The sequence below is a fragment of the Chenopodium album genome, chromosome 14 (genome assembly GCF_948465745.1).
Source record: "Chenopodium album chromosome 14, dcCheAlbu1.1, whole genome shotgun sequence".
Lineage (NCBI taxonomy): Eukaryota > Viridiplantae > Streptophyta > Magnoliopsida > Caryophyllales > Amaranthaceae > Chenopodium > Chenopodium album.
In genome coordinates, this window is record NC_137847.1 from 5,951,610 (window position 1) to 6,010,180 (window position 58,571).

The window sequence follows — 58,571 nt, forward strand, 5'->3', positions numbered from 1 at the left end:
TACGCGCGCGTTCCCCCAATGTGATTTTGTCTCCGTGATTAGTGTGTAATTAGTCATAGTTTATGTGTTAATGTAATTTAATTTTGCTCATAATCACTTTAGTTATAGTACATAATGATGCAGGTATAGAGGCTTGAGTGGGGAGCATCGAATGACACGCATAATGCATAGAAATAAAATCCCTATTTTTTTTACCAAATTAAATAGAAATCACCTCTAAAATTAGAACTAATTGAATTAAATCAGAAAAACTCCAATCCAAAAACGAACAGAATTGAATCGAGAAAACCCCTAAATTTTAAACGAACCGAACTAAATCGGAAACCCCTGAATTTTTAATCAAATCGAATTGAAAAATTCCCCAAACTAAATAAAAGAAACCATGGGAATGAAGAGATACCTTAGTAGCAAGTTGCTAAGTAAATTTCCCCAATCAAAATTCAGTAAAAATAAAACCCCATAAACCCAGAAAAATCAAAACAACAAGTAACAAATTTACAAAACTTGCATCTCTTTGGGCATCCCAACCATTGTTGACCCACCATCGTCTTCTTACGATCTCTGTGAAAATTACACATCAAAAAATTGCAGAAATTAAAGAATCTCAACAATCTTCACACAAAAAATACGATCAAAGCATAATCTCAAATTGGGAAGAAATACAGAGAGAAAATTAGGTAATCAAATGGAGAAGTAGAGAGTAAAGAGGGATTACCTTAAGTTTGAGCAGAGAAGAAGGAAAGCGGAAAGCTGGAAATAAACGAATGGTAGAGGGTGAAATGGGGAAAAAGAAAGAGAGAAGCACAGAAAATAGGAATAGGGGCAATTCAGTAATTTAATCAAGGGGCTGAGTGTAAAGGTGCCATTTCCCTGTTCATTAGGAACAGTAAAATGTGCAACATTCCTTGTGCTTGGGACTTTTATATAGATTAAGGATTCGTTGATGTATGAATAACAATTTAATTATATACAATTAGGGTCAGTTGGGGTTGGGTTGAGGTCGTTGGGGGATACATGGTAACGAACGGATAAGGAAAGACATAATGTTACGGACGAATTTTGTCATGGAAAAACCTAATATTAATTAAATAGTTTAGTGATTACTAGAATCGACAATCATGACCCGACTCGAATGACCCAAGCTGCAAACTAAAATTGATTAAAAAATTACCCAAACTCAAACTAACATGACCCAAAGTGAGTTTGACCTTACTTGACCCGGCCCGAAGACGACCCGAAAATTAAATTAATTGACCTGTTCCGAAGTTACCCAACTCGATTTTAACCTATATTGATTGACCGAGATTGACCCAAAGTTTGTTGGTCAACTCTCAAGTATAACTGTACTATTCAAATCATACAAAAAAACATTATAATAATTTACTCGTAACAATTATACGAATAATGTATAATTTTATAATTCAGAGTAATTTTACAATTCACAAAGAGTGTCACTTGAGCATTATTAGGATCTTGCTAACGAATGCCCCCGGACGTTTGATAAACATCTAAAATACTTCCTAAAGTGGTATTAGTGTAGGAATGCATGTCAAAATCACGCTTCGATCGGTGTATGTAATTGAATGATTCTACTTTTAGTTCTCTTATCCAACGCCCCATGCGGTTGTTGTTGTTGTTAAAGTGACACGTGGCGATATTACTTTAAAAGGAACTCCTTTTAATATATAATAATAAAATAATAATAATAATAATAATAATCTTTATTGTTTGAGAAAAGGCTACCTAATAAACATCATATCTTCTACAAATTGCTACTTGGTTATAAGTCTCAAAACTATTTTTAAGTTGTTTTTTTTAGCAGTTCAACAATCAACACAAAAAGTTTTTTTTTTTTTTTTTTCATTCATATTTCAAATTGAAAACATTAACCATTACAAAAAAAAAATAAAAAAAATAGAGAATTTGTGAGGAACCATCTATTAACATAAAAAATTGTAAGAACATACTATTTTTTTTGTAGCACTTTAAGCTGGAATATGACATTAGCATACGTTACCTGTTATGACCAAGTGTCATGGTCCAGGAGTTTGAGCCCCAAAGTGTGTGGCGCACTCTAATCTTTTGGCGGCAAAAACGCTAGCCTTATGCAGAAGAGGGGATTGTGAACATAAAGCAACACAAGCGGGTAAATGAATCTCATGAGCATTCTCGTCTATTTGGGCAACGGGGTGCGGGTGGTCAGGGCTTGTGATGGCCGATACTTCAAGGCGAGCACAAGCGGATTCGAACCACGAGTCCTTAAGCCCTGTTCTGATACGATTATTTTCATTTCAGTTCAGTTTAGCTCTAATAAGTTCAGTTCAGTTCAATTCAGTTCAGTTCATCTCTAATAAGTTCAGTTCAGTTCAGCTCCTAATTTCCTTCTCTTATAAAATATTCAGTTCAGTTCACTTCAGTTTAGTTCAGTTCAGCTCTAATAAGTTCAGTTCGGTTTGATTCAGTTCAGTCAATGAGAACAGGCCCTTAGTGCATCAAGTTGGTTTGGAGGGGAGCTATTATGCAAGTAAGACACAATATCTATAAAGGTCTAACAACAAACAAGCATAAAAATAAGGCAACACTTGGTAGAAGGCTTAAAATTTCATTCAATCATTCACCCTCTAAAGAGATTTAATTAATTACAAGGAGAATCCCTAGTGAACACTGCACTCACAGTATCACCATAATGGGGACCTCAGGCCTAGATAACATAAAATAAACTCTAGGAAAGCATTTAAAGGGAAACTAATACATCAAAGGCAAAATTGGCTGCAACAACCTAAAGTATGGCTTAGGTGCACTAAGCATCCTGAACTTTTCGTAGTAGCCAAAACACCACCAACTATGATGTTAGGTGCAACGCATGCCATAAATGAAAATTTCCGGTAACTTATTTCACCAGGAGGAGGTGAATCTTCATTCTCTAGAACAATTATGTAGTTGATGGGCCGGGCCGATGTTGATCACTCTTAACATAAAACCGATAAGTGGTTTGGATTCAATTTGAGAAACCCTACACAATAAATTCATTTTTGAGAAATTCATTTTGAGAAACCCTAAACACTATAAACAAAAAGCTACTCCCATAGAGATCTGAGTAGTTCTTGAAGTTATTCCAGCTTTCCAATTGGGGTACGGAGTTGGAAGGTAGTTGTGTTTTCCTTAGCTAAGGAGAAATTGTCACTGAGAGCCTCCATATCTATTATAAGGTAACCTCCAATATTTTACTAATTCCTCTTTTACAAAAAAAAAAATAAAATGATGTAGATGAAATTTGATTATCTAGCCTCTATATCTCTTACAAGGTAACTTCTAATATTGTACTACTCCCTCCGTAATTTAATCAAAGGATGTAGGTATGAATTGATCCCAAGTTTTGAGTATCATCCCTCCATAATTTAATCAAGTATTAAATAAAATGAAATTTTTTCAAGAATAATACGACCATTCACAGCTTTACCAAAACTAAAACGACGACCTTTTGATTATTCTAAACTAAAATAACGATTAACTCTTAGCACATAGCTACTATTTATTAGCAAACATATAGGATGGAAAAATGCACCACTACTGCATAATAGGTGACAGGTGATAAGCATTTTGGGGGAAAATATTCAACCTATATAAAATGGTAAAAAGTACCACTGCATGCATAATAGTACACAAGGTACTATTAAGACAACTTATACTTTAATGGTACTTTATACATGCATAATGGTACATTATAATGTACCACTGTAGAGTCAGCTTTTTTCCATAAGCTTGCCAAATTTACATGTTTGCCCTCCTATATGCTTTGTAAATGCATAACAGTTATGTATTGAGATGCACTCTAAAATAACCCTTGCAATGTACATGCTCAAAATATAGAACCAGATTTTTTTAAAAAAAATATATATTTAACTTGGGTGGGAGTAGTGGAAATTAGAGAGGAATTTTATTTTTAGGTGTTATTTTGTATTTGAAAAGGTATAAGTTTTTAAGTTTTTTTTTTTTTTTAAAAAAAAAGGAAAAATTGATATTAATAATCCTAACTTTACTCCATTTTATTTTAATAATCCAAACTTTGAATATTCTGGAATAATTTCAACTTTAGGGCTGTTTACTTTCTCCAATCCCAATTACCAATAACCGGTTGAATGATTTTTTTTAAATGACATGTGTCACAAGTTAATTAGTTATAATTTTTTTTAAAAAAAAACCCCTCAACCATCCTAAAAGATCTAGCCACCCGCCCGAACCTGCTTTCTCCCTTGTCGGACTGCCGACCCTCCCCCACCACTAGCGTCGTCCCTCCGGCCGCTTCCCTCTAAACCACCCTCTCCCTCCTCGCAACCACCAATAAAACCCTTCTCCCACTTTGAAAACCTCTAACCGCCACTCCCCTTACCCCGAAACCTTAGCAGCTGGGTTTTCGACGGTAAGGAAAGGGTTGTTGAGGGTTTTCGGGAGTGAGGGAGGGGTTTCAAGGGAGATTCTAATGGAGGGAGGGGTTTAAAGGGAGTTTCGATTGTGGAGGCGTAGAACCGAAAAAAAGGAGGGGATTAGGGGTGGGGGTGTGTCGCAACACTAGTGCGGGAGGATGGGAAGATGAGGGAAAAATAGCAACATCGAGGCAGGGGAAGGGAGAGGTAGTTGGCTAGTGGTGGGAGTAGGGGTTATGGTTGTCCAGTAGGGATAAGGGGTATTTTGGGTTTTTTTTTATTTATTTTATATTTTTGACCAATTACAGTTTGACATGTGACACATAACCTGTTATAACATGTCATTGATTTTTGTTGACTGGTTTGGAATTGGAGAAAGCAAACAACCCTCGAAGTTGGGATTATTCTTGAATAATCCAAAATTGGGATCATAAAAAGAAAATGAAACAAAGTTGGGATTATTAATATCATTTTTTTCAAAAAAAAAAAAAAAAAAAAAAAAAAGGTTGAAAAAAAACCTCCAAAATTATACGGAGTGATATTGATATTGACATTATACAACTTGGTATAACATTAATTTCAATCCTACTAAGTTAATCAACTTTTATTCTTTTCAAACTCAATTTTATAATTTTTGATTTTCATACATTCGCTAATTTGAGATCTAACTTTACGTCCTCCACTTTCTTCTACGGAGTATTTGAGAGTTTACTCTTATGTCTCAGCTACTTAATGGTTCGACAGTTATTCGCGGTACCCTAACTTTTCCAACTTGGTCAATCGCCTAAAATGTTAATTGTGGTGTCAACCTAATTAATCCAAGTACTCAATACTTGACATCGATTCCCATCTACATGCCATAATACGTCGTAAACCATTATAAGGGGCGTGAAAAACTTAGCGACTAACCCGATTCGATTTGATATGTCCCGAAAAATATCATTTCAAATTTCAACTCGCATCAATAATCATCAATCATCAATAACTATATATTAAAAGACACACCAGCAATGACACATGTTATTTTCTGGTGTGTCCCTTGGTGTTTTATTTATTTATTTTTTTAATTTTTAATATCTATATAGGAAATAAATCTTATATATAAATAAAAGAATACAAAAGATTTTCCTTTTAAAAAAAATTAGAATAGATTTAGCGTATCTTTCCAAATATATATTGATACCATAAACTTCTTTGCATAATTTATGACATATGTAGAGTTACATACTACTTTCTCATTAATTAAATAAGGATTTTCTTTTATAAAAAATAAATTATGTATTTAATCATGTATTAAAGCTTGCCAAGTCTTTCAAAAAAAAAAAAAAAAAAAAAGAAAAGCTTGCCAAGTAAGATATGAAAAAAATATTTTAAGTTAGTTGATTGTTGAGAAAAAAAAAACGTAACATACATAAGAGAGAATGAATTATAGCGTGCAAAAAAGAAATCTATTTAGAGGTTAAATACATATTGTTAAGATTTTTATTTGGTTAACGAAAAGAAAACGGTATAAATTTGTTGGTGAAATATATATAAATATATATACATACGCATTTTAAAATATCTATTTTGTTTATAATAGACTTTCATAATAAATTCATTTTACAAATTAATAACTTAGCCATATTTAATTTTTTATAATTAAGTATAATATTAATTAAAGAATAGTTATTAAAAATTATCGTATATGGCACGAGACCTAATCTAACCTAATTCATAATATAATTTACTTGACACAACTTCAAATTAGACTCAAGTTGAAGCAACCTCACCAATCCAGACCCGAGTACTCGAATTGACACATTTACTTTAATTTTTCACAAAGCCTTATATGTAACTGGGCACACCGTGTGACCAGTCACTATAGGGGTTACTTTGCTAGTGTAATGAGGGTTACTTGGTTTTTTTTATGCAAAATGGGGGTTACTTGGTCAGTGTTAAATGGGTTACTTCGTCAATGTTATAGGAATTACTTGGTCTGTGTTATAGGGGTTAATCAGTCAAAATTAGAGGGATTACTTTAAATAGTCACACAGTATGACCGGCCGCACACAAGATTAATTATTACTTCTTAGGTCCTGTTTGGCAAAAGTAGCGGTAGCGGGTAGCTTTTAGCGGTCGAATAGCGGGTAGCTGTTAAGGTAGCGAGTAGCGGTCAATTAGTAGTGGGTAGAGTTTAACTGTCAAAGTAACGGTTGATAGTATGAGTGTTTGGCAAAAGTAGCTGTTGCAATACCAAAATATATTAAAATTCATATAAATATTATATAAAATTAATATAAATTTACCAAACGTTACCCGCTACTTCTAAACGCTACTATTTTTAACGTTTGAGAAAAGCTACCTAAACGCTACCTCTATCGCTAACCGCTACTAAAATCGCTACCTTACAAACACTCTCAAATTTTTTCTAGTAGTGTTTTGACTAGTCAAAACACTACCCGCTACCTCAAACACTACCACCAAACAGGGCCTTATATTGGAGGTTTGGAGCGTTGGATTCCTCCTCAAGAAACCAAAGTCCAAAGACCAAGGGAATACACTCTTCCCCTAATTCCCAAAGTTGCCATTGAAAACCCCTCTTTCTCTTCACTATTCTTTTCTTCTTCGAGAGGATTTAATTCAATCTCTCTCTTCTCTCCACTTTCTCTCTCCTCTCTCACTGCAACAACACTCAGAAACCCCACAACAATGGGTCAAGGACCATCGGGTCTAAATCGCCCACCAAATTCCGGCGATAAAAACCAAAACTCCGACAAGAAAGACAAGAAATTCGAACCCGCCGCACCCCCATCTCGTGTGGGTCGAAAGCAGCGCAAGCAACGAGGCCCAGATGCCGCCGCACGGCTTCCCGTCGTAACCCCACATACCAAATGCAAGTTAAGGCTTCTTAAGCTTGAAAGAGTCAAGGATTACTTGTTAATGGAGGAAGAATTTGTCGCTAATCAAGAAAGATTGAAACCCCAGGAAGAAAAGACTGAGGAAGATCGATCTAAGGTTGATGATATTCGTGGCTCTCCTATGAGTGTTGGGAATTTGGAGGAGTTGATTGATGAGAATCATGCTATTGTTAGTTCTTCTGTTGGGCCTGAGTATTATGTGGGTATTATGTCTTTTGTTGATAAGGATCAATTGGAGCCTGGATGTTCAATTTTGATGCACAATAAGGTAGTTTTTTTTTACTTTATCTATCGAATTATTGATTGATTGTGTTGATTTTGTTTTTTATTGGTGTAATTTTGGATCTAGTATATTATGGAAAAAGTAGAAGCTTTCAATTTGATTTTACAATTAGGTTTTATGTTGTATTACTTTGTTTGGGAGGCGATGAAGTATGTGAATGCGATTAAGGTGTTGGGATTTGATATGAGGTGTTGGGATTTGATATGGCCAAATGGGTATGAGTTTGAGGGGGTGGATGAACTACATTGGTGGGGAAAATTTGAGGTGAAAAGCATTAGTGTCTAGTGATTTGAGGTGCATTTGTATGTTTCTCTTAGGTAAAGTGGAAACATTCAGTTTAGTGCTCTTATGTTGTATTAGTTTGCTCAGGAGGCAAGGCGGTTGGAGTTGTATGTGAATGAGGCTATGTGTGCATATGTTAGCTTTAGGGCCTTCTCAGGAGGTTAAAGGGTATATGCTCGGGTCTTAGGGATTGGGATTCAAATTGAGATTGAATATGGCGAAATGGATATGAATTTGAGGGTTGTTTGAATTATATCGGTGGAGAAACATGAAATAGTCTTAATGACTTTGGTTGGTGATTTGAGTTTAAGGAACTATTTGTTAAGAAGCTTTTTGAATTTTATGTTGATGATTTGATTTCTAAGTAAAGGAACTGGTATTTAGCTCCATTCGTATTTATCAGTATAGATATATATTTATGTCGTATGAATTATAAGATAGGGAGTATGGGCATTGATCTAGGATCAGACTGGGCGTTGTTATTTCTTTGTCAAATTTGAATTGTCATTGTTTCAAATCATATTTGAGGCTTGGAGTTAGGATTTGGGAACTTCTGTTCGAAACAAACAGTCTTAACATATGGTGGAGCAATTGGATTATGTAGTTCAGTTAATATTCCAGTTAATGAAAATTTGTGTTAATAGTTTTTCATTGATATACTAAGCGATGATTTTGATGCATCATCTTAGCATGTAATGCATGTGGTGATGACAATGAGATGTAACTTCATATTATTGGTTTGAGTAGCACAGCTCTTACATTTTTCAAAAAAAGAGATGGTTTGGAGAATCAAAGTATAGGTAGATGAGGTTTCACAAAAAAAAAAAAGTATAGGTAGATGAAATTTTGATGGAATTCTGTTTTTAACTTGGCTGCTTTGGCAATAGTAGCTACTTCTCACTACTCCATCTGTCTGATGTACTCTTAATGTTGTGACCTTGTTTCTGAATTTGTGTGCGTTGATCATGATGAATTTTCTATTCTAGGTCCTTTCAGTTGTTGGAATTCTCCAAGATGAGGTGGATCCTATGGTGTCTGTCATGAAAGTTGAGAAAGCTCCATTGGAGTCATATGCTGACATTGGTGGGTTGGACCCCCAGATTCAGGAAATCAAAGAAGCAGTAGAACTTCCTCTTACTCATCCCGAGCTGTATGAGGACATTGGAATTAGGCCTCCTAAAGGGGTTATACTGTATGGAGAGCCTGGTACAGGGAAGACTTTGCTGGCCAAGGTAACTTTTATGCCTGACTGTTGTATTATTATGTATGTTTTCTTCAGAGTAGAGATTCTAGTATAAAAGCTATGACGAAATTTTATTTTTTATTCTTTCTGTGATTATTTCTAGTCACAAAATTATGTAAGGTGAACAACGCTACTCATGATATTTGTCATATATTATCGTGTCCTCTGACTCTCTCCTTTCCTTGGAGTCCTGCCTTTATAAAGTCTCCACGTACAAAGTAAAATTTTAGATGTTTTGAATTGAGTTTTTTGTTTTGTAATGTATGGGCTTAAGGTTTCTTTCTTACTGAAATTGACCTAGCATAAGAAAAATATGTTTTTTTTTATAAGGGTAGGTGTGGGTTTAACAAAAAGCTACTGTTTCCAAAAAAGCTTGACTTTGTCCCAGCCATAGTAATTTTTCTGACACTAAATATTATCGGTAAATCATGTCTACTGATCTTTAAGGCTTAAAAATCACTTCAAAAATCTTTAGGCTTCTGCAATCATATTTTTCCCAGTGCTTGCAAATTTAAGAAGACTTTAAAATATGAGGAACCAAATCTAAGGGACACTTGGTATCTCACACCTGACCTTTGGTGTTCTTCATAAGCCGTAGCATCTATGAAACTGTCAAATAGACTTTGCTACACAAAACATTTTCATCTTGATTTTGTATGATGGCTCTTGATCAATTGTACTTCTTCTGATTTATTTCAAAAAGGTTTGTACTAATTGTACCACACGAAGGTGGTTTATCTGGCAAGGACTAAGCTAGTGAGGTGCAACATTTTTTTTTTGGTTGGGGTTTGTGGTGATTAGTGGGGAAGTTGGTGGTAAGGATGATCTTATACAGATTGAGTTACTTAAAAATTTAGGTGGGTTAATTATGTGGTAAAGTTAGAATGAAGCTATCATATAAGTGCGTAAAAGCTATTATGTAAGGATGTGTTGCAGCTTTTGGAAACATCATATATAGGCAAGTGTTGCATTTATATGGAAGTAGAGGAAACAATTATTTTAACCCCTATTGTCCCCAATATCACACTTTTTCTAATAGAAACTTTAATATCTAGATTTTATTTGTGTTAGGGTTTGGCCGTTTGGGGCGTAGTAGAGATGTTATGTGTATAAGTGTATTTTTTTAAAGAATGTAGTGAGGTAGGTCTCTTGGATTATCTTTTAAATGAGGTGTCTAAATTAGTTTCATAAGGATTGATATCTCCTTGATATGCTCTACATGTAATCTAAGCTTATTCTTTAAAGGCATCGATCTCAAGATGAAGAGGAAGTTTTGAATCACTATCTATTATCTAAGAGTCATCTTGGTATGTCCATCATCTGTTTGCTTTGGAAATTGGTGACTCTTTTATGGGTTTTAATTTAAGTTTGAAAGTTGTGGCTATAATGTCAGGTGGCATTTGGATAATTCATAATTTATTCAGGGAGATGGAGGAAGTAGATGTTAGTGTTTGAAGTAGATGTTAGTGTTTGAAGTAGATGCAAGATTTAATGATGAGTGAAGATACAATGACTTAAAAAGACAGGAAGATAGTTTCTTTAAGGTTACTATAGAGATCATGTAGGATGGGAGGAATATGCTGTAGGAGATCTATGTGAAGTAGCTGAAGAAGTTTCTTCCTCCCTTATTAAATATTGTAACATGTGGGGGATGCACCTACAGCCTCACACCCACATAATTTCTAGTCATTTAGAGCTCTATCTCTGGAATTCCTAGGACCTTGTCTAATATATCATTCCTTTCAATCACATTGGTTAGCAATCATCAACCAACACATTAACCATAATACTTATAGAATTTAGAGACCTGGACCAGAGCATATTGGACAACCAAGCCTATTCAACTAAGGAACCTATTTTTTTTTTGGAATCATTATACACTAATGAGGAGACTATTAGATATAAGTTTCAATCCTAATAAAATGATCTTTCTAAGCAAGGAAGGTGATGAAATGACATTTATAATTTACCATGAATATAATTATTGAAACAAACCTTTGGGAAACCTCACCTAATCAGTTTACCCCCACATTTCTAGAAAAAAGGCAGCATGAAGAAGGTTTATGATAAAGGGAGCTGAGTTTGTTTATGATAAAATGGAGACTTAAAATATTTTTGTAGGTAGATCATCTATTCATCTATATATTACCAAAACTTCTAGTAAATTGAAAGTTTAGTAGAAGTTTTGTACAAGTTCTTACCCATCCACAGCAAGTATATTTCTCCTCTCTCATTCTATGTGTACAGAAAGTACCTTGTGCCTTGTCCTTGATCAAAGGCATCATGTGGCATGCGCCTTGGCTAGTCTTTTTAACTAGTGCAGTGTCTGGCACTTTGTTTTGTTTTGTTTTTTTTCCCCCTTCTTTTTTCCCAGCTTTGTCTTTCCTAGCTCCTAGGCACATGTTTTGGGAGGCATGCCTTTTAGAACTATGGGCTATCTGGATCTTGAATCAGCGTGGGTGGTTTTTCTCATTACTTTTTGTCTTTTCCCTTAGCTCCTCTATGTTGGCCAAACAACGTTGAGTTCTTTGTCCTTTCCTCTTTTCAACTTTGCTTGAAATCTTATGCTCTTGATTTGCTGACTACTTGCTTCTTAAGCGACTAATTGTCTGCACCTCTTGTCATGCCTCGTGCATTTAATATTGTTTTAAGGATGTCCTTTATTGCAATTTGATGTTGTTGCTTTCCTTCCGAATAGGTAGCTTGAGGTTTTTTAAAATTGTTTGGTGTGTTTGGGAGTTGGTTGTTGTAGTTACTGTACGCAATCTCTTTGGAGATTTTGGTGTTATCTGTATGAATGACAAATGTAGGAGAATTCTTTGGAAATTGATACTTATAGCCTTCGTAGGTGATGAAAATCCTGGTCATTTAGTGGCAGTAGACCAGTAGTGCACACACTCTTCTTAATCGTTAAATTTGGAGATACCTTGTGGAAATTACAGACTATGTGTTGGTGGCCATGGATAAGCTCATTGGGCATAGGCTTCTGCTGGCTCTTAAATGATTGGAGGCAATATTTGTTCTCATGGCTATGGGCTGATTTAGATTTAGGGGAAGGGCTATAACCTATAGGTGGGAGGTAGTACGAGGCATTTCCTTGAATTTGTCCGGTGAATCATGTCTACTGATCTTTGGGCTTAAAAAACACTTCAAAAATCTTTGGGCTTCTGTAATATCATATTTTCCCAAGATCTATGCTGTTATTTAATATATGGCCAAGTTGTTGAATAATTGATAAGACGTATAGTGCAAATTTGGCTAAATGGCCTAAATATATGGCACTGTTTGGTTTTAAGTTGCCATGGTTCTTTGTGATGATTGGAGTTTGTGTTTATACACTCTTTTTACTACCTAGCAACTGTCTGTATGACTTTATGTAATAAATGTAATTGAGTCAGATGTTTAGAAAGGAACCATTCTCAAAATCCTTTAGATGAAGCGACATACTTTATAACTCTTTATTATCTTGCATCTTAATATTAGCAGATGGCATCATCTCTATTATTTATGTTTTCGTCCTTTGCTGTGATAATTATGATGAATGTTTTCTTGTTTAGGCTGTAGCAAATTCAACCTCAGCCACATTTTTGCGTGTCGTTGGAAGTGAATTGATTCAGAAATACTTGGGTGATGGTCCCAAATTAGTGAGGGAACTATTTAGGGTTGCGGATGAACTTTCACCATCAATTGTTTTCATTGATGAGATTGACGCAGTGGGCACAAAGAGGTACATGTCATTCCTGGTTTATCTAGTGCTGTAAAATCAGTTGGTAATCAATTAATCATATATACTGTTTTTTTTTTTCCCTAAATTGTGTTGGTTTTTCATTTGATCAATTCTGCAGGTATGATGCTCACTCAGGCGGTGAGCGTGAGATTCAGAGGACTATGTTGGAGTTGCTGAACCAATTAGATGGATTTGATTCTAGAGGAGATGTGAAAGTCATACTTGCAACTAATAAAATTGAAAGTCTTGACCCAGCATTGCTTCGTCCTGGGCGAATAGATAGAAAGATTGAATTTCCTCTGCCAGATATTAAAACCAGGAGACGCATTTTCACGGTACCTGTCTAAACCAAGAAAATGTTCATCTGTAATTAACATTATATCTTTATGTATTGGAAGCCTGTAACATGTGTAATCACACTTGTGTTTGCTTTTAATATAGATCCATACGTCAAAGATGACATTGGCTGAAGATGTCAATTTAGAAGAATTTGTGATGACAAAGGATGAGTTTTCTGGAGCAGACATTAAAGCAATCTGCACAGAGGCTGGATTGCTTGCTTTAAGAGAACGGCGAATGAAGGTAATGCTTTTATACTCAGTTTGGCAAAAGAATACTTCTGCTTTTGGTTTGTGTTGTCTGGGACTCTGGGAAATTATTGAACCTGTCAGTTATCTCATATGGATGAATTTCATTAACTTTTGCAATGTAGCTGTAGTGCTCTATAATTGGCCATTGGTTGACCATTTGGGTAGGCGGTGATAAACGATTAAATTATGCTATTTGTAATGAATTGATATGTTTTTTGCAAATCCCATGCCAATGTTTATGGCAATGCAACTATGCCCCCATGACCACTCATTAGTCATTACCATATTTAGAGGATTAGAGGTGCTAGGTGCTAATGAAAATTTATGAAGAACACAAGTATTAGATGTAGAAGCATAACCTGAACATTGGCATTAGACTCAGAAAATTACTTCTGTTGTTGTACTCCTAACCATTTTTTACCGCCTATCAAACGGGACATATAAGTGCTTCTATTTTACATATCTAATTGTCACTGGCCTGGTTCATGCAGCATTTGTTGAATAGTTTCTAATATCTTAATTTGGTTTAGTATTATTATCACAGTGAACTATACAGGTGTGGTTATAGAAAAATTTTTGAAAGTCTTCTTTTTAACGGGTCATATTCTTGTACTTAATTCTGTGCTGCGATTCACGTAACGCTCAATAAGGTTGCTGATTAGTACATATATTATGGTTCAGGTAACCCATGGCGACTTTAAGAAAGCCAAGGAAAAGGTGATGTACAAGAAGAAAGAAGGTGTTCCAGAAGGGCTTTACATGTAGAGTTGTTTCTGGAAATATTATTTCACAATTTATGGTAACGTCCAGCTGTTATCGAGTTTCATCATTGTTACACCTTCATTATTTTTTTCCTTCTCGATACATTGCATTGTTTTTAAATAGATTATTAACTCTCATTTAGATGAAATTTACATTCGTAAAATCAGCTGATTGTTATACCATTTGAAATGTACAAATTTTCTTAAGATGAATTTTGAGCATCTTAATGCTCATTTTCTACGGCAGATATCTCGGTGGTTCTTTTACTACGATTATTTTTAGATGTTTCTCAACATGAAAAGTGTACGTCTGTATGAGGCGTGCGAGACACGTGCTACATCAGTGTATTGTATTTTGACTCTTTCCCATTTCCTTATTCCTCCTCTTTCGTCTTCTACCTTAGATCTCCAGCCATAACCAACCAACCAACCTCCATCTTCTTCCTCCAATCCCAACCCATGACAACCTCCATTGAAGCTGCTCAGGCTTTCCTCTCGTGAATTACCAATTCTACCACCATAATTTCGGCACAGCCGAATTAAACTAAAACCATGAGAAAAAATGGTGAATAAATGGCTTAGTTAACCTCAAAAGGGTAATGATATCATCCTACTCCACTGGCGAACATTGTCATGTTCATTTTTTCCATTAAAGTTTCCTTTTTTTCTACATTGACGTTCTTCATTTTCCATTGAAGCCTTGGATTTGTTTTTCCTTGAAATTTCAGTGTTTTTTTTAAGTTTAAATTTTTTTTTTTTTTTAAAATACAAAATTCCAACATTGAAGACAGAATGATGAATTTGACTAGATGAGATACACAACATATTTTTTCTCCTTTTTTTTTTTTTTTTTTTTTTTTAATTGTGCTTTTATGTTGGTTACACATCAGTTTTAAGAAACTCTTCTGTGGAACTGGGGTGCTACCTTTGCTACTGCAAATAGGATTGCGCTACCTTTGCTGCCGCATATTTAGGGTTATCTTTACCCTGTCTCATTTTATTGCATACCCCTGCTATCTTCTGGTGGACAGATTAGGCTCGTTTAGTTTCGAAGAAACTCTTCTGATTTTTTTTTTTTTTTTTATCGGTAATTACTACCTCCATTCTTTTATGTTCTTATTTGGAATCTTTATACGAAATAGTTTATAAAGCTAATAGCATTTTAAACTCTATTGCTTACCTTTTGCTTCCATTATCTTTTATTATCCATGTTGCTTTTCAGTTTTCACAGTTTAACTTTGATTTTTGATTTGACAGTTAACATTCACATCTTACATACAAGTAAAAGAAGTAAAAGTGATGTTAATGTGAATCTATTTACATACACATTGAAACAATTCAAATAAGAGAGATGTCATAAAAATTTAATTTATTACCAAATAATCTTGATGATAATTCATCTTCAAAATTTTATAGAGGGAGTACACTTTATTCAAAAGAGATATGTAGGTTTACATATTTACATACGTATCCCTAACTAACTAAAATACAACCTCAAAATTTACGATAGTAGAATAAACAAAAAAAAGTGTTACATTTGATATTATTAATATTAGATTATTATCACATAGTAGAACAATAAATATGCTATATACTTTACTATTCTACTATATATATATATATATATATATATATATATATCCTTAATTCATAGTTCCTTGTTTATCACCTTTAACCGGAGCACCATTTTGATCATCTCCTGGATTTTTACCACAATGGGTATCCTTTTCACATCCTCGAGTATATTTGTTAGCAGGACCACCAAGTTGTTGATTTCCTTTTCCGTAAATTTTATTTCCTTTTCTAATTGCACCATATGATACAAAATTATTTGCTTCACATATTATTGAACTAAATAACACCATTCCTATGATTATTGCGACTATATTCGTTCTTGAGATACCCATTTTCTAGATTTTGCTACTTTTTTTTTTTTTGGTAAATTATGAGATGGAATCTAAATGCTTGTGTTTTTGAGAATGTTTTATTTATTATTACTAGGACGAAAAAGATTTTCAATTTATAAAGGAAGATTGTAGGCTAATTACGGCGTTGTGGAGTAAGAAATGAGGTGAAGCAATTTATTCGTTAATGCATAAACTAAATTTATGCGATTTATCTTTAACTTAGTCATGGAAACTTTGGTAGCTAAAATAAGTTTTATCTATAATTTGGTGAATGGTATATTTAGTTTAAGATTTTTTATAATCATCAGTAACTTAGTATAGGGAGTAGGGGTAGAACAATATAATGCATTTAAATTTAAGCACAAAAGTCTTAAATATTGACAATCTAGAGAATTACAACTAATATGAAGGATAAATAACTAATCTAGACATGAACAATTAGCAATTAAAGCAATAATAGTAAGATGCATTAAAGAAATTAAATAAACAGAAACTGTAATGATGCGTAAATAAGTAAACACTACTAATTACAACCCTAAAATTAGCACTAAACAAAGAAAGCAAAAAGTAGACATACTAACGTGTAATTTATGCAACAAATATATATGTTTAGATTATAGACCATAGGTAAAAAAAAGAGGGTAAGAATAACTCATTGATACAATTTAAATAGGAGTATGTGAATTTTTTATGAAGTTCATAACTATAATTTTTGACGATCACAGGATACGTTATTAAATTTAATAGAATCTAATGGGGAAAAGGACATAAGATTGCATTACTAGACTACTAGCCTTTAACTTATTCGGCTAGAAAAAAATTTAAAAATCAAATATCTTATTGATGTAAATTATTGAAAACATAATATTGAATGATTAAGAACATACATTTCCCGTCTAAAAAAAGAACACAAAGTTATTTAGTTTGTGATATTAATACGGAATATTATGAAATTGAAATTATTTAATTTCCAAGCATGAACTAGCAAATTTTTAGAAATAACACGTACCAAAAATAAGTTTTATTTTATTTTTTTTTAATAAGAAAAGAAAACATTGGTCACTCTTTGGGAAGAAATAGCATTATCTGGTAAAAGGGGAGCGTGTGGTTTAGCAATGAAGCTATGACATACTGACATTATCTTATTATTGCAATGTTGAGGTATTGTCAAATTTGTTTTGGGGAAATTTTGCTAATTGCAACCATTTCAAAAAAAAAAAAAAAAAAAAAAAAATTGCAGCCCAAAAGTACTACTAATTGTAAATTATCATCCAATTTAATTTTTTAATCGATTTACGTCCCAAAAAATGTTTCGTTAAGGTTTTAGGGTTTTTTAGTCCTTATGGCACCGAATTGAGCTCAGAATTGGTAAAAAAATAATGTAAGTGTCTTGCTTTGCGTATCAAAAAATATATTGATTCGTGTGCAACTTTTATGCTATGAAACGAGGCGCTTACGTTAATTTTTTTGTCAATTCCAAGCTCAATTTGGGTTCTTAAAGACTAAAATGACCCTTAAAACCTTGACGGAACATTTTTAACACGCAAATCGATTAAAAAATTGAATTGGGTGGCAATTTACAATTTATATGTACTTTAAGGTTGCAATTTATAGCTCAAATACTCGCCACCTCGATCCGATCGAAGGGCTTTGATTTTCTTGACAAGTTGATTTTCCACTTCACTTTTTTGACCTTTTCAAAGGATTAAGACTTGTGTGACATAAGGTAGACATAACCATATCCACTATAGTCGTACGTAAATGTGATAAAATAGCGATAACCATTTCTTGCAGTTGTGCTCATTAGTCCACATACATCCGAGTGTATGAATCTCAATAAGTCACCTGCCCTTTCTCCTAGCTTGGAGAAGGGTTAGTTGCTTTATCATCTTACCAAGCAAACATCCTTCACAGTTTTCAAATGACTCTAAGTCGAATGAATCAAGAATGACTTCATTAAGAAGTTTCTTGATGCGTTTGATGGTTATATGGCCTAGACGACAATGCTACGAGTAGGTAGGATTCGACCTATCGGTCTTAACCCTTTTGGCGGTACTGTCAACATTACAAACTTTGTTTGTCCAAAGAAAGCACATTTATAAATGTGTAATACTATAAAACATATAAGCAAGACATTCAAAACTACTATTGTTCCATGTTTTGATAACAAAACTACTCGCGCGTCCAACGCCAAAGATCAAAATATGTTCAACGATAACCAGACATAATAAAACAGACATAGTTCTATTACAAGTCCAAAAAGACAAACTTTGGGCCTACAAATACGGCGGAAAGACCATCTTCATTGTCCGGTTGTAGTCGCACATTCACTTGTAAAGCTCTCACATGATCCCTGAAATAGAAACATAAGGTGAGTCGTGTATGGTATCTAATACCTATGAATTGCTTATACTCAAGTGTTAGGTTATAATTAAGGTGGTTGGAGCATTTCCCCTTTCCTCATCCTCTTGTAAAACCTTGCATTCTCTTTTGTAATGGCCTTGACAACCACAATAGAAGCATCGCATCTTCTCCTTATTGAGATTCTTCTTTTCCACTCTCAAAGGCATCTTGGTGGCTCCATAGGAGTCAGCCTTGCGTAGCACTTGCACCACCTCATTAAATGAGTGTGACTTCTTCTCGGCTACCATATGCATCCTCAGTGCATCGTAGCCCAAGTGGAGAGAGCTAAGCAAATTATGACCCGCCATCTCATACTCTATTGGGATTCCAAGAAGCTCCATGTGTTTGAAAAGCCTAGTCATTTTAAGCACACGAGTTTAGAGAGGCATACCTAGTCTAAGTTTTATATTGTAGATTCTATATCAAAGTCGGTACCTTACCTTGGCAAGGCAATCATCCTTAGGTGGCTTAATTCTCATGTTTGAGAGTGACCTAGTCACGTCAAACACAAGTCCATCATAGTTTCCACGGAGACTCTTAGTGACTCTCACGCGGACAATGTCCATAAGGGCTTTGAGGAGCATATCCGGAAGATATGAAGAGAATTTCTCCTTCCAATCTTCCGGGATGGAATTAGCCATCAACCTTGTAACCCTGTTACAGTTGGAAGACCAAGTCTCATGAGCTTCATCGCTCATTAGTCCTTTGGAGTAGAAGCTCGGAATAGGAGTGTCCAAGATATACTCCAAGGAACAATTCCTTAGAGTCTTTCGGAGCTCTTTTGCCCATTCCTTGAAGTTCGTCAAGTTCAAGTTGAAAGCCAACTTGTCAGGGAGTTCCGGGCACATGTTGTTGCTGTTAATTGCAGACATTATACTACAAATGAAAAATTTGCAATGAATAATCATTCATAAACCAATAAGTTTGAAATTTAAATCATACTTGCAACATTCAATCTTATTGATGTTTAATCCGCACATTTATAAGTTAATCCCATTTAGGTGAGAATAAAACGATTCCAAGATCCCAAAAACTAATAAGTGATTAAACATGCTTTCGCTTGTCTGAACAATTATTATTTTAAGGTAAGCAATTTATTTATTTATTTATTTTGACAAAGGATTAAAACAAATTACATAGTACTAGAAAAGCAAATAAAATGAATTGCCGCTTCTCCTGTAATATTGTGAGCCATGTGAACACGCTGTCTATCAGCCTTGTACACATTGCAGTGCAAAAACTTCGATCCAAGCAACTAAATTTGTTGGATTAGCCACATGTAACTGATGTTTCCATGACCATCACCACGAAGAAGAGAAACCAAATTATGAGAGTCTGTAAACACCATAGCGGACCTAATGTTGGAGTGTAAAGCCCATTGTAATCAATAGAAGCAAGTTAGAGCTTCAGTGTGCAAAGCCGAAGTACAAACCCCAAAATTGCCACCACCAATAATCCGATCATCTGAAGGATCTTCATTATCAAGACACCAACCCATTCCTGCATTGAGAGACTCTTTGAACCATGACCCATCAATTTGCATTTGAACCAGATCAGACCCAGATTGCTATATCCCCAATTGAGCTGCATGAAAACCAGGCGGGGGAAAACCTCTATTATTTGGAGGAGAGTAGAGGTTGCCAATGACAGTTTCTTCGTCAGTGAAGATAGTATGTGTCTGGAATATATCCAAAACCTGTAAAGTAGTGGGCTTAGTAAAAGGCGAGTCTGGCCTAAACACCCTATTATTTCTACATAACCAAAGGCTCCAAAGTGTGCCAATGAAGATACTTATATGGGGATTTTTAATCCCATCCTGACTAATAAAAAGTCGGATATAATCTTGAATCCAATCTATGAGAGAGAGGTGTCCATGCAATTCTGAATGGATGCCAAAGCTTCCACTCCACCAGGCTTCCCTAGCAATATCACAATGTCGAAATAGATGATTAAAATCCTCAACTTGTGTGGAACAAAGATCGCAAAATAAACTTGGAATCTGAACCACTCGATGAGAAAGCTCACTTTTAACTGCTACCCTTAATTAATTTAACAATTTCCATAAGAATAGTTTCCACTTCGATTGTATGTCAAGGGACCAAAGGATTCTCCAGCACGTAAGCAAGTTAACTCCTATGAATTCGACCATCAAGCCAATAGTTAGTTGTATACTGTGGCTTTAATTTCTAATAGCTCGTTTAGTTTTGAAGAAACCCTTTTGAATCGTTTTTTTATCGGAAATTACTACCTTCATTCCTTTATGTTGCTCTTATTTGGAATCTTTATACGTAATAGTTTATAATGATAATAGAATTTAAAACTCTCTTGCGCTTACCTTTTGCTTCCACTACCTTTTGTTATCCATGTTGCTTTTCAGTTTTCACAGTTTAATTTGTGTTATGACTGCTAACATTCACATCTTACATACAAGTAAAAATGATGTTAACGTTAATCTATTTCCATACACGTAGAAACAATTCAAATAAGAGAGATGTCTCAATTTTTTTTTATTATATATATATATATATATATATATATATATATATATATATATATATATATATATATATATATATATATGTATGTATGTATGTATGTATAAAATTTATTTAATAATGATAAAAATCCTTAATTCATAGTTCCTTGTTTATCACCTTTAACCGGAGCACCATTTTGATCATCTCCCGGGTTTTTACCACAACGGGTATCCTTTTTACATCCTCGAGTATATTTGTTAGCAGGACCACCAAGTTGTTGATTTCCTTTTCCGTAAATTTTATTTCCTTTTCTAATTGCACCATATGATACAAAATTATTTGCTTCACATATTATTGAACTAAATAACACCATTCCTATGCTTAATGCAACTATATTCTTTCTTGAGATACCCATTTTCTAGATTTTGCTACTTTTTTTTTTTTTAATTTTTTTTTTTTGGCAAATTATCAGATGGAATCTAAATGCTTGTGTTTTTGAGAATGTTTTATTTATTATTAGTTGGACGAAAAAGATTTTCAATTTATAAAGGAAGATTGTAGGCTAATTACGGCGTTGTGGAGTAAGAAATGAGGTGAAGCAATTTATTCGTTAATGCATAAACTATATTTATGCGATTTTATATTTAACTAAAATAAGGTTTATCTATAATTTGGTGAATGGTATATTTAGTTTAGGCTTTTTTTTTTTTTTTTTTTGTTTTTTGTTTATTTTTTTTTTTTTTTAATTTTTTATCATCATAACTTAGTATAGGGAGTAGGGTAGATTAATATAATGCACTTAAATTTAAGCACTAAAGTCATAAATATTGACAATCTAGAGAATTACAACTAATATGGAGGATAAATAACTAATCTAGACATGAACAGTTAGCAATCAAAACAATAATCGCACGATGCATTAAAAAAAAAAAGAAACTGTAACGGTGTAAATAAGTAAACACTACAAATAACAACCCTAAAATTAGCACTAGACAAAGGAAAATAAGCAACATAAATAGTCACAATAACATGTAATTAATGCAACAAATTTGTATGTATAGACCATAGATAAAAATGAGGGTGAGAAGAACTGATTGTTACAATTTAGATACGAGTATGTGACCATTTTAAATGTTTTATGAAGCCTATAACTGTAATTTTCGACGCTTAATAGGATAACGTCCTGAAATTAAATAGAACGACATATTTTTTAAATTAAAATCTAATGGACAAAAGGACATAAATTTGCATAAATAGCCTTTTAACTTATTTGACTAGAATAAATTTTAAAAATTTAGCAATGTAAATTATTGAAAACATAATATGATTTAGAACATAAAGTTATTTAGTTTGTGATATTAATTATATGTAATTGAAGTTATCATCAAGCATAAATTAGATTTTTTTTTTTTTTTTTTTTTTTTGAGAGAACAATGAAGATAAAGGTAAAAAGGTTAATAACAAAGAACCTGAATAAATTGTTCGTTTTAGAGAAATAAAACGTACCAAAAATAGATTAAGTTATTATTTTTTTTTTCAAGAAGACAAAAACATTGGTCACTCTTTGAGAAAGGATAGTGGAAAGCCGGAAAATGAGAAAAACAGGTGTTGGTGTAATTTTTTTTATTCTTCAAAACCTTGGCCACTCTTTGGTTTTACTAACATAGGTGAAATTGACATAATTTTGCCGTTTTATTATTGTAGTTTAATGTTATTTTCAAATTTATTTAGCAGATGCTAATATACTATTACTTAATTACAAATTTTGGCCAGTTACATCAGTAGTTAATAGTGTGACCATTTTACATAGAAAAAGTATTGTGTGAATCGAACTAAAAGTATCCACCCGAACACTCAAATAAAATTGACATTAATAAGTGCATAATTTCCGATAACAAGTGAAATTATCAAAACAAAGCCCAATTCACACACTTTTCTCCGTCTCCTCCAAACTGCCCAAGGAATTTCACATTCTCACCACACCGCCCCTAGACAATCTCCGACAACCCCCACCACTGCCATTGGACCCACCAATTGCACCCCACTTGGCTTGCGAGAGTATCATGTTCAATGTCAAAATTTCTAGTGAAAAGTAAGTGGTCGTTTGATTGACATCTAAATACACGAGAATTAAAACTTCGGAATTACAAATTGTAATTCTTGGTTTATTAAGAGATTTTAAAATAAACTGACTCAAAAAATAAAGTAAAAAAATAACAAGCTTTAGGTGTACCAGTTCCAAGCCGTACAACTAAGAATTTGTATACAATGATGCAGTTGAATTTCATCGCGGTGAATAGTAAACAAAAGAATAGCAAAATAGCAGCAGTTCCCTTAAATTAGAATCGTGAAGCAAGAGTTCATAAATCTATCACCGCGGAATTAGGTACTAAGCTTTACATAACCCGTTTCCTTGTTAAATTATAACTATAATCAATAAGTTAAGAAGGCATAAGACCAGCAACGAAGAACAAAACAAACTGGCTATACAGTAAATAAAACTCTAGAAATGAAGCAAACTAATAAACGAGTGAGAAAAATTAAGAGGAAAAGGATAAAGTGAAATGTAAACTCCAAATGGTAACCAATTCCTTTTGAACACGAAGTGTGTATGAGACTTATGAGCAAGGAAGTGACGAACTTAAAAGCTCATAAGGACTCTCGTCTCAGAGCTGAAGATACTACCATACCACCTAAGCCAAAGCTTCAGCAATGATGGACCGATACGAGACTTGTTTTTCGTAAAGGTCACAGAAAATCCTATACTTCGCATCATGGTACTTTTTCACATTGGGATCTTTGGATGGATTAATGACCTACAACACTCAAGGGTTAGTCTAGCAGAATGAATCAGTTGTCATACATGGATAACATGCACGAGTGAATGAGTGATGGGCATATACATAAGTTCCTACCTGGCCCGCTGCATTCAGTGCCTTCATTGCGTCATGTAGGCTGGGATATTTCTTTGCTGCAACTGCACCCAGAATAGCAGCACCCAATAATACAGACTCGTTTTCCCGAGGAAGAATTACTGGGTATCCTGTGCAAAAAATTGATGTTTTTTACAGATTATTTTAATGGAGGGCAATAACTTCGTGCTTGAATGAGTTGATAACTAGAGAATATCAATATCTTATATCACTTCATGTGTTCATTACTGTAGGAAGAATATAAACACAAGAAAAAAAAACACTACTTGACAATAAACAAACATAATGGAGTTAGCGGTTCTACTTTCCATCTCTAATTTCCTCTTTAGAAAGAAATAAAGGGAATTACACGGGATCATAGCTTATGTACTGATGGTAGGATCAACAAATCCAGACAATACTAGTTTGATCCGATTACCATTAAACAACTAAATAAATTTATCTGCAATTTCAGAAGGCTTGTAGCATATATTTTCTGAAAAAATTTATTTAGTGATTTGGTAAGGGGGAGGAGGTAGAGAAAGATAATCAGGTACAAACCAGTAATATCGGCATGCTCTTGTATGTACAAAGGATTCTTTGCTAGTCCACCGCAAGCAAGAAGGGTGTCTATCTGTAACAATGTTTAAAAAAAAAAAAAAAAAAAAAAAAAATTCTGAGTTAGGAGCATAGCACATCCTGGGGAGGATCATAACAAACCAAAAGATTATCAAACAGGAATCACAGCCATGGCAGTCAGCACGCTAGAAGGTGTTTCCAGCAGGTCCCTGTGGAACACATTCAGCTAGCTGAGTCTGATAACTTAAGCAACAAGAAAACAGGCCCTCATCTCCTTGAGCAACAATAAAGTACATAATGTCAGTTGGCATATCTTAAGCAGAATTTCCTCTTTTTCAAGCCATTTATCCTTGCTAAAAGTTTCCTATACACACCTCACTCAGTTTCCATCTGCAATTACACCAACCCCTTCAATTTCACTATCCCTCTCTAAATGTACCTAGAAACCACCAGTTTCTGAGAAAACACAATCATTAGCCCACCCAAACCATCCACCACCTCTACTCCAGCCTAACAAATCTAATAACTTTACCTCCGTCATACCCCCACCAAAACACAAACACCGATTATATTTTCATTAATTAGGGTAAATTAGCAACTAATTAAGCAGTTTAAAAAAAAAACAACTAATTAAGCATATTCACATATTAAGGTCATTAAATTCACTTTTGTTCACATTGTTGATAGTTGAGTTTAGTTTTCCAAATTGAGTATACATTTGTTCTAGACCCATGGTTGGGTATATACACATCACCTTTACATATACCCAGGGTTATAAAGTAATACATTCATATAAAGTCCCACAAAGTGAGTGTATCTTATGAGTATTTCGCTTCATGAAAGCAGTCTCACAAAGTAATATAAAGCCGCCCTTATATTGCAATTTGGGATGTTAAACAACAACAAAATATACATACTTACTTTATGGCCATTGGCATTGCATTGCTCAATGATGTGACGGGTGCCATACGCAATACCTTGTACAGTGGCAAGATATAAAAGAGCAAGTTGCTTTTCACTTGTGTCAAGTGTAAGACCACTGACCATCCCTTTTGCATTAGGATCTGCAATAGGAGACCTGAACCATATTGCAATTTAAAGACTTATATTCTTAAGTACACCATAACAATTAGAAATCAACGACTTGTTTGCATTGTGATTTACCTATTCCCATGAAAATCAGGAAGGACATGCAAATCCTTTGTTAGAGCAGAAAGAAATGAAGCATCAAGCTCCTGCATCATTGATTCTAACATCTTGTTTAGAAGTGCAAACACTGTGGTCCCTGAAAGATTAAAGAAACCAGTCAATCACCGAATATGAAATTGAAAAGGCTCAATGTGATTAAACCAAGATTAAATAATCAGCATGACCCTAGGTTAGTGAGGTGTGAGATAGGGAATGGTGGCGCATTCATTTTTGGGAAGATATTTAGAGAGGAGATTTGACTTTTTGTTATGGTTTCCCTAGGTTATTTCATGTTTCTTTTGACTCTTCCCTCCATAATGCACCAGTGTCAATTTTTATTGCGATAACAACAAAGAAATACATTTATGAAGGCCACAACATGATAGGGATTTAGAAGAGCTTTCTTCCTTAATATAGATTTGGGAGATTCTTTAAGCAGCAGTGGTGGATTCTAGGGTGCGGATAGGGGACTTGTCAGGTTCTTATACTAGTAAATTGTTTCTTTTCTATTTGATTCAACCCCCTCAAAATCCAGTTTGTTCATCAGAAAACTTGTGGAAGCCAAAGGTTCCTCTTTAAGTGAGGTTTTTTGTGTGGACTTTGGCATTGGCTAAGAAGGTAAGAGTAATACTAATGACAAGAACGGAAGACCGGTTTTGGTTATTTCACCTGATATTTGTATGCTTGTCGAGCTTCTGGTCAGTCTTGTTTTCAACTATTTATCTACTTTGTGATGTGGAAAGATAAATCTAGAGGAGGATGTTATCTTTGTATGAGGAATCTTGGGTTTTACTTTTAGAGGTTGTGCATTGGCTACAAGTTAGATTTCAAATATTTTGAATAAGGAGAAGTTGTGGCACAATGCTTTTATAAAAATAATGTGGTGTGTTTCGTGTGTATGGCTGGAGCAGAATTCAATGGTATCTTCAGAAGTCTCTTTGCCTTCTTAAATATTATGAGAAACAGTAACTTATTAGGTTCGTTAAGGGCTAAGGTGGCTGAGGCTTTTAAGAGTTATTCATGTAGGGAGGTTCAAAGAAACAGGATTAATATGCACTTTTGGTTTTAGTTTAGAAGACTGTTTGTCAACTTTATTTTTAACTTCTTATTACATCTGCTAAATATAGTCTATTAATTAGTTAAAAAAAAATCTACATTACCTTGAGAGGCAGCACGATTTGCCAGATGCGGAGAAGCTACATGGTTCTCAATTGTGTGATCCAAGAGTGCCCCAGTGGCACTTTGACCGCCCTCTGTAAGCCAGAATTGAGGTACCATTGCTGAACATGTGGAAGAGAAAATGCAGAATCACCTCTCCAATTTTCAGATAGACAATCAAACAGCAATAATCGACAATAGAAAAAATAAGTCTTCCACACAGAGGAAAAAATCTTTCTGTATATGATATATGCTGCGATCTGCTATATTATGACACAAGATGTTTATGAAACACAATGGAAGAATATCAATCAATCAATCAATCAATCAATCAAAGCCTTAATCCCAAAAGTGGGGTCGGCTAACATGAACCAAATTTGATTATTCCGTGTAGTCATCAACATAAATCTTTCTCCTCCATCCCTTACGATCCAAAACTTCATCCTCACGTAAATCCATGCACTTCATATCCTTCCTCACTCCTTCCAACCAAGTCATCTTTGGTCTCCCTCTTCCTCGTTTAATCCCTCCATGGTCCCACTCTTCCACTCTTCGCACCGGTGCACCCTCGGGTCTCCGTCTTACATGTCCAAACCAACGCAGACGATTTTCCCTTAATTTATCTACAATGCCCGCCACACCTACTTTCTTGCGAATAACCTCATTTCTGATTCTATCTCTTAAAGTGTTTCCACACATCCACCTTAACATGCGCATTTCCGTAACCTCCATCTTTTTAATATGCTCTTTCTTAGAAGCCCAACATGAAGTATAAAACAAACAAAAATTTGATTCTGCAAGGCGATAATTAACATGAAGTATGAACACACAAGCTTCAGCCTGGAAAAGAAACCTAGTACTAGAAGGGTTCAACAGCAGGTTAAAAAAACTAAGGAATCAACATGGTGAAAACTGAAAAGCATACCAGACCAAAATGGTCCCCAGACCCCTGGAATGAACAACTTGCTCTGAGACACAGCCATATGGCAAGTAGATGTTCCACAAACCAAGACCATACGACGGCAGATTCCATCCTTCTCATCAGCTGAACAATTAAACACCATCAGACTGTAGTTTGTGAGCTAACAAGACTGTTAGAAGAGCAAGATGTACAGTGTACCTTCACATTTCAAGTCAGATGCTGGCAAGCTTTCCATGACCCCAACCCCTCCTGCATGAGCATCAATTAAAGATGTTCCTACTGGAGTGCCAGCTTCCAAACCTAGCTCCTGAAAAACAAAGATTCCTGAAAAAATGAAGCAACAACACTTATCTACAATAAGCACGTAGAATTCCCTCCCACTAAAGGGATGAAGCTATATATTATGTTGTATGGATCCCAAGGAAGCACCACTTGAAATCATTGTGAACTCTTCAGGACAAAATTTCTTGCCTTTGCAGCAGTTGGTGTCAGACCAGAGCCCAAAGAATGCCCAGGGAAAGCAACACTCCGCCCTGTTAGAAAATTAAGAGAGCAATGCAGGGTTCATAAGATACTACATATATACAAACAGGAAAAAGAAAATGAACATAAACCTTAAAAGTAGTACTTCCTCTTCTTCTTTTTTTTTTTTTTTTTTTTTTTCCCCAATTGCATCACTTTCCTAAAACGGAAGTTTCAAATTAGTTGCATCACTTTCCTTTTAACTAATAAATTCTCTCTATCTCTCTCCTATCACATGGGCCATATCTATCTTTTTTCTCTACCTCTCTCTACTCCAATAATTGCCTAGGAGTCCGTAAAAACCAAAGTGATGTAACTAAAAAAAAAGAGGAAGTATTAAAAAAAAAAAAAAATTGAACAACATTCTTTAGGACATATATTTAGATCACATAAATGCCTATCTCAACACATACATCAATAAATGTTTAGAAATACCAAACAAGCCTAAAATACGTGAATGACTGAACAGGAATATAAGGCACATATCCAGAGGGAAGTCTTAGATTGACTTGGTAGTGTAGACTATCACGGTATCACCTAAACTTTGTTATTGACAATACAGAGATGAGAAATTTTAGACAGGAAGCTCACCCTGTGCACTATTAATACGCGTATTATATTCAAATCAGCATAAGCAGTCTAGGTGTTAAGATTACTAAGTTGATATGTTCAATCGAAAGGGTTTTATAAATTCATAAAGCAGAGTGAAGTAGTAGCATTTAGCAGTTTGGCACAATAAAAAGAAGCATGAAGTATACCAATCTTGGCATGATGTCCATCGACCAAATCACCTAAGCCAATCTCCTCCCAAAATTCATCATCCCAACCACAAGCTTCCATATCACGGGAATCATTCTCATTCAATTGCTCCAGGTGTGCATGACCCAGATATGTCCATTTGCAAACAGTGGTGCAAAGGCTCCTCGTATCATCACCAGTTGCTCTAGAAAGATGTGTTAACTAAGAATTTATTCAATGTTAAACCAAACTAATATAAGAACAAAACAGCTAAGTACCTATAGGACAGCCAGTCACTTAAGTCCATCCACCGAAAAGCCATTGACCAGGATTCCTTGAGGTTTTCCTTAACCCACAAAAGCTGCAGAAAAGCACTCTTATAAATCATGTCCCACATAATTCATAGCTTAAATGTGATACATTTCAGGAAAAGAAAAAAAAAAAAAAAAAGGGTTCATAAGCTGATTATTTTTGCTAAAATTTGCCTTTGAAGCTAATGCATTGGGTCAAGAAGATAATCCAAAAGCAGGGAAAATAACAATTCTGGTATTTTTTTAGCAGCTCTGTCCCTCAAAAGATGCTCTAAAGCACTGACATTAAAAGAATAAGGATATCTACTATTTATACAGTTTCAATACAATATAGCTTAATCCCCATAACTTCCACAAGTTCCACCTTTGCAAATCTAATTGCTAATATTGATCTCGACAGAATTGAAGATACACTGTCAATTCTATATTTCTATCTCCCCTATCTCTCGAGTATCTCAAAGTCATTATTCATATGTGATGTTCGGTTGATGCTATACCCATAACAGCTAAGGCTTGGTCTCCTCACAGTCATTGCTCAGCTAGCATCCTCAAGTAGCTATAAAAGCTTGTTTATTGAGTATATTTTTCAGCTGTACCAGTATGCATTAATCCACTTGCTAAATAGAAGATGCTTAAGGAGCAAAGACCTTCAGCAATTAGCATCACTCGCAACCATTTTGTATCCCAATAAAATTATTTGTCCCACGCTGTCAAAGGAAATACTAAATGAGCCCAAAATACTATCAGCCTCAATAGGCAATTTGTAGCCACCATTTTTCAATTTTTCAGTTGGCTTGATGCTTCGAAAACTTTGGTCCACAGCCCACTTCAAACACTTTTAGCTTCACAAGATAATATGCCATCTGACTGAATGATCCACAAGGAGAACCCAGATAAATATTATAATGGGGCCATCATCACAAACAATACATAGCATGCTGCAGCTCTGCAGACAGCCAGAAAGTTGTTGGGAAAAAGGACTAGTAGACTGACTATCAGTCTAATCCCAATGTTTGTAGTATCTAATTGGCATTCGAACAGAGTTCCCTAAGTTGTTCAAACACCTTATATAGTCAAGAAGTTGCTGCAAGGCTGCAAAAACAGTTAGCAATGCATCTAGAAGTAGCAGTATGTTAACAGCCTAATGGCCCTAATGAAACAGAAGCATTATCTAGAACCATAAGCAATGGTTAAAGAAATTATCTCCAAATAAGGAACAACCTAAAAATCAAATAATAATCTGGCATGTTTGAGTCTTTTGAGCTCAGCATTTGCTAGTTTTACAACTCTCAAACAGCAGTGGCAGTGTGGCACACAAAACAGAATATTGAGGACTCTTATCACAATGTTTCTCTTACTTATTTATATAGATATACTTAATTCTCTCTTCTTATTTAACTTTGGAAAAATAAACTTTTCAGCACAAGCTCCAATATGGTGGGAGTGAACCATGCCTGTTTGCAACATGGATGCTAATTACAAGTTTCTCTGAAAACAAGATTAAGCGTGAGGTTTAAGAATCAAAAAAATTTCACAAATTTGCTGCCCATGAAGGGTGTTGCACACCACAAGAAGAATATATTGAACAAGCAGGTACCTTTGGTGGTTCCATCTCAGGAGAAAGAGATCCCCCACAGTATTGCAATACAGGTGAGTTGGAAGCATTGATCCTTTCAGCTTGCTTTACAGCCCTATGGTCCATCCAAACAATAACATTTCTTCTAGAATCACCACTCCAAGAAACTGTAACTGGGGAACCATCAGAATCTACAGCCACTGGAGAAAATAAGCGACATTAGTCAAATTTCAGAAAGTAACTATATAAAGCAGTAAAACCTAACCTTAGTTTCGAAGACAAACTGACAAAGTACAATTATGAAACATTTTACCCACCAAGGGAACATGTTGCTGCAAACCCAATCCCCACTACTTCTTTTCCATCAACATTTGCAAGAGTGCATGCTAATTTAACAGCTGAACAGACAGCAAGCCAGATATCGGTTGAAGATTGCTGGATAAAAGCAGGAGAATTAAACCTCCGAAAAATAATAATAAATAAAATGAAGAAAAAAAAACTTGAATGTAAACATAAATAATATAATGTACTCTGTATCTGATACAACTTCTTTATAAGAATTGTAACACAGATTTTCACCAATTAGACACCAAGTAACGAAGAGAAAAAATGGTGTTGGCTTACTGTTATATCTAAGATAACTTTCTCACCTCAATACAGTCACCCTCCTTCCAAATTTGTATGGGACAGTTTCCAAAACCTAAAAGCTTACCATTCGCATCAAATAAACCTATATCAGCACAAATGTGTTAGAAACAGGCTAGGATAAAGAGCGAGACTACATTGTGGCAACAAAGTTATAAGGAAACTTTGCTATAATTTTTAACAATGTATTTAAAGTTTGTTGATTGGAATCATGGACCCTCTGAAGCAATTTAAATTTCTACATTTCATTGATGATCTTTCCTCCTATCTCATGATTCTCATCTAGAACAACAAATTACATGACAAATAGATAACTCTGAAATGCCTTGGTGCGACTTGAGCCTTTTTATACTTCCATGGTTCCGCCTCACTCAACTAAATAGTTTGATCAAAGAAGAGAGCATAAATTGCAATTAACCTATTAAAGCTCAAAATAGCAAATGTCTCTTCATTGACTTATCCACCTAAACTAACTCAAATCACTAACAATAACACTATACAGCACAATATCAATCACCTAAACCACGAGCCGAGTAATCGATATCCCGAACATATTAATCTGTACAATTCATTGACCTTCTCATTCATATGAATCACTAAAAACAATCTTCTTATACCAAATGTATATCCTATAGTTTAATTACATTACAAAATTTTCAAAACAAAGGCATTTTACAATTTACAATTTACAATTTACAATGAAACAGTGATTACATTGAATTTATTTTTACAGTAGAAAATAAAATTAGTGTATGATCGCATATATAAGGAAGGAAACGACGTCGTAAGGAGGAGAGAGAGAGGAGGAGAACCTGCGCGAGCGCTGCCGGTGCCGACGTCGACACCTAGGAAGACGGAGCGAGGAGGGGCGTCATCGGCGCCGGACATTTTATTCACGACAATTACGGGGTTGTTGATTATTTTTGTTTATTTTGGCCATATTTTTAAAATTATTAAATGTATGTATATCATCCTATCTTATCTATTGTGATGGGGATTGATGACGAAATTAATGAGTATTTAAGGTGTTTTTTTTTTTTAAAATCACACTCGTTTTATTTAAGTTCCAATAAAGTGTAAATAACTAAATATGAGGTGAAACTAAGGTTAATAAGATTATTTTCTAAAAAATAAAAAAGATCCTCCGTAATAAGGTTATACTTCCTCCATGTTATAATAATCGGGACACTATGACTGACATGTATGTTAATGCACAAATTTGATTATTAATATTTGTAATTAAATATTTTTAAGAAGTATAAAAGGTTAATGTAATAAAAATATATTTCATACGGAGTATGTTTAAATGAAAATATAACGGTGAAAGATATAGTCAAGAAAACATATAAATAGTGCAAAAATCAAATTGTTGCAATTATTACGAAATGGAGATTAGTTTGAGTGAATAAAATGCACCTTAGAATGTTATTTATTAGGGTATTGAAAAAAAAGAAATTTTAATTTTGGTAATTTGAGTGATTAGGTTAGTTTACATTACTCATGACTGATATTATGAATTTTTCCAATCTTATAAAGATATATATACAGTATGTTATGATTTGTAAGTTCAAAATCTTAATGTTTTTGTCACTTTGAAAACACATAGTAATTAATTTGTTAGGTATATACTACCTCCATTTCTTATTATGTGCAACAAAAGGGTATTATTTGTGAGACATAAAATATTCCTTTGTTGCACATAATAAGAAACGGAGGTAGTACTAACATGTAAACATGAGGAAAAAAAAAAAAAAACTCTTAACTTGAGAATATGTAAATTTTAGGTAAATTAAAAATATTAATTGCTCCGAAATTCCTAAAAATAGTTGATAAACTGATGGCTCAATTCGGTTTGAAAATGAAAGTTTGGGTAGCTTCAAAAATGTTTCTTTAGGAAAAAAGAGTAAAAGACATGCTTTTGCTCGAAGAATTATTGCAATTTTGTCATTTTTATGAGTTTGACATGACTCTTTGCACTATTAATCTAACGCATTATAGTGTTTGTTCAAGTCTAGTTCAAAACTTTTCAACAAATGAACATATAGATGGCTACATATTTTTTTTTACATATATATACAGGTAAGAAAAATAAAGGGCATTAGGAGACCCTCCTCATAAGGGAAACTCTTAGTTTCTATAAATGGCTTGAACTGTAATAATTATAAAGGAACCTCTTAGTTGAATAGTAACGTAACATGTACCATCTTTACTTCTTTAGTATGGCTAGCAATAGTAGCAACATTAAGGCATGTTCACATTGCTTTAAAAAAAATTAAAAAATTAAAAAAAAAAAAAAAAATCTAAATTGTTCCTTTGTCTATGTCTTTTTTATGGTGTTTAAAAAACCATAAAAGCAAGTGATGAGAATTGATTTCAGAATGTCTTAAAAATGGGAGAGAAACTCTAACCACATAAGCTATCTAACACTCTCTGTTTCTTGGTATGTGTAACATGGGGATGAGGTGTGTGGACCGGTTTTTATTGATTACAAATGATTTTTGTTGGATAAAAGTAACTTTTACTTGTTTATGTATTGCTTTAATTACATTTAAAATGTTGAAACCTCATTGTGAGTCTTCCATACTCGAGAAAAAGAAAATTTAATGATCTCTTAATAGCTTTGAGGAGTTATAATAGTCACTAATAGCCATAAAATCTATATATATATATATATATATATATATATATATATATATATATATATATATATATATATATATATATATGTATTAAAACCCATGATAAAAATTGTAATCATGCCACGTGGCAAGATTCTTGACACGTGTCGTCATGACTTGATAAATGATGTAGGGTCATGTGACTCATGTTATATTAAAACCGATCATCAATGTTTCCTCACAAAAAATTTATGTTCATGAATTCTAAATTTTTAATTGAACTTACTATATAGCAAATTGGTTTCAATATAATCTCATTCTTTGTGTACTCATCCATAATTCATATAGATTATATGCATAACGTATTTAAAATATGTAACACAAAAATACATAACAATTTCAAAACCACAACATGTGTTTACTTTGGAGAAATTTATAATGGTAGATAAAGATTCCTTTAACAAATAAAACAAACTAATATGAAGTATAAAAGTTAGGTTACTGCATATTTCATAATGAATTTTGATAATGTTCAATAATATTTTAAAAAAAACATGATTTTTTTTAAATTATAAAACCACCAATAGATTTCACTTTAATTTACTATAATTTTTATATACAAAAAATGACCCGGGGCATCGTCCGGGTCTAAAACTAGTATATTATTAAATGTGTATCAATAGAAAGCTTTATAATATCAACTTTTTTGTATTTTTTATATTATTCATATATATTTAAGGTCAAACTTGTATTGACATATATGCTAAATTTTATCGTATCAATTATTTAGGTACACGAAGCAATCAAATTAAACTGAAAAAAAAAATACTTGGTAAAATAAAGTGAAACAAAGGATTAAAGTTGTATGCAAGAAGATAATGTATGAAAAGTTAATTGGTGTGTTTGACAATAAGGGTGTTGCATGTTGACATTATCTTACAACATAATTTGTGGCCCTCATCACGTTACATAGATAGGTTTACACAATTAAATTAAAAAGCTATCAAATCATCGGCGTGATAAACTCCAAATTGGAAACTTGCGATACAAAAAATTCTTCCAAATACTCATGAATGCTCACTAGCTTAGGCGGATTATAATCTGCATGTGTTGTGTTCTATCATCTTCTTTTAGTCGCTTTTTGATCAAGTACTCTGCCCTACTTGTATACTTTGTATAATTTGTTAAACTTATTTTAATGGCTAATTTGCAGCTAATTTACTAAATTAACCTTGATCTAGTGGGAAAGATTGTACCTTCCAATCTTGAGATTGGAGGTTCGATTCTTACTAGAGACACTTTAAGGGTAGGGATCTCTTACCCTTTCCCCCTCACTCTCAAAGTGTCTGATCTGCAAATATCGGATCGAAAAAAAATTGTAAAGATTGAGATTCAGTCAGGGTCGTAAAAATTTTGCAATTAATTTTAGTATTTAGGGGTAATTTTTTGCCTCTAATTGATGTTAGGAGAAAGAATATTGTTGACCAGAATGAACAAATACCATTGATGAATATGACTTCCCTAACCAAAAGTTATATATTAAATTCATTATCAATGTTACTTTTTATTAGTGACTCAAAATATACCAAAGATATTGTACAATCAGTTAACTAAAAAGAATTATTAAAATACTTGTTTATGTTATTGAACAACAAAATAAATCATTTTATCACCCTTAACCGGCCAAATTTTTTCCATGTTGATGCATGTTGGAACTTTAATTTGACATAATTATCTAGCATTTGGGTTTATCATAATCAAAGGAATAATCAATAATATTTTATAAGTTAAATTACTTTTTAATAGGAGATAAATTAAACGTCAAACCCAATTTGTATGAAGAAACGAATCACATTAATCTCAATTTGACATAAGATCATACTAATCATGAAAGAACATGGGTTGCCACTAAATGCTACAGTTTTTACTTTGACAAATTATGTTACACCTTTGCCTTTATATAAGAGCAACATAATTCTAACCTTCTCTATAAACCAAAACCAAAACCAAAACCAAAAGAAAAAAAAAATGTCTACTAACATACAAGTATCATGTGTTTCTATCTTCGTTTGTTTATTACTCTCAATGTCATCTTATGTTTATGGAAGTAGAACATATAGTTATAGTCCCTCACCTTATCATGGTTCTCCATACATATCTCCGGCCCAGCCCACGAGCGACATTGATCTTTACATGAAGGTTCAAAATGATGCTCGGGATATTGTTAAGGTGCCACCTTTGTCATGGGACAATCGGTTGGCTGCCTATGCCCAATGGTGGGCTAACCAAAGGCGGTACGATTGTGCCCTACAACACTCTAGAGGTCCTTATGGGGAGAATATATTTTGGGGGAGTGGTGGTAGTGATTGGTCACCCGCCTTTGCAGCCCAATATTGGGTTGATGAGAAAAAGTGGTATGACTATAATTCCAATTCTTGTGCTTATGGCAAGGATTGTGGACATTATACACAAATTGTTTGGAAGAGTTCTACTAGAGTTGGTTGCGCTAAAGTAGTCTGTTATAATGGTCGTGGTGTTTTTATTACATGCAATTATAATCCGCCCGGGAACTATATTGGTTCAAGGCCCTACTAAGTACGTAGAGCCTAAATAACCTACGTACGTACCCAATTTCAATGACAAAGCCTAGTACGTTGGCCTGATCCAATCTATTGTGTAATAACCTAGTATTACCAAAAACTTATTAAGAACCACAAGATGGTTTGGTGCTTAATTATAAACTTTGATTAATATTTTAATTTACTTTTGCATTAATTAAGCTAGTTTTACTGATATGACAATGCTTGTAAGTTGAAATTGTTTCTTGTACTGATGGGGATATCTATTAGATCAACGAGTATGGACTCTTGGGAGATGTTTCTTTGCCCTATTAAAGAGGTTACTCCTAGATGAAATTAAAAAATCCATTAATGCTAATTACTCCGTATTATGTAACTTTATTTCTCTCAAATTCTTGATGATCAATTACTTTACTTGGTCAAAGTCTTCAAGTATGATACTCAAAACCTGAGATCAAATCTCGTTTACATCATTTACCCAGTACTTCATTCTTAAAAAAAAAAAAAAATAAACATCCAAAAGAATGGATCAAATTAAGCTAAAAGACATGTTTGGCAAAACTTAGCCGTTGTATGGATTAAGGGCATGTTTTGTTCACCTTATTTTTGCTTATCTGATATGGTCTGGTCTGGTCTGATCTGATCTAATCTGATTGACAAATTTGATCAAATTTTGACCTTAAATAAACGATAATCTATACGGAAAAAATATATCAAGGGATTCGTAATAATGTGTATTTATTAATATGTGATTTTCATAATTTTTTTCATTACAAAATTAAAGACATTTAGCGATAAAAAAACTGTACATAAAACGATGATCTGATTTGAACTTATTTTTTCTGATCTGATTTGATCTGAACTTATTTTTACTAAAATAAGTAAAAATAAGGTGAACTAAACAAGGCCTAAGTAGCTATAAAGTATAAGTTTATGAGTATAAAAATCGAAATCATAGTTGCTCGTAAGTTGTACTTATTAATTTAAGTACTCTCAACTTATATGTTCCAATCAACTTCTTCATTCATAGATTTGCTAGCAATGTAGCGTATTGATAATGGTGTTCATTGATTACTATGATCACAATAAATTAACATACAACACAAATTCAATCCAACACATACATTATTATGACTTTTATGAGTTGACATATAATAGTACAATATACGTAGCACATATATATAACTGCTATATATTCAAAATATATATGCCCTTTGCTTATATATTTGCCTATTTGGGTTTATAATTTCTTAAAACCCTAACCAAATCAAAGCTAAACCCGAGTTAATAAGGTCGTTCACCTACATAATTTCCAGGAGGATAATAATTACAGGTCATAAACACGTCCCCATTTTCACAAACACTCCTAGCACACCCAACACTCCTTGTTTTACTCCAAACAATTTGTGTATAATGTCCACACATTTGTCCCTCAACACAACTATTTGATCCATAATCATAATATTTCTCCTCATCAGCCCAATCTTGAACAGCATCCCTAGCCCTCCATTGTGATCCACTCCCCCAAAATATGTTCTCCCCTAAGGTAAACCCGCCCTCAGGGAACGAATGTTGTAGCTTACAATCTTGATACCTTTGTCCTGGCCACCACTTGGCGTACTTCTCAAGTTTAGTGTCCCAAACAAGGGGGAACTCAAACTTTTTGGCTCGTACGAGGTTTTGGTACGTTAGGAACTCTAGGGCTTCGCCGAGGCAACCCCAACATAGTTGCTTGGAGAGGTTGTACACTTGTGGGAAGTTGTAGTTAGGGTTTAGTGGGGTGAGTTCTTGGGTGGAGAATGATGGTTTTGGGTAGGAAGTGAGGATTGTTAGTAAGGTAAAGAAAGAAAGGAAGAAATAATAATAAGGTTTCATGGCTTATATTTTTTGGAAGTTATATGTGCCAAAAATATGGTTAGAAATAGAATAATGTTGGAGTTGTATATATATTGGTCGAGTAGCTTTATTATATGGTGTGAAAGTAATATTTGATGATTGATATGTGGAGTAGAAATAAAATATGAAGTATAAGATAAATTGGATTTTATTCAATGCACGAGAATGTGGTCGTACGGTTGTGTTAGATGATAATGTCTAATTGATAGTCACATGCTCAGAAATGTTAAGTCCCTTTTATAATTCTTCAAATAAAGTACATATTATAAGGAATGATGTAGTTAAATTATGTAGTTGGTGGTTTGCCACCTTTAATTTGGTCCAATTAAGAATTAGTGTTACATTGTTATGCAAAATAATAAAAACTTCAAAAACTCAGTTATGAAGGGTAATGAAATAGATGAAATTTATCTAATTCATAGGTTTTAAGTATATATTACTCCAGAACATTTTTTTTTTGAACGGTATTACTCCAGAACATTGATTAAGGATTTTTTAAAACTTATCTAATTAACGATTACCTGTAATTTTCATGTTATAGGTACAATTGTTTAGTCCTGATTAAAATTAATTAGACTTGAAACTTGTTAATTTTTTTTATGGTAAACTAAACGCACCCTAAAATAAACTAGTTAATCGACATTCAATATAATTCATTATAAAACTTCTAATATACTACATATCTGTACACAGTGGAGTAATTTTTTTTTTAATGCATGTATAAAGATCTGGAAATAATAATGATATAGACGAGAATTCCTCAAAAAAAATGATAAAGATGAGATTTTAATCAATTTAATTTTTGATTTTAGTTATTATTAATATAATAATATCCCATCTATACAACTTTATCAAGATAGTTGACAACCACAATCACAAGTCCACAAGTACATACGATTGGTGGTGGGACGGCCGTAGGTGCCAACATATTCTCTCGTGATTGCGAGTTTCTAAAACTATAAGCCCGTGAACCTCTACATTGTTTTTTTCTTAAGACATCATGGACCACCTACCATTAACAATCACAATCTGGAAGACTCTACTCATCACATATTCACATGACTAATAGAATTCATTAGTATCAAAACACATAAACACTGATTAGCTAATTATGTGGTTTTGTTTGATTTTTCGTTAATTATTGTTAATCATTTTGAGAATAATTAGTTGAAACATGAGTACATTTTTGTTCACAGGTTAATGGATCCAATATGCGTCAACTTCGAGCTCTACTTGTGTTAAGATATTTGCATTGGTCTAATTCTTTCTTTCCCAAAAACTAAAAATAAGAAAGTTGGTGAACGATTTTTTTTGAGGACATACGATAGTGAACAATAATTTAAGTGGCTAGAGCTTTCTAGGATTGATTCTCATTACTCGTCCTTATGGCTTTTTAAACACCAATACGAGAAACGGAAAGTAAATTTAGGATGTCATCCTCTCGAGAGATACACCTTAATTGTTCTTCTAGGGCATCGAGAGGATTCGCCAGCTATTATATTGTATATCTATACTTTTATGTGTCAAAAAGTGCTCCCAAAAATAAAGAGGGAATAATCTCAACAATTCCAAGACAATACACCGCTGCGACTAATGAAAAATTCAATTAGGACGCCATCCTCTTGAGATATACACTTTAACTGTCCTTGTAGAGCATCGAGAGGATTTGCAGGCTATAATAGGTATCAATGTATATCTAATTATCTATACTTTATCACAAACTATTGGGTGCGGGCCCCGCACCCAATCAGTTCGTGCGGTTAATAGCTTCATTGTTCCTAACACCTCCAATAGCAGAAAAACACTCTCATCTTCTTCATCACAAACTCATCTCCACCTCCTCTACTGCCTTCCATGGTGTCAAAATATGCACAAAACCCAGAAATCAAAATCAAATCAAACATTCAAAAACCCTAATAAAAACCTACAAAAAAAAAAAAAAAAAAGGAAAAACCAATAATTAACTCAAAGGAAACATCGAAATCAACGGTGAGAAGAAATTAATTTGCTGAACTCAACGGTGAATCGAAATCAACGGTGGTTGGTGGGTGCGGTGAGGAACGAAGGAGAAGGAGAGGGAGTGATGCGGTGGTTGGTGGTGGGTGCAGTGATGCCGTGGTTGGCGTGATCTGACAGATTTGTGGGTGGCGTGATAAGCTGCTAACAGGAGAGAGAAAGAAAGAGCACACGATGGGATCGATAGGTTGGTGGTTGGTTGTGGTGGTGTGAGTTTGGAGGTGGTTCGGTGGGTTGGTGGTTGGCTGCGGTGGTGTGAGTTTGGGGCCTTAGGGGTGGTGAAGAGTGAGGGAGAGAGGGAGAGCGTGAGTTTGAATGAGTTGGCTGATACATTTTGTAATGGCTTATTTTGGGTTGTTGCCTTGTTGGCTTATTTTGGGTTGTTAGCTTATACATTTTCGGTATTTTGGGTTGTTGGCCGATACATTATTCATTTGAAAGAAAAAGAGGAAGAGGAGAGGAAGAAGGGAGAAAGAAGAGAGAGAGAAAGAAATAAAATATATTGTATTTTCCTAATCATATTAGCCAATAAAGTATGCATATGATGATATGAGCCATTAAAATGAACATATAAGCCAATTATTGTCTGATATCATATGACATTAATGACATACCATACATTAATAAAACGTATAAGCCAACAAAAGATATATATTAGCCAACAAGAGAAATGCTTCAGTCAACAAGAGGAATATATAAGCCAACAAAAGGTACTTATCAGCCAACCGAAGAAACATATAAGCCAACAAATAAAGTATATTAGCCAACAAAAGGATGAAATAGGCAAACAAAAGCACCAGGTTAGCCAACAAAATAAACATATCAGTCAACAAAATGAAACATATAAGCCAACAATTAAAATATACATATCAGCCAACAACATAAATATATCAGCCAACTAAAGAAAAAAATATACATTATATATCAGCCAACAAAAAGAATATATTAGCCAACATAAAAATCATATCAGTCAACAAATGAAACATATCAGCCAATACATAAAACATATCAACCAACAAGTAAAACACATCAGCCAAGCCACCCGCACGAAAATTTGTGTACGGGCATCCGCACGCAATAACTTCTCATAATTTATATAGTATAAAAGCGTTCCCGAAAATAAAGAGGGAATGGCCTCAAAAATTGCAAGACAATTGAAAATTATTCTCTTTAAATTTCTTTTTTTACTAACATCATGTAGTTATATATTAAAGGCATTGCTAAAAATATCTATGTTCCATGTGTATTCCTTTTTAACCTAGCATCACGCCACATCATCTTTCAACAATTTTTATCCATGAAATCATAAACGAAAATGAATATAAAGAATTTTGAACACCAAACCTCATTGAAACAACATGTATTACCATTTTAGCTAGAAATTAATCATGAGTGAGATTAAAAATAATCCAAAATAATTTATTGTTGTCATTGTATTTTAATTTACTCACAATAAAAATAAAATAAAATAAAATAAAAATAATAAGTCTTTTTAAATGTAATGTAAAAAGAAATTATTCATAGTATAATCGGGAGCAAAGCCCGGTTCACACCCTACTTTAAGAAATTACAATATGTCCTACATCTGTTATCGAATTTAGTGCTCTATTTGTTTCTCTATAATGATTTATTTCTCAATGCTTGAACTTTTGGAGAAGTATCTTTATTTTGACTAGGATGCTTTGGATCAAATTCCAATAAGACCAAATTCCTTGAACTAAGGCCTTGTTTGGTTGCACTTCAATAATGGGGGAAATACAAATTCATGGAAAATGTGTTTATGAGTAGTTGTTTGGTTAGCAAAAATGTAGGAAGTGCAAAATTACTTAGGAATTTGGAATTCCTACTAAACATGGGAATTAATTTCCCACATCCTACCTTGGTCACTCAAATTTCCCACATGTATTTTAGGTGAAATTACATTATTGTCCTCAAAATTTTGGGAAAGTAGTTCAAGTTATAATAAGGAAATTTTCACATTTGCTATCAACGAAAGCACCCTGTTTTACATTTACTACCGCTTTAATTTTTTATTTTAGTTTACTACCACATAAATCAAAGTTTGTTAAAAATCACTACCACTTAACGGAATCCGTTAAGGTTCTGTTAAATGGGGCCCAATATTTCATTAAATAATAATTTAATTTATTAAAAAAAAAACCTTAAAAAACCAAAACCCCCAGCCACCGAAACCACCAAACAGCCACCTTCCCCCCTCCCCTTCCGGCGCCCCCTGACGCTGGTGAACCCTAGACCATCACCACCAACACCACCGTAACCCCCCAAACCCGGCAACTCCCTATACCACCACCACGACACCACCTTAACCCCCAAACCCAGACCACCACCACCGAAAGCCCTATACCCAGAACACCACCACCCACAAACCACACCTCCCTTGTCTCACCACCACGCACAACACCATCGCGGCAGTAGCAAAGCAAATCGCGACCAAACGCAACCAAACCACGGCAGCAACGGCCAAACGCGACCAACCACCGTCACCAAACGTGTCCATTCGCGGTAGCAGCAACGACAATTGCGGCCAATCGCAACAACCACCCTAAAATGGTGGGAAATCAGAGGAAAGGGAGAGTTGTGGGGTCGTCTATGGCGGTTTAAGGGTGGCAATTGCGGCCAATCGTAACCAACACCACCCTAAAACCGAAACCCTAAAACCCGTTTAAGGCTGTTTTAAGGGTGGTGTTTAGGTTCAGGGGCTGGGATCGGGGCTGGAAAGGGGCTGCTGGTGGAGTTCGCGGCGGAAAGGAGCTGCTGGTGGAGTTCGCGGCGGAAAGGGGCTGCTAGTGGAGTTCGTGGTTGCCGTGGGCTGCCGGTGAAGTTCGCGGCTGCCGTTGGCTGCTGGTGGAGTTCGCGGCTGCCGTGGGCTTCTTTGGGCGCCAGTGTTGATGGGAAATGGAGGTTGGATGGTGGCAATGAGGGTGGTTGAAGATGGATTGGTGGCGGTGAGGTGGTTGGACGGTGGTTGGACGGTGGTTGGGCTCTACTAACGGAAATAGTAACGGCATCAGGCAAATGGTAGTGATATCTAAAATTTTGGGATTTGGGTGGTAGTAAAATAAAATAAAAATTAAAGCGGTAGTAAATGTGAAGCAGGGTGCTTTCGCCGGTAGTAAATGTGAAAATTTCCTTATAATAATACATGGGTATTACATAAGTTAACCAAACAAAATATAGGAAACTTATTCATGGGAAATACGATTTCCTATATGTCAACCAAACACAATTTTAGTATTTCCTAGGCAATAAAATTTCCCATATATTGTAACTTCCTGTAAGCATTTAATTCTCATATGCAACCAAACGAGACCTAACTTTACCACTACTAGATTGTCGCCTTCTAATCTTCTATTATAAGTCTTAATAGATAATCATTCACGTTTTATTCTATTCGTCTTGTTGTTAATTGAAACGAACAAAACTTAAAAAATATCAACTTTATATGAAGTAGATCATATGCAACTCAAAGTCATCAAAGAATCAAATTCTTTCTATTAACAGAAGAATCTAATTCGTTAGTGTTAGAAATAGAATTGGTCAAAAATTACTCAAATCCTAATGTTTATGACAAGATCTTTGGTAACCTTGATATTCACACAAACTAATCATCATACATATCGTTCAAGCAAAGAAACTTACACAAAAAAGTTGCAGTCACATTACAGTGCCACCACTTTCTAGTTGTCACTTCTTCAGTATTCCTCAATTTTATTTTTAATTTATTTATTTTTATTAAATGTACCCTTCTTCTTACTTCCCATCTGTATCTCATGATATTCTTGTATCCAAGTTCTGCACTTTTAATCAAACCCTCAAATCCCATTTCATGGAGATCTGATTGTAAGCTTAAAAACAGCAAAAACCCAGTTCAATTTCCTGCTTTAACACCCATTTCTTGCAGATTTCAGCAGAAAAAAGGGTTCTTTCAGCACAAATTTTTAAGCAGCAGCAGCAGCAGTAGTATACAGAAAAAATCTGATAGTTTTTTGATGATGGAATTTCTTAGTAAATTGGGAATTGGGTGTTTTGGGAATAGGAAAGATAAGCAATTGCAACAATTAGGGCAGAAGACAGAGACTGAGTCTGTTGCTGGTGGGCAGGATGTTGTGGATTCTGCCATGGTTGAGTTTAACCTCTCTCCTAAGCATCTTGTTGTCATGGTTAATGGTCTTATTGGAAGGTCCTCTCTCTCTTCTCTCTCCTATTCTTTACATTTATTTTGTAATTCTTATAGTGTTCATTGATTTTTGTAATGATATGATAGATGATATTGCTAGGTTGATGATTAATCCATGATTGCATATTATGTTAGAGGGTTAAAGTATAGTAGTGATTGTTTTTGAGGGTAGTGACTAGGGAGTAATCAACTGAATTATTGAACTCGTGTGTTAGCTCCAAAACTCAAGTTTGAGAGTTTGTACCATGTGGAAGAACCAATTTTAGCTGAAAGTTTTAGAGAGCCAATAACTTGTTATGTGTATATCTTGCTGAGAGAATGTAGTCACAAGGGATGCTTGTTTGATGGCAATGCCAATAGGAAGTTTGATATAAATAATGGGAAGTTGAGGATAAAAGATATTTACAAATGCTAAGAATGTGCTCGTTGTAATTTTGATGATAAACGGATTTTAGGAAGCATATCAATCCTTTAGTGGAAATCTTATGAGACAAATTACCTTAATGTGCTTATTAAATTTTGTTTGATAAAGGATTTTGATGCTTTTAGTCAAGAGAATCATACGTTGGATGATAAGACAACTTGTTGTAGTGTTACATTGTTGAAACTATGAATCTTGTGGTGATGGACCATCAATTTGAAGTTATCAAAAGAAATAGAAAGAGGGAGAGTGATGTGAAGGGGGGTAGTAAAGATAGTATTGGTGAATGGGGTATGCCTTTATGGCCATTTCCTTAAAAATTGAGTTAATTTGAAGATGAGAGTGATTTAGATATATGTTTTCTTAAAGACCTTGTGAAGAATGAAATAGAAGGCTCCTTTTATTGGATTAGGGCCAAACAAATGAAAAGAAATGAGTCCAGTTCAGTCATTTGAAGCAGGGGAGATAATAAGTGCAACTTTAACTAGTTTAGTAAGCATTTTTGTAAGTAATCTGGTTGGCCATTATTTGGTAGGTGACAAATTGACATGTATGAGGAAATTATGGGAACTAAAGAAATAGCTTCTAGGTCTGTTAGTTGACACATAGGATGAGATATTTTTGTTTGATGTTATGTAATATGGAGTATGTATGAGCAGACAATTTGTTTCAACTGATGTCAGCGATTGGGCAGTGTTCATGTTTTATTTTCTTACATATTATATGTGCTTTGCAGCCTTCGCTAGCAAGGTTATTTCACTCTTTTATGAAATAGCTTCTTTTTGTAAAATTACAGATACAAAATCATTTACGTGTGTTTATCGGCAACAGTGGTTTAATGTGTACTTGAACCACTGACTAAGTGATAAATATGTATGAATTTGCTATTCCTTGTCCCACAAAATGAAAAAAAAGAAAAGATGTTAACCGAGAAGATTGAACCTTCCATCATGCCTTGTCACCCGTTATCGCTTAGTGCTGAATTAGCCAAAAGATATTAGTTGTTAATACCTTGTTTTTCTACCCTTCTATATGCCTCTATAATCCTATAACTCACTATTCTCTATCTGTATAAGGTGGTTCAGTTCCATTGTTACAGTTTTGTACTGCTAAAACTTGTAAGAAATGTTTCACCATGCATATTGGTCACATGCTTTGGCAGCTTTTTTTTTTTTTTTTTTTTTTTATTTATTTTTATTTTTTTATTTTTATTTTAATTTCTCCATTCTGAAAGAGTGAAATCTATAGTACTTAATAATATATATTTTTTGGTTTCCCTATATATAATTATACACTTGCTACACATACTTACTTCACTTGTGAACACTTATAATGTAGTGCCACTGACTGGAAATTTGCTGCTGATCAATTTGTAAAGCAGCTCCCTGACAAAGTAATGGTGCATTGTGAGTTCTATTTCGCCCCTCCTGCTTCATACTTAAGTAACTTTACTTTACAGGGAGGCGTCCTACTGTAGTCATGTTACTGATCTATCCAGAAATTAGTATAAGCTTTTCTTTTTTTAGACATGAATTGTTACCACTTACCAGCCTTTCATCCATTCATATTAAAAAGAGTTATTATTTATTATTTTTCGATAGGAAGCTAGTTTACTCTTTATGTTCACCAAAATAATTTGCCAAAGTTCCCATTCGTCTTTGCTGCAGGTAGTCAATGCAACACCGCTACATTGACATTTGATGGTGTTGATTTGATGGGTGAACGTCTTGCTGATGAGGTATTTGGGTAATAGCTATTTCATCCTCGTAGCCTAAGTTACCTGTAATTATTTGCCTTGTCTTCCTTGTGAATAGCCTATGCTTTCCGCTCCTTACAAGACTTTAGTGATGATATGTTCATACTTTGCACAACTGCAGGTATCCACTGTTATCAGCCGCAGGCCTGGGTTGCAGAAGATTTCATTTATTTCACATTCTTTAGGGGGTCTTGTTGCAAGGCATGCTATTGGAAAGCTGTATGAACCTCAGGAAACATCGAACATTTTGGTTGCAAAGGGAAACTACTTTGAAGATGAGACTTTAAGTTGTAGTGTGGAAAAGGTTGGGGAAGACTGCCAAGGTAGAATTGCTGGACTGGAACCCATGAATTTTATCACTGTTGCAACTCCACATCTGGGTTCACGAGGACACAGACAGGTAGGTACTTCAGCTAGACTTGCATAATGTTTCTTCTTAACTTGTGCGTACTGTTATTTCTCATATGAATTCCTCAATAGCCATTTAGAATGTTAATTTGAGCTTGTGAGTTGTGACTACAAAACAAGTCTGATATTAGTTTATGTCGAGCTTACTTTTCAGTTTATAGTTCAGGAATGCACTTTGAAAACTCATTAAATAGCACTTTTGACCATCCGTGTCTTGACACTGTCTTGCAGCAGTCATATTATGTGGCGGAGCCAGAAAATTTCTAACCGAGGGAACAAATAGACATCGTTTAGTATGATAAAAATGTTGGAACAAATAGATACTTAAATAAATAGTTGAAGTTCTACAATTATAAAAAAACCAAAATATGGAGTACTTAGTCAAAAAAACCTACATTATATACCAATTTTTCCTCCATAAAAGTATTTGATTATGGGTTCAGAATTTTTGGAAAATCCGAACATTAAGAATTATTGAAAAAGTCAAACATTAAATTATATAGCTTTGTAATGCCCTATTACAAGTTTACAACCTTAGTTTGGGGTAATGACGTAATGTTCATGGCTTGGTTTTAAAAAGTGCGCCTCTAGGCGCGCCTCGCTCCCAGGCTCTGGAAAATGGGCTTTAGCTAGGCTAGGCAAGGCTCAATCACCTACGGAAGGCGCACACCTCAAAGCGCCTTTGGTAAGGCCCGCCTTTGCGCCTCAAGGAAAATACCTAAGATTTAAGTTATAAATTGAAGAATGATGGACATTTTTTCAAATTCAGACTACCTTAGCTTTATATATATCATTATTTAATTTATTATGAATCTTTTAAATTGGTATTAAGTACAATCAAAGTAAAAAATAATTTGAAATAAATATATAAATACATGCGCCTTGCATACAAAAGGCGCGCGCCTTCGTCTTGCGCCTCGCGCCTCGCGCCTAGACTGCAAGGACCATTTGCGTCTTGCGCCTTTTAAAACTAAGGTTCATGGTACAAAAATAAAGAAAGTAAAATTGCAGTATCAAGGATTGAACTCATCTGTTGTATATAAGCTCATGTCAGTTGAATGATTGTTGTAATAATCCCGTGGATTGTAAATTATATTTAATCATTCTGTACTTTTTAAAAAAATAAGAGATAAAATGAACTCCCGTGGGATTTGATCCCGCATTCACGAGGCTCTACAAATGCTACTTTCATTTCATTTGGTATAAATCATTATGCACAAAATTGGGGGGACAGCTGTCCCTCCTTGTTCCACGCTCGCTCTGCCAGTGGTAGGATGTCTAGAGTCATTTTTACAACACTGTCGTTGGATAAGCTCTTCCTCTTTTCTTTGTCAAACTTGGTGGATGCCATACCTATTTTATTGGGTGCTCTGTGCCTAAGGTTGAACAGAATTCAGTTTAGAGTGTCATACAAAGTCTATGCTAAGATGTTGGCTAGCTGTTGGCAAGCATATTTGTTTAGTATATATTTGCATAGTAAGTCTGCTGTATGGAGTAATGTTTATCAAGACCTTGTATGTGTTGTGCTCCAGAGTATTCCTTTTGGGATACTATCATTTCTTGATTCGAATCTTAGTTCTTCGTCTTAAATTAGTACGTAGACTAAGGCCAACCAAAGTTCGTGATTTGGTCATTTAACTCCCATGAACATTCATATTATGGTTCAATTTAGGAGTCCTGCTAGCATATTCTCTTGGATGATTTGACTTTATGCTGTGCTTGAGACCTTGAGAGATTTGTTAGCATATGTTGTCCTGCTCATGTTATATGAAATTATGAACATTATAGGAGGAAATTTTGAATTCATCTCATGGAAATTTCTTTTTGCTCTATGTTTCTTACCTCCAATGTTGAACCTATGTTGTACGAAAACGGATGTGGGGACAAAAACGGCAATGGTCTGGGGACGGGGTACGGCAAAATCAAAATTTCTAAAAATGAGTACGACAATAGGCTGGTTCAATTTGACCCCTTTCTCTGGGTGATGCTGAAGAAAAGCTAGCATGATTGTTCCCCATGCATAAGTGGCAGATGTAGTATTTGGATCACTTAGCATTTCAAAGAAGGGGACATACATATTTAGCCCATCAATGCACGACATTATGAAGCACCGCACAATGAGCATCAATAATGCCATCTTCTGCCTCTCTCAATTGAGCTCTTTGTTGAAGATAATCTTATATAATTTGGTTGGCAACAAGAGTGATCTCCTCATCTTCGAATACAACAGTAGAATGCTTATTATTGTATTGTTGGATGAGCATCGGTTTGCCGTCAATGGGTAATTTAACTAGAAATGACACATCTTGCAGTGTTATTCCTAGTTTATGTCCATGAATGTCAAAGGTGGTGGAAATGTGATTGTAATAACTCAACACCTTTGACACAAAAGACAACAAATTTGACCTTGGTCTATTTGATCGATTTGTCTTCAATTTTGTCATTAATGGGCAGTTCGGTCAAATAAATCGATTTCCCCTTCAATTTTGTCATTAATGGGCAACTCGGTCAAACAGACTTAGGTAAAAAATTTGTCATCTTTTGTGTCAAAGGTGTTGGGATATTACAATCATACTTCCAGCACCTTTGACATTAATGGGCATAAACTAGGAATAACACTACAAGATGTACTCCTACTTAAATTGTCCATTGATGGCAAATCGTTCCTTATCCAACAATACAGTAATAAGCATTCTCCTACTATATTCGAAGATGAGAGATCACTCTTGTTTCATCAGCCAAATTGTATAAGATTATCTTCAACAAGGAGTTCGACTGGAAGAGGCGGAAGATGGCACTATTTATGCTCGTTAAATTGTGCTTTATAATGTTGTTCACCGATGAACTAAGTAGGTATGTTCCCTTCTTTGAAGTGCTGAGTGATCCAGATACTACATCTGCCACTTATGCATGGGGAGCAGCCATGCTAGCTTTTCTTTAGCATCACCTTGAAAGATGGGGTCAATTTGAGAAGGATAATAAAGTAGCTAGTAGGACAAAGTAGCATGGCTAGTAGATCACTATGATTGATAGAGGTAGATAGTAGGCTGGTTTAGTTTTCAAGCTAAGTTTACCTTTTCCGGTGTGACCTTGAATTGGCTTAGTCTAGGCATAAACTCTAAGTTAAGGGCTAGATCCTGAATATTGCCCGGATGATGTAAGTCTAAATACACCATAGGTTGATGGATTCAAACTTTTTAGAACCGGTTATGAATTACATTAGAAAACTCACGAAATGGGATAGATAACCAAAACTCAAGAACACACTCAAAGTTCTAGGATCTTAGGCAAGAAATCAAGACACGCTCAAAGCTCACCCTAATCTTATAACTCAAGAATAAACCCAAAGCTATAAGGAACACTGAAAACACTTTTGTTTTTTTAATTTTTTTTTTATCAATAATCAAAAGCTGTCATTCTCTTGTTATTATCTCCCAATTTATAGGAAATATGGGCAACAAGGCAACTGAAAGGTTACAACTTAACATCTCCCTAAAACCATCCACATTCAACAGTTACAAAAACTAAATAAAACTCTCTTAATTCACTCCTTTGTAACGCCTATTTAAATGGATAGTTACAAATCAGCAATTAAGAGTTACACTTACTCTTAATCTCACATAAACTTACGGCTAAATAAGAGAGGAAGTTAGTAACTCCTCTAAGCCTTATTACAACCTAAATAAAAGATAAAGCAAACTTAATTATACAGCCCAACATAGCAAATGGCCATGCACACATAAATAGCACTCCTTTGTGGGCTTCAAGTGATCTCCCAAGTGAGCAAATGGACTAAATCCAAGAGTTTCTAACACAAGGACAACTCGTTCTTGATCCATGGAGCTTCTAAGTGGATTGCTTAATCTTGGATCACTGGATCAGCCTAGGGCCCCTAAGGCACAACCTGGTTCATTAGACTGTCTTTTTAAAATATTGAAGGACTTGGGAAAAAAAATAGGATAAAATACCCAACCTCAAGGGTCTGTTGAGGCCTGGTACTGGTCCAATTCTGGTTCAGTGTGTTCTGAACCACCCAGTTTTGTACCTCGGCCATCTAAGTCTAGGGCTCTGTGTCCTTTGCTGATACATTTCTCAATTTGTTTTGAACATTTTTTTGAGAGCCATCTAGAGTGTAATTAAAAACCTTAATCTCATCCACAACTTGTTTTAACCACAGTTACCTTTCCTTTGCGGCGTCCTTTTCTTGGAGAAACAAGCTTCACAAACTGCGCACTTGATTGCTGGAAGGTCTGGAAAGCATCTCTTTCTAACTGATACTGAAGAAGGCAAACCTCCACTTCTTGTTCGTATGGCTTCTGATTCATATGAACTAAAATTCATGTTGGTATATCATTAGTTGTCTCATGATTGACTTGTAAATATTGACTTTTTCATCAGTATAATCTGGTTATTTTTTGGACCTTCACAGTTCTGCTTTACGATCTTTCAAGCGGCGTGTTGCTTATGCCAACGTTAACTTTGATCGTATCCTTCCCTAATTAAAATTTGATTTTTCCTTCTTTTGTTATGTGAGCTATATAAGCCATTGGATGCAATTATTCTGTTGTACCTGACTGCTTCTTAGATGTAGTTGGGTGGAGCACCTCTTCAATCCGCAGGCAGCATGAACTACCTAAGGTTTATGTTTCTTTGTCCTGAATCTCCTGATCGTATTTCACTTTTACCAATTTATTCATTAGTCTTTGATAAAAAAAAAAATGTCACTAAACTTACTTTTTTCCCTCTATTTTGTTAGTCTAATTTACTCGCAAATGATGACAAGTACCCTCATATTGTTTACGTTGAGCATGACACTCCGGATAACGGTCGCCATAAAGTGTCTTCATATGCTGATAACCAGACACTCGACTATGAAGGTCTGTTTTTACCTGCAATTTGGATATTAGGCTCTGTGCTGGATAGATCCCAGCTAACGGTTGATTCAGTTTTTTGAATGGAACTATTAAATATCTGATCATATACATATAATATTCAAGGACATTATTTATTCTTTTCCTATGTAAAAAAAAAGGACATTTTTGATTCATAAACTTCCTCATACCTGGGGGCAATATCATTTCCAAGATTTTTCTATTAACGAGTATGTGGTTCAATACTGAGGGCACATTATTTAAAACGAGTTTTCTTCCTTTTCCTTATCAGTTTCTTATTCTTTTTTATTTTCTGGCCCCTTTTAGAGGAGATGATCAGAGGTCTTAATCAAGTACCTTGGGAACGTGTAGATGTCAGCTTCCATCGGAGCAGACAGCGATACATTGCACATAACACCATTCAGGTAAGTGACAAACCAAATGCATGTGCTGCATTCTCAGTCTGCTACTTAGTACTGTTTTATTTATCAAGTACTGTTTTATTTATCCTCTCCATTTATGTTCTACTCAGTTTTTGTAGATACGCAAGTTAAGAAAACTCTTGTATTGAAGAATGTGAGTTAGTGTAATATAGAGTAGGATAAAGTAAGAGAGAATGCAAAAGGTGAATAACGTAGAGGTGATCAATGGGCGGGCTGGGCCAGATTCGGGCCGGACCGAGAGCAAAAAATTAAGACCGTTTATCGGGCCAAGCTTCGGGGATGATATACATGTGCCCAAACCCGCCGAAATTACCCAGACCATGCGGGCTTTTCAGGCCTGGTCAAAATAACTAAAAATGCATAAAATTCATTTCCCAAGCCCGTCCAAAGTTTTTAATTTTTATGTGACTGTGCATAAAATTATGAAAAAAGATGAATTAGTATATGTTAATTCTAAAAGAGTTAATCTAAAAGTAGTTGTGGTTTCAAATCTATTGGAACTCTGGTAAGGGTTTATACCATATCCCCTGGCGGACCCTATTATCAAGATAGATTGAAAGAAGTTATATGTGAAGTTCTGTTTGAGCTTGACCCCCTCTGATATTTTTTCCTTCTTCTGTTTTCCTGGAGGGAGTGCTCCGGAACTGTAATTGCTTCTTTAAAAAATATAAAGCTGAAAGGCTAGTCCGGATAAATAACATATACTACCTCGACGCAGACTGTAAAATGCTCACTAATTCATCTTTTTTCATAATTTTTTTTTATTCAATTTTTTGTGGAGTGCATAAATCTTACAATGGTCGATCATTACATGAAATAATCAAATTTGGTTCATGTAACCGACTCCACTTATAGAATTAAAGCTTTGATTGATTAATTGATAACTCTTACAATGGAATGGCTACTAATAGTTGCATTTCTTCGATAAACATATAGGTGAAGAGCTATTGGTTGAATTCTGATGGTGCAGATGTTATCTACCATATGATCAACAATTTCCTGGTTTAATCTCCATCAATATCGCTCCTTTTCTTGCGTCCTATGGTTTTGTCCGAATTGTAAACTTATAATGCTTTACTCTGCATTTCTTAGACTAGATATAGCTGCTCATGTTGTATTTTACCGAAAATTCTGCTCATGTACATCTATTAGACGTCATTTTTGGAATTTAGAACGTTCTTACTCCGTATTAGTACATGATCTTTGTAATTATTACCTTTTTCATCTATCACAGCCAGTGATCAATGCGACCTTTGTGTTATGCAAGAGCTCTCATTTTTCCTGCAAAGGAGCTTTTTGTTTTCCCTTGTTCTCTCCCATGACAATATAGCTGAAAGTATTTTCTGATGGCGTTGATATACAAGGATGACTCAGACAGAATAGACGACTTTGTAATGTGTCTGTGTTGGTTATGGAGATCCCTGCTCTCATTACTTTCTATTCATATGAAATCAATACTCGACTCTGCTGTTCCATTAAGTTGAAAGTGAATGTCCCACATTCGTGTTTTCTAGGCGAGTATACATTAACCTGATAAACTGTTATTTCTTTGATTCATTTTCGTTTTATCATATAACTAGTTTTGTGCCCGAGCGATGTCCGGATTGTTTATTGATATTGGCACGTATGTAAGTTCCCCTAACTCACAAATTATTCTAAGATTTGCTAAAAAAAATTAACATTCAAATTATAAACCCTATTTAATTTGCATGAAACCATTTTTTTTGGCTCAAATCTCTCGTAGCCACGTACTCATGTATGGTTAGTTGTTACCGGCACTACACTTACGAAAAGTTAGAATATTCCTTGGCTAATTGTATGGCATAAGTATTCTTGTATCGTGGCTTGACTAATCGTACAACTTTATATATATTTAATAATGGTTGAAATTTTTTTTATATCGTGGCTTAACCACTCTTTTTTTTTTTTTTTTATATAAGTATTTTTATTTTTTTAAAACTAAATTTATAAGATATTATTGAAAGTTATAATTCAACTTATACATAAAAATTGGAATTTTATCGAAAAAAGTTTTCTGAATTAATAATTTTATCTTAAAAATCTATCTAAATTTTATTGAAAACAAACCTTAAACTAACTTTTTTATCCCAAATTTTAACCAACTTTTTTATCCTACAAAAAAATATCAAAATAAAATCACGTGTCATATTAATAATTAATTATTGCCTATGTGGCGTGACATTTGACGAAAAGTTACAACGCCAATTGTCGTTGTCTCGTAGCCTGATTAAAAGTTTAGCTTTATATATTAGTTATATATGATATATATACTTTTTCTCATTTCCATAATTCAAGAGCTAGGAGAACCAGCAAGGTGTTGAGAAAGATGCTTTTGAAAATTTGTTTGCATAAAATTGCTCTATGTTCTTCGTATTCTTCTAAAATGTCAAGTTTGCTAGTATGATGTATCAACTTCCTTTATTTTTTTTTTTTTTCTGAAATTAATCCTTCAGGTTATCTTTTGTTGACTATATCTCTACAGATGATAAACTAAGAATAATTGGATTTCATTATGAATAGATAAAGAATAGATAAATCTGAAATCCTAAACATAACTAAACAACACCAATTGAAATCCTAAACATTTAGAGTTAACAAACTATAAATTTGAAATTTTTTTTAAGGACTATAAATTTGAAATCCTAACATAATCAAATCTGCAAGAAAATCTTAAACCTACTAAACAATCTGAATTGAAATCCTAAACATAGAGAGTTAAGAAACTATAAGCTACATATTAAAGCAAAGGACATATATAGGAGCTCAAAAAGTATGACAGGAGTTGCTGATGCTTTCATTTTATTGGTCCTTGTGATTTTAAGACCAATTATTTGCTCAATAATAAACCCAATACCTTTTCTACTTCACGTATCAACATCTTTTCCTCCTCTAGACAACCCACAACTTCGATCACACTTAGCTTTTTCAGTGTTGCTGTCTGAAATTTTGGCATAATTTTGATGAAATTAGTTATGCTTTGAAGTAGTTGTTCCTTAGCTTAATTCTAGTTAGAGGTGTTTGGTTTAGTCAAATGAATTTGTTTTAATTAAAGATAGTGGGGCAATTAGTGAGGCAGTAAGCCACACCCTAAGTAACACTCCTCCACTCTAGAATTTAGTTGCTTATTTTAGGAACATTTTGTTTATCTTGTAACCTATTTTAAAGAATCACAAGCAATATTCCATATTTCCATGGTTATGATATCCACTAGCCCCAAATCTACGCTGCTTAAATCCAATGTCATCGTAGAAAACTCTCCAATCAGAGGCGAATTTATGCTCAAGGTAATGAGTCAACTGATGCCATTTATTTTTATAAAACAAATACATTTTATAAATATTTATAAGATGAAAAATAAATAAGTTATTTAAATTTGAATTATTAATATATGAAAAGTGATACTTCATATAAAATTATGATCAATCTATTAATAGCAATAATTATATGCGACAATAATATCTAATATAATATATACTTACATTCATGTAATTTGTTAATTTATAAATAATTATAATATAATATATTTTATCTTAATTTTAATATAATATTCATTGTATTTACATAAAAAAAACATGGTAATATAATTCTATTATATTAGATAATCTTATATATAAACATTTTTTTAAAAAAATCTTTTGCTTTATTAAAGTGGTCATTGACTTCAAATCATGTGAGTGTTTTAGATGATGTACTAGCAAATCAAACAAGCATCATTCTTCAAGATTTAGATCAGATATCCAAACAAAGATCACTTCAAGGTTTGTTATTAATTTATAATTCTAACCTACTATTTTATTAATATATTTTCTAACCTAATGTTAATTTGTTATTAATATTAATTAATATTATTTGAAATTAATTTGTTATCAATTGTGTGCATATTGAGAATGATTATCTTGTATTTTAAGTTTCAAGTTTGTTCTTAATTTACATTATTTACAATGATACTCTTTGGTATTACGTATCCTGAAATTATGGGTTTTAGTGTAACACCATGTCAGAGAATATCGGGTTAGATAATCTGGACTGTAAGGTCAAGTACTACTTATTTAAATACGGGGACTTTTGGGGAGCTAAAGTTGGTTAAGAAGTTTGATTTCACTGGATTGCGTGTTTACGACGACATTGGTACCCCAGACAATCGGCACACAAGAAAGCTATGTTAATTAATGTCAAAACTGTTGAAAATATTGTAGTTGTTTATACAAATATATTGTAGTTGTTTATACAAATATATACGAAGTAGTTCATATTACCCCTTTTTTTTTTTAACACACACCAAGGATAATATTATAGATAAGGCCTAAAGGCCTTTAATCAGCATATAGCTGTTCTTTACAGTACATGAAATTACCATTTAGTAGTCATACTGTTTAATTTTAATAATCGGATTTTTCACTATATATTTCTAAGCTTTTAGTTTATTCACCATATATTCCTGAACTTTTTCAAATTCATCATATATTCCCGAGTTAATTTCGTCAGTCATTAGGATTAATTATTACCCGAAACCACCTTAAATATATTCTCCTACCCTAAAACCACCTACATTCATTTTTTCCACCCAAAACAATCCCAAATTTTCTTATCTCATCCTCTAAATCAATCATACGGATATGATTATGGAGATTTGTTATGTTTCGAGGGTTAGAGAAAGAAGAGGAATAGTTTCGTGGATGGGGAAAAAACTAAGTTGATTTCGATGTATAATTGACTAAATTTCACTCATGTTATTGTCATTAGGGGTATATGATGAATTTTTATAAGGTATATGGTGAATTTGAAAATTTTCAGGGGTATACAGTGAATAGACAATACTTAGGGGTATATGGTGAAAAATATGTTTAATAATCTTGAATAATTTTTTTTGAATAATTCTACATTCTTGTTGAAATACAAAAATAACACATGTTCATTTTCGAGTAAATACATCATTATTGACATTATGACATTTGAGTGTAACCTATTTTGGGTAGAACCGTAGAAGGACATGTACATAGAATAGTATCCACTAATTTTTTTTTTCTTTTTTTTTAACACAACTGAAAGAAATATATTGATCAACTGATTATCCTTACATCATGAATATTTTAAGAAAACTTGATGAAAGTAATCTTTAACCACCAAACGAGATCAAGAGCACTAAGGTTCAAAATAAAAACTAAGAGGTAATTATACAAATTAAACAAGAGAAAACATTCCAAATCAACACCAAGGAGACATCTAACACGAGAAGAGGCATTAAGCGTTGGCCGCAAGATCATCCAAGTCCCTTACATAGAGAGCCTTAACACAATCTGGAGTAGAGTTTTAAGTCTTATGACCAATTTGCATATCATTTCCAACTTCAGCAAGGGTATGAGCAATGACATTGAGGTCCCTACGAATGCGGAAGATCTCTACATCATCCAGCTTCTTAATGCTAGTGGCAATGTCATTAATAGTGGAAGCAAGAGGATGATGAGAATTGAATTTCATTGAATCAAACATAACTTTGATGAAGATAGCATCGGTAAAGAGATGGACCTTCCTAACCTCGAACGCATCAGCCATAGCTAAAGCGTCCCTAATAGCATACAACTCGGCAGCCAGGGCCGCGAGAGCATTATACTTGGAGGAGAAATCAAGATACCAAGTGCCATCTTCATTTCGAATTGCCCCTCCACCAGCAGCAACATTAATCCTTCTCCAAGAACCATCTGTGTGAATACTTTTGTACCCTCAGGAGGGGTAATCCACCTCTGCAACTTGGGGGCAGGAGCACAACCAGGTATCAGAGACAGAAACGACACAGCA

The 58,571-nt window shown here is 34.2% G+C and overlaps 5 protein-coding genes across 5 annotated transcripts; 3 read left to right on the plus strand and 2 right to left on the minus strand.

Annotated features, from left to right (window-relative positions):
• The first annotated feature begins 6,976 nt into the window (after window positions 1-6,976).
• Window positions 6,977-14,419, plus strand: LOC145579949 (26S proteasome regulatory subunit 4 homolog A-like). The gene is made up of 6 exons (XM_081637260.1): window positions 6,977-7,592; window positions 8,876-9,121; window positions 12,690-12,859; window positions 12,978-13,194; window positions 13,301-13,441; window positions 14,131-14,419. Exons 1-6 carry the CDS (start codon window positions 7,116-7,118, stop codon window positions 14,212-14,214), a joined length of 1,335 nt encoding a protein of 444 aa, XP_081493386.1. The 5' UTR covers window positions 6,977-7,115; the 3' UTR covers window positions 14,215-14,419.
• An 8,890-nt stretch (window positions 14,420-23,309) lies between these two features.
• Window positions 23,310-32,515, minus strand: LOC145579950 (uncharacterized). The gene is made up of 15 exons (XM_081637261.1): window positions 32,361-32,515; window positions 31,554-31,633; window positions 31,221-31,338; window positions 30,925-31,103; window positions 29,295-29,377; window positions 29,037-29,221; window positions 28,228-28,289; window positions 27,955-28,063; window positions 27,760-27,879; window positions 26,837-26,956; window positions 25,653-25,773; window positions 25,410-25,566; window positions 24,471-24,543; window positions 23,913-24,040; window positions 23,310-23,813 (listed from the first exon to the last, which is right to left on the minus strand). The coding sequence occupies exons 1-15, from the start codon at window positions 32,434-32,436 to the stop codon at window positions 23,691-23,693; spliced, it is 1,734 nt and encodes a 577-aa protein (XP_081493387.1). The 5' UTR covers window positions 32,437-32,515; the 3' UTR covers window positions 23,310-23,690.
• Window positions 32,516-36,344: 3,829 nt separating this feature from the next.
• LOC145578714 (pathogenesis-related protein PR-1-like) lies at window positions 36,345-36,771 on the plus strand. Its single transcript, XM_081636015.1, has one exon. It carries the CDS (start codon window positions 36,360-36,362, stop codon window positions 36,759-36,761), a length of 402 nt encoding a protein of 133 aa, XP_081492141.1. The 5' UTR covers window positions 36,345-36,359; the 3' UTR covers window positions 36,762-36,771.
• Window positions 36,772-37,887: 1,116 nt separating this feature from the next.
• Window positions 37,888-38,697, minus strand: LOC145578715 (pathogenesis-related protein PRB1-3-like). Its single transcript, XM_081636016.1, has one exon. The coding sequence runs from the start codon at window positions 38,618-38,620 to the stop codon at window positions 38,030-38,032; it is 591 nt and encodes a 196-aa protein (XP_081492142.1). The 5' UTR covers window positions 38,621-38,697; the 3' UTR covers window positions 37,888-38,029.
• Window positions 38,698-44,153: 5,456 nt separating this feature from the next.
• Window positions 44,154-54,015, plus strand: LOC145578716 (uncharacterized). Its single transcript, XM_081636017.1, has 10 exons — window positions 44,154-44,858; window positions 46,615-46,682; window positions 46,944-47,014; window positions 47,154-47,432; window positions 51,618-51,781; window positions 51,870-51,925; window positions 52,026-52,078; window positions 52,197-52,317; window positions 52,639-52,736; window positions 53,691-54,015. Exons 1-10 carry the CDS (start codon window positions 44,449-44,451, stop codon window positions 53,760-53,762), a joined length of 1,392 nt encoding a protein of 463 aa, XP_081492143.1. The 5' UTR covers window positions 44,154-44,448; the 3' UTR covers window positions 53,763-54,015.
• Window positions 54,016-58,571: the final 4,556 nt, after the last annotated feature.

What these genes read in the sequence shown, in the direction of transcription:
- LOC145579949 (XM_081637260.1), top strand. Translation starts at nt 7,116, where the DNA reads ATGGGTCAAGGACCATCGGGTCTAAATCGCCCACCAAATTCCGGCGAT. An exon ending in GGAAGACTTTGCTGGCCAAG is followed by an intron (nt 9,122 to 12,689) that starts GTAACTTTTATG and finishes TTTCTTGTTTAG; the next exon opens with GCTGTAGCAAATTCAACCTC. An exon ending in TAAGAGAACGGCGAATGAAG is followed by an intron (nt 13,442 to 14,130) that starts GTAATGCTTTTA and finishes ATTATGGTTCAG; the next exon opens with GTAACCCATGGCGACTTTAA.
- LOC145579950 (XM_081637261.1), bottom strand. Translation starts at nt 32,436, where the DNA reads ATGTCCGGCGCCGATGACGCCCCTCCTCGCTCCGTCTTCCTAGGTGTC. An exon ending in AGGAGGGTGACTGTATTGAG is followed by an intron (nt 31,339 to 31,553) that starts GTGAGAAAGTTA and finishes GCTTTTATCCAG; the next exon opens with CAATCTTCAACCGATATCTG. An exon ending in TGGACATCATGCCAAGATTG is followed by an intron (nt 28,290 to 29,036) that starts GTATACTTCATG and finishes ATTTTCTAACAG; the next exon opens with GGCGGAGTGTTGCTTTCCCT.
- LOC145578714 (XM_081636015.1), top strand. Translation starts at nt 36,360, where the DNA reads ATGAAGGTTCAAAATGATGCTCGGGATATTGTTAAGGTGCCACCTTTG.
- LOC145578715 (XM_081636016.1), bottom strand. Translation starts at nt 38,620, where the DNA reads ATGAAACCTTATTATTATTTCTTCCTTTCTTTCTTTACCTTACTAACA.
- LOC145578716 (XM_081636017.1), top strand. Translation starts at nt 44,449, where the DNA reads ATGATATTCTTGTATCCAAGTTCTGCACTTTTAATCAAACCCTCAAAT. An exon ending in TGACAAAGTAATGGTGCATT is followed by an intron (nt 46,683 to 46,943) that starts GTGAGTTCTATT and finishes TCTTTGCTGCAG; the next exon opens with GTAGTCAATGCAACACCGCT. An exon ending in GTTCACGAGGACACAGACAG is followed by an intron (nt 47,433 to 51,617) that starts GTAGGTACTTCA and finishes TTTTAACCACAG; the next exon opens with TTACCTTTCCTTTGCGGCGT.